The 72,089-nt window shown below is 40.2% G+C and overlaps 3 protein-coding genes across 5 annotated transcripts in view; all 3 read right to left on the bottom strand.

Moving 5' to 3' along the window:
- Positions 1 to 14,206: 14,206 nt before the first annotated feature.
- On the bottom strand, positions 14,207 to 15,704 carry LOC103723547 (heavy metal-associated isoprenylated plant protein 23-like). Its single transcript, XM_008814501.4, has 2 exons — positions 14,927 to 15,704; positions 14,207 to 14,833 (listed from the first exon to the last, which is right to left on the bottom strand). The coding sequence occupies exons 1-2, from the start codon at positions 15,075 to 15,077 to the stop codon at positions 14,535 to 14,537; spliced, it is 450 nt and encodes a 149-aa protein (XP_008812723.1). The 5' UTR covers positions 15,078 to 15,704; the 3' UTR covers positions 14,207 to 14,534.
- Positions 15,705 to 32,533: 16,829 nt separating this feature from the next.
- LOC103723546 (aspartic proteinase-like protein 1) lies at positions 32,534 to 50,371 on the bottom strand. The gene is made up of 10 exons (XM_039117228.1): positions 49,790 to 50,371; positions 45,072 to 45,207; positions 40,868 to 41,121; positions 40,522 to 40,749; positions 39,510 to 39,648; positions 39,362 to 39,432; positions 39,173 to 39,272; positions 34,325 to 34,388; positions 34,156 to 34,227; positions 32,534 to 32,907 (listed from the first exon to the last, which is right to left on the bottom strand). The coding sequence occupies exons 1-10, from the start codon at positions 50,077 to 50,079 to the stop codon at positions 32,675 to 32,677; spliced, it is 1,587 nt and encodes a 528-aa protein (XP_038973156.1). The 5' UTR covers positions 50,080 to 50,371; the 3' UTR covers positions 32,534 to 32,674.
- A 13,040-nt stretch (positions 50,372 to 63,411) lies between these two features.
- The window catches only part of LOC103723545 (protein CELLULOSE SYNTHASE INTERACTIVE 1-like), a 19,640-nt gene continuing 10,962 nt past the window's right edge, over positions 63,412 to 72,089 (bottom strand). For all 3 annotated transcript variants that reach the window (XM_008814497.4, XM_039117227.1, XM_008814498.4), the window contains exons 5-8: positions 70,884 to 72,089; positions 69,392 to 69,846; positions 64,060 to 64,176; positions 63,412 to 63,927 (exon numbers count right to left, since the gene is read on the bottom strand). The exon at positions 70,884 to 72,089 is cut by the window's right edge and continues 1,339 nt beyond it. In XM_008814497.4, the coding sequence (XP_008812719.2) occupies positions 63,787 to 63,927; positions 64,060 to 64,176; positions 69,392 to 69,846; positions 70,884 to 72,089 (1,919 nt within the window). In that variant the 3' untranslated portion in view covers positions 63,412 to 63,786. The remainder of the gene's footprint in view (positions 63,928 to 64,059; positions 64,177 to 69,391; positions 69,847 to 70,883) is intronic.

Raw genomic sequence — 72,089 nt, 5'->3', positions numbered from 1 at the left:
TCTTTGGGTAATAGAGTTCCGGCTCTGATACCACTTGTTGCCCAGATAGACAACCCAAGAGGGGGGGGAATGAATTGGGTCTTAAAATAATTATAGCAATTAAAAGGTTTGTGAATAACTAATTAATGCTTTTTGCAAGTGGATTAATTAGATGCTATGTGCAGTGTATGAAATGAAAGTAAGAGACAACAAGACAATCACAAACATAAGAAAATTTATAATGGTTCGGAGCTAACCCTTGCTCCTACGTCCACTCCCCAAGCCTCACTTGGGAATTCACTATAATCCCTCAGATTACAGCCGGTTGTTTTACAAGCTCACAACCTAACTTGTTGTTTTACGAGATCACAACGAACTCGGTCGGTTTTCCCAGGCTCACCGACTAGAACCACCCGATTGTTTTTTCGGGATCACAATCAAACCCTTACACGTTGGTTTCAACCTAGGCTTACCAACAAACCTTTACACCCTTGATTCAATCCCCTGATTGAATCAAGTAAGGAACAAATGGATTGAAAAACAAACAGAAAAATACAGCTTCTAAACAAGCAGATATTCAGCGATATAAATAAGAGAGAAGTTAAGAGCCCTCAAACGAATTTATGAAGATGTAGAGGAGGGCTTCTCGAACTCAGGGTCTCCTCTTGAATGTCTTGAAGACTTGAAGACTGAAGGAGACTTCTTTAATGCTGGAAAGAATTGGTTGAATGGAGTTAATGGCCCCTCTTCCTTCTTTTCCTTTGAAATCCTTTGGTAGATGAAGATTTCTTATTTTCTTTGAATGGAATGTCGCTTCTCTACCTTGCTACAGTTCTCTGTGGCTATTTAAGTCATTTCCCATGGAAACTAGTCGTTAGACACAATCTTCTAGCCGTTCTGCACATTCTGCACATCCTGACAATGTTTCCGTTGAGATCGGAGTCGACTCGCGCGATCTGGAGTCGACTCGGCTGCAGCAGGAGTCGACTCATGCTTTTCTGGAGTCGGCTCGGCAACTGTTCTGGATTTGAATTAAAGTGCTCTTCTCGACTGGGAGTCGACTCGACTTAACCCGAAGTCGACTCCCCAAAGTCTGGAGCTGACCTGACACTTTTGGAGTCGACTCATTCCAAGGAATCCATAGATGTATTCTTCAACTTTGCTCACTTGAGTCGACTCGGAAATTCTGGGAGTCGACTCGGCGCTCAGAGTCCGAACTCCCGATCTTCTGTCTTTTGACTCGTGCCGTCCTGGAGTCGACTCGAACTGTTTCGGAGTCGACTCGGCTCTCAGTATCCGAAAAACAGTCTTCTATCTTTTTGGGGTAGCGCTGTCTTGGAGTCGACTCGAACTGTCTTGGAGTCGACTCGCCTCTCAGAGACGAAAATACTGTCTTCTGTCTTTTTTGGGGTCGCGCTGTCTTGGAGTCGACTCGGACTTTGCGGGAGTCGACTCGGCTCTCAGTGTCCGAAAGTTGCTCTCTGACTTTTGCCTTGTATCACACTGGGAGTCGACTCTCGCTTCCTTTGGAGTCGACCTGCCAACCATCGGAGTCGACTCGAGTTCCTCAGGAGTCGACTCGGCTCTCAGGGTCCAAAATAACTTCTCTGTCTTTCTGTCTGTAACTCCCTGGAGTCGACTCGTACTACCGTGGAGTCGACTCGGCTGTATCGGAGTCGACTCGCGTTCTTCAGGAGTCGACTCGTTGATAGGTTTTGAGTTGGATCTTTCTGTTCGTCTGTCTGTTCTCAGTCATAGTCGACTCGTAACGTATCCGAGTCGACTCGAGCCTGTGCCAGTGCTTCTGATACGCTTGGAGTCGACTCGTAATCTCCCGGAGTCGACTCGAGTCTCAGACTTTGGTTCAAATTGACTTCTTAACTTATCCAAAATATCTTGAACCAAATCTAGAGACATTTAACCATAAATTTACAAGAATTTCACTGAAACACTAGATTGAATTCATTAGTAAATATAAGATATACTCAAATGCTTTGAGCTCATCAAAATCAAATAGGGTTATAATCAATCACTCCACACTTTTACATTCTGCTTTTAAATGCAATTTGCTGTCTGAATGATAGAGCATAAATAACAGCAGCTAAACATGTTTCCTTGTAACATGTTTATGTCAAGGACGAGCAGTAACATGCATTAGTAGAGGTAATTTTTTTTCAGATTACCATATGACATGGCAGAGAATGACCAGTCGAGTTCCAAGTATCTTTGTTGAAGTTTAGATTCATGTTGACATCATTCTATCATATGTCTAAAATGTTTTTTGAATCAGAAGATGGTGGGGAACTCACTAAACTAAAATAAGAGCAAAAGATGGTGGGGAACTTTATTTAGTATAAATTTATTATTTAACCAAATATTGATTCTTTTTTGTGCATACCAGGTAACAATATGCCCCGAGAGAGACGATTTAGAGATGTGGAGTTCCAGCATTCTCAGGTGGGATCTACTTCTGATCAGTCCCAGCAGTCATGTGAGCACCAGCAGCACGAGTCAGAATCTCAGCGCGAGCCTCCTGCTGATTGTCCGGAGGATGAGCTCCGGATCCAGGGTAATTCGATTTAAAGTTATGTTCATATTTGTCTTCAACTTTTTAAGACATTTTATTTAATTTGAATAGATGGACAAGGGACAGTGAGGACGAGACGGGGACCTACTCAAGCAAAGGATGTGTGGAAGCTTCCTTCGGGTGAGAAGATCATCATCCGATGCAACGAATTGGGGCAGCCCATCAATAGAGCTGGAAGTCTACTATCAAGCTTTTTAGGATCGGTTGCACGCAAGGGTCAGCTGTGTCCACTCAACTATACGAAGTGGAATGACATGCTTCCTTCGTATAAGGTTGAGCTTCTTAGACTTATACAGGTAATGAATTGAATTTATTCTTTTTAATTCGACACCTCCTGTATATTAATTTGCTTAGTATCATAATTTTATTTTAGATGTTTAATATTATTATAACATTCTGAATCTTGTTGTAGGGTAAGTTTGTACTCCCTCCAGAGAGCCATGATTGGGTGCTAAAGTCCCTCAATCGCAAATGGAAAGAATATAAAGCAAAATTGAAGACGGACTTCAAGCGCGAGGGTATGACAGAGGAGGAGGTTGCTCGTGTGACTCCTCCTGATGTATACCCTCAGCAGTGGAGGGAGTTTGTTCATTACTGGTTTTCTGAAAGAGGACAGGTCACGTATATTGTTTCAATATCTTCTATTATCTTTATTATTAATATAGATTGCAAATATATACATTGAATCATATTATACTGTGTGCTTTTATTTTGGCAGACATATTCTAATATTGGTAGAGCTGCACGAGCATCTCAAGCAGTTCCTCATACTTCAGGCTCGAAGAGTTATGCGAGACGTAGAAATGAATTCGTAAGTTTTTTTGAAACTATTTGAAACTCTACTAACATATAGCACGTATCATGATATATAGTTTGCCCATATACTTTCCGTATGTGTAGATAGTAGAGCATGGAAGAGAGCCTGGTGAGGTAGAGTTTTATAAGATGACCCACACTCACCGAGATGGCAGCTTTATCCGGGACGAGTCGAGAGATATAGTTGTATGTATTCATTTTTTATTTTATCATAATTTTTTAATTAATTTTACTTCTTTTAAATTATTAATGTGACTGTTTGTTTTTTTGAGAGAGATATAGGACAGAGCTACAAATCTTATTTCAGAGCGCGTCGGAAAGTCATCATCATCCGACACGGCCAGTCGCGTCGAGGCTCAGGTCTATGCCGAATTGATGAGCCCAGAACGTTATGGTCGCGTGAGGGGTTACGGTATCGGAGTTACCCCCACTCAGCTGTCTGCAGTGAGCCGATATACCCAAGATGCCAGACAAGGTACTAGCACTGCAAAGGTTTGTAGTTTGAAGACAGAGATGGCACAGATAAAGCAGTCATATGAGACAATGATAGAGGAGATGAGGCAGAGTCATATGACTGATATGGTAGAGTTGAAGCAGAGCCAAGAGTTGAAGATACAATCTTTGCAGGATCAGCTTGACCATATTTCATCTTTTTTGCAGAGATTTGCTCCTCCGGTACATAACTAAATATATTTGAATATTTTATATAATTATAATGTATTCTTGTATTAGCGTGATGACTTTCGTATTTTTAGTTTCTAAAGTATTTTTTTCTTGTAGGTTGCTGATACTTCATCTACTCGTAGAGATGATGCCGTCGACTCTTGATACATCGTAGATTGTGTACTTAGGAATTTGAGATGGATGTTTTTAGAATGTTTTTGAAGTACAATGTAATCAAATATGATAATATTGAGATTTTGAATGAAAAGTTCTTGTCTGTGTTGTGTATTTTGTTATCTATGTGATTTAGTGTATGTGTTTTGTTAGAAATTAATGTATACAGAGAATTAAAAATTGCATTTACAAAAATTTTTTTTAAAAAAAATGTCATTGCCGACGCTATTTAGCGTCGGAAATACGAACTGGCACGGAATATGAAACGCCATTAACGACGCTTTATTGCGTCGGTAAAGCAGATTAGGCCGACGCTTTTAAGCGTTGGCATAGCCCAAAGGTTGAGGTACGCCGACGCTTTTAAGCGTCGGAGTCTTATAAAAGGAACGACGCTTAAAAGTGTCGGCATAGACCGACGACGCTTTTTTGACGCGTCGGGTTAAACCCGACCCACGCCCACCTGCCCGACGTCTGACCCACGCTTTGTGAAGCGTGGGCTGGAAATTCGCCGACGCTTATAAGCGTCGGTAGAGACAAAAAAACCGCCGGGAGTTATTCCTTCTTTTGTAGTGCGAGCAAACACATCCCCGATCCTGTAACATAAAATAAAAAAGTAAAAACTTATAAAAAGCTTTTAAGAGGCAATTGAGTTTAAAATATTTAAAAATAACAAATAATAAATATTTTTTTCTATATTTTTTCTATTGGCTTCCCATATTTCCTTTTTTTTTCATGACTTTAGCATGTATAAGTTGTTCAACGGAAACATGTTCGCCATGCAAAAATGAAATAGGAGGGGTTAAACCGATCCCACCTCCGCCTGCCAGAGAAATGGCAGGGTCTCCCGGAGGGAGAGAACATGATGAGGGCAATATCAATGTCGCAAAGAACCGAAAGCCCGTAGGCCTTCTTGCTGAGTCCATTGCGACGCTTGGAGAAGGTCACTTGGCGATTAGTGTTGTTCTCTAGCCTCTTTATCTGTAGCTTAACACGTCCGATGCTCCAAGAAAATGCAACAAAAAGAGAAAGGGGAAAATGAGGGAAACCCCAGAAGGGTAAAGGTTTTAAAGAGAGAACAAAACAAAAGAAATTTTGCAAGGAGAAGAGAGAGAAGGTTTTGAGGACAGGGGATGCGAGGAATGAAGAGCGAGGATGTAGGCGAGGGATTTTAGAAGCTCTTCTGCCAGGTGGAATTTGGTGTGGAAATGGTGGGCTTGCCGACTTTGGCTCCATGCATCCTAGCAAATTCTTATCTGAAATCCCAACCAAATCTTGCCACGTCGCAGATTCAAACGTGAAGGCATGCAAACTGTAATGGCGAGGCATTTTGGTGAACTTTTCAATGCCGCTGGCCCGTTACACTGTGCCCTTGTTATTGAGGGTTAGGGTCACAACAGAAGATATACTGTTTTGTTCAACAATATATAAGATTCTCACAGCAGAAAATCTAAGGAAAAAAAGATACAAGGACCACCTCTCTACCCACTATGTAACTTAGAAGATGAAACAATCGAGCGCCTATTCATGACCTGCAGGTACTCCAAATTCATATGCATCGACTCTCTCAGAGTCTTCACATTCAACCAACTCCAAACACCATCGTCGATCTATGGACAGAATAGAGAAGAAATACCGAGGCCCATTCAAAAACAGCATGGAATAGTTTGGTCACAATCATCTGCTGCTTGATGTGCAAAAAACGAAGTAGAATATTTAGATTCAAAGCATGGTCTTGGTTCAAAATCTTCCACGAAAGTATCTCCCTCTTTTTTTTCTTTTTTTTTTGGTGGGGGGGTGGGGGGCTGAAACGGATGTATCATACATAGCGGGGAGGAAAGTATCTCCCTCTTTGGCAACTGGACATTATGCTACCAAGGAAAAGAGAAGACTCTCATTGAAGAGATGATCAAGACACTAAAGGCTATCAACATCTGAAAAAAGAGGGAAGAAGAAATGAAGCCTTTCTTGAGTAGCAGCAGGAAATTAAGAAATCGCCGTTCTTGGTAAGAGAAGGAAAAACGTAGCCATTGTGCATGTTAAGACAAAAAAAAATTCTCCCCGTCTTCTTCACGAGCAGACCTTCCATGGTCAGAAAGTCAATATGGTTTGACCTCTTAGTGAAATCACAAGAACCACGGCTCATGCTAAAATTTCCCGTAAATTCCTGTATATAATGCTTATAATAAAATATGGGTGGAATATCATCCTCCCAATTCAATCAAAATGACAGAAGAAATATTATTACATTAGCTGAGACAAGTCGTTGGGTAGATACTTTGAATAAAAGATGATGATCATATATAACGGTTTTCATTGGTCATGATATATATATAACAAGAGAAAACAACCATTAAGTTATATAACTCCGTCTGATTTATCGAAGCGGTGTAATGGTTTAAATTGTAAAATGTTACTTTAATCCATAAGAATCAAGGGATAAGAGATCTTGGAGGTAGCAGGGAGCTCATTATAGGGAACTCCAGATGAAGCTTCCTATGTGGTTGGCAATATGAGTAGCTACCTAGTTCGCTACACTATTTTCCTACCTAAATGTGTGTCTAGTTGGCTAGCGATAAGTAGCTTTCTTATCCTAATTCAAAAGCTGTTGTCACTGTATAAAGTATAGCTGATTGATTCTTTTCAAAAGCAAAAAATAGCTTTCTTATCCATGCACATGGTTCATAATTTTTTTCCCTTCTCTTCACATGAACTTAAAGTTGCAAAGAAGTTCACTGTGAGGAAATCTAAACTTATATATTGTAAAGATCCGTACGGACGTATATTTAGCCCTACATCGATTATTTACTGAGCAAATTTTGGGTACTTATACAGGATTAAAAAAATTCAAATAATACCTTCCGGCTAGTCTTTTTAGATGAGGTCCTAAATTGTGACAAATTGTATCAAAGCAAACTTGGCCCATGACCTATGTGGACTAGAGGACACTGCAACATGGATTTATGAAGGCTAACTATGGGCAGATCATGGTGCTTATGATTAGATTTGAACTCTTAGCTTGACGAGGACATCAGAGTCTGAATGGAGGGAGTGTGTGAGAACTCGTGTGGGCGTGTGTTTACTCCTACATTAATTACTCGCCGAGAAGATCTTGGGTACTTATACAGAACAAAGGAACTGAAAAAAATATCTTTTGGCTAGCCTTTTTGGGCGAGGTCCTGGGTTGTTACACTTAGATATTTGAACAACATTGCCCCATCTATGTAGCCCTTGAACAATGGTTATGATGCATGGCTTGCCATTTAGTTTTGTTGGAAGCCCCATTTTCCAAAGCCTGTTTAGCAGCCTTCAACCTCAATATTATTTACCTTCACGCAAAAAAAGCTTTTAACTTACCTCTATGGACATGTATCAAAGATTCAAAATGAAACAAAGAAAGTAGAGTCGTCTTTGTTCGGCCCACATGGTCGCTTTAGCATCGCTATTAGCATATGGACTGATATTGTAGCGCTAGAATTTATATGTTTGAGGGCACATTATATTGACAATGACTAGAAGTTATGAAAAGAAATTATCAATTTCAGGTTGAATCCAATGGATAAATCAAAATTCAGTTATATACTCTTATCATGCTTGTCTGATTGGAACACAAAGAAGTTGTTTTCAGTGGCACCAGGCTATACTGTTGTCAAAAATTGAACTTCTTTGCAACTTTAAGATCATGTCAAGAGAAGGGGAAAAAAATTATGAACCATGTGCATAAATAAGAAAGCTATTTTTCACTTCCAAAAAGAATCATAAATCAACTAAACTTTATGCAGTGACAATAGCTTTTGAATTAGGATAAGAATGTTGGAATCCAACAAATTTTGTGGGAAGAAAACAAGAGAAGAAAGTTGTTCTCTTGATGAATAGTGAAAAAAAATAGCAAGCCAATGGGTTGTACTACAAATAAACTTTTCTTATCAGGTTCTCATATATTTAAAACAACAAGTTACATGACCCTTATATAGGCCCTCCAAAGCTAATCCGAGATTAAGAGTATTAATCTCGTTAGCATTCCCTAAGCATCAAATAACCACCTGATAAAGAGAAAAACCATCTCCCCATGCCACTTGGGAAACCAAAAGACATTTGACGCTTAGGAATTACAAACATAGGGAAACAACACATCATAAATGACTTGGGAAAATAAAAGGTCTAGCTTAATTTCTAACATCCCCCTTTAAGCTAGACTTTGACCATGCCAAGTTTCTTCTTCAATTTGTCAAATGCATCAACTTTTAATACCTTGGTGAAAATATCTGCCATTTGATCTTCCGTTTTGCAATACTTGATCTCAATCTTTCCATCTTTGACCAAATCTCGAATAAAATGATACTTGATTCGAATATGCTTGCTTTTTCCATGAAAGACTGGATTTTTTGTAAGTGCAATAGCCGAACTATTATCACAAAATAGTTTTGTTCTTTCATTTTGAGAATGCTTGAGTTCTTGTAGAATCCACCTTAGCCATAATGCTTGACAACCCGCTAAGACTAAGGAAATATACTCCGCTTCCGCCGTAGAGAGTGCCACAATTGGTTGTTTTTTTTATGCCCATGAGATAGCACCTGAACCAATATGAAAGACAAAGCCAGAAGTGCTTTTGCTATCATCAATACTTCCACTCCAATCACTATCACTGTAGCCAACCAAGCTTGAATTTGAAACTCTTGCATAGTGTATGCCATAATTAATCAATTGTTCCACGTACATATTGTAGGATTCTTTTAGCAACCTCCCAATGGATTCTCTTGGTGACTCCATGAATCTGCTTATTAGGCTTACAGCAAACATGAGATCCGACCTTGTTGCAGTCAAGTACATAAGACTACCAACAAGACTTCTATAAAGAGTTGCATCAATCATTCTTTTGTCATCATCCTTAGTTAGCTTCAACCCAACTTCCATTGGAGTGCTTACAGGTGAAGCATTTTCCATATAAAACTTCTTCAACAAATCACGTGCATATTTCTTTTGAGATATAAGAATCCCATCTTTATTCTGCTTTACCTCAATTCCAAGGAAGAAATGAAGAAGAACCATGTCGGTCATCTCAAACTCATGCATCATATTTCTTTTAAAATCTTCACATATGCTAAGATTATTGCCGGTAAAAATTAAGTCATCAACATAGAGGCAAATGATAAGAATATCACCTTGAGTGTTCTCCTTTGAGTAGAGTGTGTGCTCAAAAGGACACCTTTTGAAGCCATTTTTTAGAAAATACCCATCAATCCGACTATACCAAGACCTTGGAGCTTGTTTTAGGCCATATAAAGCTTTGTTGAGCCGGCAAACCTTGTTCTCTTCACCTTTCTTCACATAACTCGGTGGTTGGTCAATGTATATCTCCTCTTCTAGAACTCCATTCAAAAATGCCGATTTGACATCCATTTGAAAAACTTTCCAACTTCTTTGTGCCGCCAAAGCTAGAACCATGCGGATTGTTTCAAGGCGAGCAACAGGAGCGAAGACTTCATGGAAATCAATTCCATATTTTTACTTGTACCCTTTTGCAACAAGTCGTGCTTTGTGTTTTTCAACTTCTTCATTTGCATTTAGCTTTGTTTTATATACCCATTTCACACCAATAGAATGCTTACCACTTGGAAGCTCCATGAGTTCCCAAGTGTTATTTCTTTGAATAGAATCAATTTCTTGATCCATAGCATGCCTCCACTTGTCTTCTTGAGATGCTTCTTCCAAAGTAAGATGATCGGCATCAACAAATAAAGCAAAATTAGTCATGTCTTCTTCAGAGAGTCTCCTAGACATTTCATAAATGTCCCTTATGCTTTTGGTTTTTCTTGGAGCATTTGAATCACTTGAGGATGATGATGAGGATGGAGAAGAAGATGAAGAGGAAAGTGGGGTTATATCCTCTTCATTTCTTGCACCATCACCACCATTCAATTCTTTGTCTTCATTAACATCAACCATGATTGATTCTTCATTCCTATGGTCGCCATCCCAATCCCAAGATTCTTCTTCATTGAAGTTGACATCTCGACTAATGATAATTTTCTTGGTGATGGGATTGTTTATAGGCTTTGAAATTTTCACAATAACCAAGAAGAATGCACTTTTCAGATTTGTCATCTAGCTTGCCTCTTTTCTCATCCGGTACATGCGAATAAGCAATACTACCAAATACTCGTAAGTGACTAACACAAGGTTTAAAACCACTCCAAGCTTCTTGAGGAGTTTTCTCTTGAACACTTTTGGATGAAGCACGGTTCAAGAGATAAACCGCACATGCCACAGCTTCCGCCCAAAAATGATTGCTTATTCTTTTTGATTTGAGCATGCCTCTAGCCATCTCCATGATGGTTCTATTTTTTCTTTCGGCAACGCCATTTTGTTGTGGAGTGTATCGAGTTGTGAGTTGATGCCAAATGCCATTTGCTTTAAGATAATCCACAAACTCATGGAAAATGTACTCACCACCCCGATCGGAACGCAAAGTTTTTAGCATGAAACCACTTTGCTTCTCGACCAAGGCTTTAAAGGTTTTGAAAAAACCAAGAACTTCTGATTTTTCTTTGAGAAAATAAACCCATGTTTTTCTATTGAAGTCATCAATGAATGTGAGAAAGTATCGGTTAACTCCAAGAGAAGTTGTTCTCATAGGTCTGCAGAGATCTGAGTGTACCAATTCAAGAGACTTTGATGCACGCCATGCTTTTCCTACCGGAAAAGAGTGTCGATGGTGTCTCCCAAGTGCACATCCTTCACAAACTTGATCATGCATAATGATATTAGGCATGCCACGCACCATATGATTCTTACACATATAAGTTAAAGTGGAAAAACTCAAGTGCCCATAGCGCAGATGCGATAGCCATGATGAATCTTTGATGATGGTGTTGAAGCAAGGAAGACCTCCATGTTGCATCTTCAATGGAAACATTTTGTTTGGAGTCATTTTCACCTTGGCAATAAGAGCATTGTTCATATCTTTAATTTCACATGGATCATCTTTGAATTGAATATTGTGCCCCTTCTTTAAAAGTTGCCCAACACTTAAGAGATTGTGTTTTAGGCCAGGAACATAGAAGACATTAGCCATACGCTTAATGTCACCATTCTTGGTATGGACAAGAATATCTCCGCTTCCTTTCACCAAAAGCTTATTATCTTCACCCGTTCTGACTTCACTTTGGAGAGATTCATCCAAAGTTGCAAAAGCATTTCTATTCCCCGTCATGTGGTTACTACAACCACTATCAAGATACCAAACATCAAGAGAATTAGATTCTTATGCCGAACAGGCAAGAAAGAGAGTACCTTCTTCTTGAGTTTGATCTTTCTCTTGCATGAAATTTGTCTCCTTGTTATTTTCTTCTGTCATTTTCTTTCTACCAAACTTGATAGTGTGGCCAAACTTTTGACAATGATAGCATTGAACTTGAGATAGAGAAGATCGACCTCTGCCTCTTCCTCTTCCTCTTCCTCTTGTGTTGAAAGATGATCCATATTCTTGTACTTGATTTCTTTCTCTAATGTTTCTTCCTCTTCCAAGATTTCCACGCCCCCCACGTTGGCCACCTCGAATTGAAGTTTGTGCTTGAAAGGCTTGCTCAAGTGAGGGTGGAGTAGCTTGAACAATACGATGCTCATGAGCTTGTAAAGAACCTAAAAGACTTTCCATGGTTAGAGTGGATAAGTCTTTTGATTCTTCAATGGCCACAACAACATGATCAAATTTTCTTGTCATACTTCGTAGAATTTTCTCTACAACTCTTTGTTCTTCAACTTGGTCACCATTTATCTTCATTTGATTGACGATAGATGTGACACGGTTAAAGAATTCTTTAACCGTCTCATTCTCCTTCATTCGCAACATATCAAACTCACTCCTTAGAGTTTGCAAACGAACCATCTTAACTTTTTCAGATCCTCTATAGGCAACATATAGAATTTCCCAAGCTTCTTTTGCGGTGGTAGCTTGAGAAATCCTCTCAAAGATAACCTCATCAACGGCTTGATAAATAAAAAACAACGCCTTTTTGTCCTTCTTGTGATTGTCCTTCAACTCATGCAATTGTTGTTGAGTAAGAGAGGCTTCATTATCGAAGTCGACAAAACCCTTCTCTACAATATCCCATAATTCTTGGGATCCATAAAGAACCTTCATTTGAAGACTCCATTGGCTATAATTCTTTCCGGTGAATTTGGGAAGTTGTGGTTGCAACATATGGGAAGACATCAAGATAAACTTGTAACCTTGCTCTGATACCAATTTGTTGAAATCAAACAAATTTTGTGGGAAAAAAACAAGAGAAGAAAGTTGTTCTCTTAATGAATAGTGAAAAAAATAGCAAGCCAATGGGTTGTACTACAAATAAACTTTTCTTATCAGGTTCTCATATATTTAAAACAACAAGTTACATGACCCTTATATAGGCCCTCCAAAGCTAATCCGAGATTAAGAGTATTAATCTCGTTAGCATTCCCTAAGCATCAAATAACCACCCGATAAAGAGAAAAACCATCTCCCCATGCCACTTGGGAAACCAAAAGACATTTGACGCTTAGGAATTACAAACATAGGGAAACAACACATCATAAATGACTTGGGAAAATAAAAGGTCTAGCTTAATTTCTAACAAAGAAAGCTATTTATCGGTGCTGAAAAGAATCATCAACAGGAAAACCAGCCTTAGCTGAGTTGGTTGGCATCCCCCTACACTCTCCAGTTGGAAGAGGTCCAGGTTTGAAACCTGGGGTGGCATCTCCACTGTATTATTACTCAGAAAAGAACTACATAATTCAGTAGCTGAAGCATTGACCCATGAAGTCTAGGTTCATATAGAATAAACAAACTTAGAATATTGTAACAATGTGTAGAACTTTATTTGCACGAAAGCAAAGAATCACATTGAAATGATGGGATTCGATAATTCTCGCACTTGACCTGAAAATTGACCTGCTCGTTCAGGCCCCTATACCAACTTTGGATGTTTGAGAAGTTTGATTTTTCCCCTGCACAGTTTGGGAGGCAACCGTGCAACTTAACAATTGGAACATGGCTGTAACTTTCGTGTAGTGAATCCACTGTTGATTCATCCACCGCATAAATCTCAAAGCACACCGAACTTGGTCACTCATCCACTTGCATAGATCTCAGAGCGACTAGCTAGTGGATGAGCCAATGGTGGATTTGTGTGAAGGAAGGTAGAAAAGAGGAATCTTCATGGTGGACTTTAATGATTATTTTAGCTAACTGGGCTTGAGTATTTCATGCTAGCTGTTCTTAATCTGTTTCATGTATGAGATTATAGTGAAAAGACCACTTTGCACTTGAGCCCCTACAAACAATTGCCCAATTACATTTAAATGCCTCACATAGATGCTTCTGCAAGTACCCTAACAAAATTGGTCCCAAAACTTTTGCTTGCAGTAATAGGAAACGAGAGATGGGTTAGAGGTCAACCCAAATATTTGAATATAGCATCCCAATGCATTCGCTGCTTCCATTACTGATAAAGAGACGTAATTGGAGGAAGAGATTTAAAAAAGAAGAGGGCATTAGTAAAGGGTCAAATGGTTATTGGGTTATTTCTCAACATCTGATTGTTATAGGCCTCTAGTAGAGTGCTGAAAGACTATTTAATCTTTTTGGATTAAGGTGTGATTACATGGGTTTTGAAATATGTGAAACCGTAGACACACCTGTGATGGTCATGAAAAAAGAGCGAGGGATTCATATTTTATACGTACTAATGGAAGGTCATAGGTAAAATATCCTGAATTAAATTCAATTTAGGCAAAGGCGCACATTTTCTAAGGAAAAAAATATAGGGTCTGGTTTCCTTCTGTCCCATGGGTACGCTTGCATCCCTTTCTGTCTCTATGTTTGTCCGCAGAACGCTCTCTTCTTTTATTTTTGGTTCCTGTGGCCCTTCCAATATGTATCCTGACATGCGTACAGGAACTCAAACACAGATGTCAATAATCTATTGTCAGCCAACAAAACTGAAGTCAGGAATAAAATAAACTGCAACCTTATTCGAAAGGACAGCAGAGTAGATGATCTGTGGCTATTCCATAAGAACCTACACCTTCCAACTGGTCCCAGGAGGGAGACTATTCCAGACTCATCTGCTCCGAAGAGACAAGACAGGCCAACACTTCTTTACTGCAAAGCTACATCTCTTCCAATCCAAGCCACCTAAATTTTAATATATAGAAACAAATAAATATAAACCTCTTTTAACTTTGATCATGACAGGGAAACTGAAAGGGCTCAGCTGGGGCCTCTTGAAATAATAGGGAAAAAAAAACTCCATCTCTTTGGATCTGTTCTCCTTCACATAATTGAGCAGGCATTTGGGTTGTCATCATTGAACAAGTTGGTGAGCTGGTCCTCCTGCCTAAATGGCTGGCTGGAGATGGTGATGGCCTCCACATTCCTCACATAGCCTGGGGGTGCCTTCTTGTCATAGGCATGGGCAGCATATGGGTGCATGACCAGGTTGTAAGGAACGTAAGGCCATATCTCAGCCTTTTTGCCTGTGGATTGCGCCTTCTTCAGGACCTTGTGTTGCTCAACATATCCACTCACAGTCACCTTCTGCTGCTTTCTATTGATGTCCACAGATTTAACTCCTGAAAAGGTCGCAAAAAGGCGGAATATTAGAAGAAATGAGTTCTATAACAAGACCCTGGCATCCAGCAGAGGAAGAGAAGTGGAGCAGGTACCTTTCATTGAGGAGAGAGCATTTTTAACTTTGAGTTCGCAGCCATCACAATCCATCCTGACCTTGAGCTCCACAGTCTGGAACTGCTTCCTCTTCCTGTGCCTGCGGCTGCTGCCAAACAAGCCTGAGAAGTATTCTAAGGTGCCCCCCATGGTGCCTCTTTATTTTTACCTCAAAATAAGGAAGAGAACTGTAGAGTAGAAGAATATATAGAGGTGCCTATAAACTCAGGCAGAATGGTTCAATATAAGCTATGGGGATTGCTGGATTTAGGTCTGGGAAAAGACTAAAACAGGCTGGTGCTTTGCTTTTGGGCAATCACAAAATGGTCCTGGAAAAAGACCATTCACAGCTTTTCCTTGAAATGGGCAAGCAAACCAGAGTTAAACAAGGCTGCTGATGTGATCCAACAGAGAGAGAACCAAAAAGACTAGTCTTCTTATAGAGAAGAGAAGAGCTAGGAGAATATTGGAGGGGAGAAGAGAAATGGAGAGAACCTTAACAAGGACTGTTCTGTGAAATGAAGCTAGGAATTTATAGAGCTCTCTGCGGAGGGGTTCTACCTTAGAAGCTGCAAGAGTCTTTCTTGGATACCTTTCCTCACACCTCTTTCTCTCCTTCCTTCAGTGCAACGTTGCTCCACCTGAGCCCCTTCTTATATAGACCCGTGGAAGGCATGAGGCATCCCAAAAAGTTCTCACCGCCCAAGAATCAAAGTTCAAAAAAGCGAGGCCACCAAAAAAGAGAACGACTGTTGTAGGAACGCCCAAAAGGAAACAACGCTGTACTCGTGCGTTCTCTGTTGGGACTCTAGCCTCCAAAATATAATATAAACGGCGTTGTGTGCGAGAGTGGAGAAGCACAGGCCTTCTTCGGGCGCAAGAAAGCTATGGGAGCTTGGGAACGGTAAGAAATATAAAAATTTTATAGCAAGCAAAAGGTGGTGCGTTCCACAACTAGGATGTGTTTGACCTGGCACGTTGCACCATCTAATAGGGCCACCTGGTGCCATGGAACAAATGCGACGGTGACAAATGGCAGTGTTAGTACGTATGATTAGGTCGTCGCTCTCGGCTGTTGCTCTTTGATTGGAATTTTGCGAGAGGTTTCCTCCTAGGAGACTCAAAAAATGAGTGATCAGGCTGTGATTGGAGGTGGAAGAGTCCAAGCGGAACACCGCAAAGTGGTGTTTTCTGTGGGTTCCATAACAGGTGTCAACGATATAGTTCTCAAGAAACCTAGTTTTTCCTAAGAATGACGTTGTAATGACAGCTTTCATGCATCTCATGAAATAAATGGCCAGAACAGCCAGTTGCTTGCTTGTAGTAATGGAGGAGAAATGGTCAGTGGGAGAATGGTCTTGCCTTAATTGTAATGCTCTGTCTGCTGTGCTGTGAACAGCTGGTAAACTAGGATTTATATAAAATTAGAAGCTTAACAGGGTGGTTGGATTTGAAATGAATCTGGGTGCATACGAAATCTCTCTCTCTCTCTCTCTCTCTCTCTCTCTCTCTCTCTCTCTCATATGCACACAGGATGAAATATCATAGTTTCCTGAGAAATTATAGAGTCATCCTTCCAATTTGGGGCTATTTACACTTAGATCCTAAAAGTTTAAGAACATCAATTAGCCACCAATATTTTAAATACGTTGCAATAAATGGATGAATGATGGAGAATGGAATACTTTGAGATCTGTGTAAATATATGAATGATTGAGAATGAAGTATTTTGAGATCTATGCAATTATATGGATGATAAAGAATGGAGTGTTTTGAGATTTGTACAAGTAGATAGATAATAGAGGATGTAGCACTTTAAGATGTATACAAGCAGATGAATGATAAAGGACATGCTGTTTTAAGATCTATGCGAGGAATAGATGATAAAGGATAGATCATTTTGAGATTTATGTAGGCGAATGGATGATAAAGGATGAAGCGCTTTGAGATTATGCAGGCTGATGGATCACAGATGAAGTGTTTTGAGACTTGCGCAGATGGATGGTTGATAAAGAGTAGAGCTCTTTGAGATTTTGTGCATGTGGATGGATAATTGAGGCTGGAGCACTTTAGGACCTGTGTTAGCAAATGAATGATAAAGGATGGGATGCTTTAATGTATGCGTATATGGATGAATGACAGAGAATGGATTGAGAGCTATGCAGGCGGATGAATGATAGAGGATGGAGCGCTTTAATATCTATGCATATGGATGGATTATAGAGGACGTAGTGCTTTGAGATTATAAATAAATATTGCAAGACAATATATCTGAATCAAGGGTAGTTCTATCTTTTCTATTACCCCATTAACAATGTTAGGATCCAAATAGATGGATGAGTCATATTGCAACAAACTTGAAGTTTTAGTGACTAACGGATATTTTTTTAACTTTTAGAATTTAAATATAAAAGATCCAAACTTGAAGGGGTGTTTTTGTAATTTTTCTAGTTTCTTATAACCCCAAAGCTTGGAATTTCTTTTACTCAGAGGATGCATCTTCTCAACTCTTCAAAAAAAAAAAAATCTCCTCTTGCAAGTTTTCTTATAGTCATTTCAAAGCCGTATCTAATGTTGTTGTTTGTCATACAAGTGTATTCATTTAACAATCTAAGCTTTTGCCATGTACGTTATCACACCTGAATGGTTGTAGTTCATTTGCTACAAGAGCTGAACCTGCCTATGAATGTTGGAATTTAACGTAAAGCAGACGACTATCAACTTAATGTTGAAGTTAGCACTGTTGATGCAATGTCGCAAGCTGGCTTTGACAACACCAACAATACCACTATCAACTTATCTAATATGGAATTAAAGTCATTAATTGTATCACTATTATAAACATAGATACCTAAATATTTTCTGACTAAAAGAATTACTTATATATTTGAAAAAATAAATGCCGTTTCATGTTGCACATCAGATATGCTGTAATAAATAAACTTTTACATTGTGGCGCAGGGGAGGGGATACGTTAACTTGTGAAGTAATTCATGGTTAAATATCCCGAATGGCAGGTAGCGAAAGCGGTCTTCCATGAACTCATCCTACCAACAAAGTTGGTACTCTCTATTTCCGCCCATGTGTACATTTTCTCGTCCAAGTTTTTATGGATACATACTTTGTCGCCATTTGATTGATAGAAGATTCTTAAAGGTAAGCAGGAAAGCTGGTGATAGCAAGAAAGTAGAAAGATAGCATCCTGCTAATGGTTAAAGAATATAATGTCCCCAGCCCTCGCTTTGACCTTGGCCTTTTTTTTTTTGATTTCTTTTCAGAAAGGATTCGGCAAGATGCCACGGTTTATGTCTGGTTCAGCCTTGTTTCGTTCCTGCCTCAAGCCTTAGCCCATAAGAAAAAACTCTGAAGCATCTTTTTTTACCAGCTGACCTTCCATTACTACTGCTAGTTATTGCTCCAAGTTACCAATGAATAGAAATTGGTTGGGACTTTCAGTCTTTTCTTTCTGTTAAGTTTCTAATACAATTTTATTCCCTAAGAAGATTTTGAAGCATTAAAGGTTCATGAAATCATGAACGTTATTTTCAGAGATGAACTATATGGCAAGCAAATTTTTTTTCGGGTAAAGGTGGTACACTCAAATTTACTCAAGTATGAGTTCAACCCAAAAGAGTCAAATAGAAGATCTTGCATTTGTCCACAGAATTAGAACATCACAATCAGCCACACAATTGGTTACCAAGCACGCCGGTCTATCGACTTCAAATCTTTCCGTCTCCGTAGCTGCAAATGGATGCCGGTTAAGCCAACCTATTACTACAGTTGCTGAATCACCTTCAACCCACATCTTATCTTGTTGTAGTGTAGATAGTGTATAATAAGTCCATCCCATGCTGTCCTTAGCTCAATCATTGAAATTGTTGCATCATATTGTGGGTAGCCACCAATGGCAAGTTCCACTCCTGCATGATTCTGGATTACAAAATCTACACCACTTTTTGTACTACCCATTTCATTCATAAAATCATCGACTAAAATATAAAACTGTGCTTCCAAATTACGAGACTCCACTCTTCCCACGTCTAATCAAAGAGGGCTAAAAGAAAGCAAGGAGAACTGAGGTGGCACAGGAAGGACAAAGTGCTAACAAGGACCTCATACCAAATGCTTTTAAAATGCCATCCTTGAGTATCGAATGTGGTCACCATTAGTAAATGTACAAATGAACCAAAGACGTTGTAACAACCCAGAGCCTTATCCAAAATGGCTAACTAAAAAGTATTATTTGAATTTCTTGATCCTATACGAATAACTGATGTGAGACTAAACACACGCCCGTATGGCCTCATATACTTTCTCCGTTTAAGCTCTGACGTCCTTGACGAGTTAAGAGTTCCAATCCAATTAAATCTGATTACAAGTACCATGATCGGCCTGTGGTCAGCTTCTATGGATTCATGCTGCAGTGTCTCCTCACTACAAGAAAAAGAAGCATAGCCGACGCTTTTTAAGGTCTTTACCGACACTTATAAGCATTAGTAATTTGCTTTCTGATGCTTTCTAAAACATCGCAAAAGCATCGACTAATTGCTGATGCTTTTAAGCATCGCTAAATCGCTAATTGTCTGAGTTTAATGATGCTTTAAAGCATCATTAGCATTAATTTTTTGTAAAAAAATATTTAAAAAAATTTATAACTCCGTATACAAATCAATTTGTATACAAAGTTTTAAAAAAAAAATAAATATTTTTGATTTGGATAGAGGCTCTTTTAGTCCGCTGAAATGTGTACATATTTTTTGCTTGACTCAAATTCTGCATAGAAATTAAGAGAAAATATAAAAAATTAAACGAAATAGAAACATGAGACGGACTGATAACTATTATGGAAACATGAACCAAATTGAAAAAAAAAACTAAAACTTAGATCATTATCCGAGCTCCACTGCTTACATGATTTCATCAGGGTTCCGCAATATTTCATCTCTCTACCATCACCACTTCCCCTCACATACACATTAGTCTGAAGTGTGTGTGGCTTCCCTGGTCTTGTCCCGAGAAACTCTATATCGACCTCATCATGGAATCCAAGGTGTGCTTGATCATTTGAGTAGATGCTAAACATTAGTAGTTTAAAAATCCAGGGTGTGTTGCAAATTCCAAATCATTAAGTAGATGCTAAACATCATTAAGGAAGGTAGAGGAAAAAAGAATGGACCTTCGAGGGGGAAGAGTTGGAAGAGTCCGACGGAGAGCGAAGAGATGCTGGAGAGAGCAAGCTCCGAGAAGGAAGGAGCGTGAATTTTCGTCAAAAGTGTCCGATTTCTCGTCGGCGCCTTCGTCTTCTCAAAACATGTCTCTTTTTTCGAACAAAGAAGAGACCCTCTTCTGGTAAAGAAATATTGCGAGATCTCTGCCACTAGGGTTTTCTCCCATCCCGTCGCTGCTCCCCCCTACCGCCACCATCAGATCCCCCCTCTCCGCCTCCTCTAGCAACCTCTGTGACGCCTCCTCCGCCTCATAGTCCACCAGCCACACTTGCTGCCTCCGCGGATGCGAGAAGTGGCGATGATGGCAGCTGGGTTGGAAGGGGAGGCTGGGGGGTTGGAAGGGGTTAGGAGGGGCGGTTGGGTTGGAAGGGGTTTGGAAGGGATTTGTAAAGGGGTTAGGGATTTGTAAGGATTGGGAGAAAAGATGAGGCCTCCGATGATGCTTATAAGCGTCGTCGAGCCCAAGGCTTCTCATACTCGCCCAGCTTCCGATGATGTTTTAGAAAGCGTCGTCTAATTCCTTCCCTCCTGTTGCATTTGGCCTCCGAGGATGCTAATAAGTGTCGTTTTTTGCACGACGCCTTTTCAGCGTCGTCGTAGTTTTATATCTGCCGACGCTACTTAGAAACTATGATACTATTTGTAACAATTTAAGATCTTACCCAGAAAGACTAGTCGGAAGATATTATTTGGATTTCTTGATTCTATATAACTATCTAAGATCTACCTAACGAATAACTAATGTGGGATTAAATACATGCCTGCACAGGTTTTCATAGATGTAATGGGAGTAGTGGGGGTCTTCCAACTTCATTTTATATTTTGATCCATTAGCAACGACTACAAAACTCGATGGGCAGAAAGACTTCAACCGAGCTTTGAAAAGTAAATCATTAAGAGAATGGAGGGGGACCCTCTATTTTTTGGTAAAGGAGTTGTTGTGTCTCACATAGAACTAGAGAAAGTTCATGTGGGCTCACCGACACCAATCATGCCCATGCATAATAATTGATACCCTATCTCATAGGTTGAAAAGTATATGGGAATTGCTCAAAAAGGGATGGGAGTACAGTTCTAAAGGCAACCACATCCTCTCGTGGGGAATTCGTCATGTTTGCCATTTTTGTTTGATACCGTAGCTCGGACATGATGCTGATATGTCATGCAAGTAGAGACTAATGGCCGTCGCAAGCTGATAGGTAAAATAAATGCTAGGCCATCTAAGTTGATAATGCAACGCATCCGTTGAGATTTACAAATTTCAAATTACAACAAGGGCTAAAAATTTCCTCCCTCAAAAAGAAAAGTATGGACTATGCAAGTGGTTAGATAGTCCACAATCATAAATACAAACTAAAAGCTCGTTATGAAATTGATAAACCACCGAAGATTTTTAATATTTTAGACATTAACCGATCATGATAAATAGTGTGGACAAGAATTATAGTTAATTTTTATTGAAATAACGGTATAATCTAATTCAAGAAATACGGTTTGACTCGAAATTAAGTTTGAGGCATGGCCGGACAGAAACATGGTAGCCAAATTAATAAGATTTGGTAAGGTTTCTCTCATGTTAATCAATCTTTCTTTTGAGTCAATTTCCCACTACTGTTCCATGCATCCCTCTGCACACATATTTCTTATTCTTGCAATCTTGTTGTAATCAGAATTATTTTGAATGTCCAAATGGAAGCTTGAAACAAAAAGGCGATGATACTCGGACAAGATTGGTGTGGGGGGAAAAATGGACCACCCCACAAATACAATTAAAGCACCCAAATCCGACCGCAGGCCTGAGCTCATGCAGTCCGAGCCGAGCTCATGCAGTCCGAGCCGAGCACATCCAGTCCGAGTCGAGCTCAGAAGACCGAGCTCATGAGACCGAGCTCATGAGGCCGAGCTCATGAGACCGAGCTCCGAAGACCGAGCTCATGAGGCCGCTGAGTCGACCTGAAGCACTTAGCTTCAACTACATAAGAGGTACACCCTACTTGGCACATACATCTCCATAAACATTTTACTATATTACAGGATGATCGACGACTGGACTACTTCCTTCGCTCGAGCCAAAAAGCAGCTCGAACTCCGAAGTCGGGGGTAATGTTGGAGGAAAAAAGGACCACCTCATAAATACAATTAAAGCACCCAAATCTGACAGCAGGCCTGAGCTCATGCAGGCCGAGCTCATGCAGTCTGAGCCGAGCTCATCCAGTCCGAGCCGAGCTCATGAGGCCGAGCTCCGAAGACCGAGCTCATAAGGCCGTGCTCATGCAGACTGAGCTCAGAAGGCTTCCGAGCACAGAAGATCAAGCATAGAAGGCCGAGCTGACCTCAGAAGGCCGACCTCGTCGTCCACATGCTGCGGCCATGCCCTGCAGCAGCCTCACCGCACCATGCTTTACCTGCCGGTCACGCCACGACATATCAACCAGAGACCATACCCTGCTACGACTGTCAACGCCTCACCATTCCCAAGAATGGACTGCACTGCGCGCCACAAGCAAGCTCTGGCTGTGATGAGAGCACAAAAGTGCGATCTACATACAGCTTAAATTAATATTATTTCCAACAAATAATGATAAAAGAGCTACATTAATTTCATATTTTTTTATTTGGCACAAATCAGAAATAAAATGCACATTTGGTATAATTAGGTTCAGAAAGATGCATAGCCCCAAATCATACGCACCCAATCTCACTATGGCTTGGTCAAACCTATCATTCATCAAGCTCACAACCATAGTAGCAGCCAAGCCTAATCACACTGGAGCAACACTTGGTGACCATTCAAAGGGAACGATCACAGCCATCCACCCTTTTGGCAAGCGATCAACTCTCCCATCCTTGCAGCCCGTGAAGCTTCCCAGCCGCCGTCCGGAGGAGATCGCGATCTGTGACCTGCGCCCATCTCACGCTTCTCCCAGCCACCCGTGAAACCCCCAGCATCCCGTTGATCTCGCCTGCAGCCATTCATGACCATCTCGGCGACCTCCCCAACAGTCCGCGATCATCTCCACAGCTTCCGAGCCCGTGATCCCCTTCTTCCGGACCCGTTTCAGCTCCAACGTCGCAGCAACCGTGATCAAAGCCTCCTCCCGCGATCACTTCCCAGCACCCCGTCTTCACTGCATTCCAAGCTTCAATCCCGCAGCCGTCCTCTCACCCTCCAGCTCCAGCTACCGCGATCGGCTCCCAGGCACCAATCGATCCCAGCCATCTGCCGCTTCTCATCCCAGAACACCCAAAGCGCCATTGATCCCGTCCTTCCAACCGAGATCAGCGCCCCCTGCAGTCTTCCACGATTCTCCCGCATCATCTTCTTTCCCAGCCTTCTCAGCCTTCTTCCCAGCCGTAATCCATGGCGTCTGTCCGCTTCACCTCCCAGCCGAGATCAGCGCCCGATTCTTCCTCCATTCCAGCCATTCGTGAGCGGCTCGGCACCACCAGCATTCCGTGAAGCGTCGCAACGTCCGCGCATCGTCCGCACCAGCATCAGCCCATCGTCCGCAACGCACGATCCTTGCCGTCCGCTCCTCCCCACGCGCGATCAGGGGAATCATCGATTCCATGGGCTCTGGGGATCTATATGAGGAGGCCTCTGATCCGAAAGAAGGGAGCCCCGATTTGAAGAAAAAAAAAACGGGAGGAAGAAAGGAGGCGGGCGGCTGCAGTGGAAAGAAAAAGAAAAAAACAGAGGAGAGAAAGTGAGAAAGAAAGGAAACAGGGTATGCCCTGTTTCCGAAAATAAAAAGAAGAAAGAAAAAAATAGAGAGAGAGAAAAGGGAGAGAGGCTGATGTTTGTTATGGCTTGCTAATTCCTTTGGCAAAGGGTGATGGATGAACCCTTGTCATGTTGCTTTCATCAAGTACACTCTAAACTTTAATTCTAATTGTTTTATATCCATTGGTATGTTTTGGGTTCTTGCATATTTATTTATTAGATAGATCTTGCATGGTTTATATATATTGATGCATGGATTATTTCGATGCTTGATTTGTCGTAGACGTAACCGGCACGATAAATACTTGGATATTTAATTCATGTTTTCAGATTGTATACTCCATGATTAGAACTACCCCATCTTATTAATCCTTAATCAAGAATCGCCGAGTTTATTTGTTGAAAGTAATATTGTCAAGGAAGATTCCGGATCACTAGCTTTCTCTATATTCTTGAACGTTGTTTAATCACATATTATTCTGTGCTTTTAATTTCTAAAGATCGACTAAAAATTACATCGAAAGATTACGCTAATAATCCATAGATCGTTCCCTGAGGAATCGACCTCGGACTTCCGAGTTATACTACTTGTGCGATTCTCCTGCACTTGGGAGAACAGTTTTATTTTTGCACCAGGCTGCGCGCCATCTCCTCCCAAGATAGGAACGGGCCATCCACGGCAACTCATTACTTCACACACCCACGTCCAATCGTGATGGTAACCCATTGATTCGCCCAGTCACATCACAGGTAACCCTGCCACTCCTCCTATATAAAGGGAAACTTTTTCCTCCCAAGAAGAGGCTTGGGACTTCTACATACAGTCCATCTCCTTCTCCAAAATTAAGCCCCCCTCTAACTTAAGCATCGGAGGGCCGGCGTCAGAAACCTCGGCCACCGACCTTTTTGCAGGTCCCCCGGAGGACGCCGCCCGCCGACGGACCGCCACCCACCAACTCTCGCCGGAGAGCTTCTCCTTCTCAGCCGAGCGGTCACCCCCGGGTCCAATTTTCAGCAACAGTTGGCGCTAGAGGAAGGGCCCGAGTCGTGGCCATGAAGCTAAGGAGTAAGGGAGCCTCTAACGCCTCCCGGCATCACGTACCAAGTTCTGAACACTCAATCCAGAACCCATTACCAAGACCTCCGGCGGATCCAGTTCCTCAAGTTCAACCAGAGCAGTTCAACCTGCTTGTTCAACAAGTCCAAGCACTCACTGCGGCTGTTCAAGGCCTACAGCAAGTAGAAGACCAAACTCTACTCCCTCCTCACGAGCATGAGTCCTCAGGATGCCGCTCGCGACGTCATTTCTCTGTCGAGTGTCGCCACCACCAAAGCTCCCACCGAGCTCAACCCCCAAGCCGGGAGGGCTTGTCACGCATCCATTATCCTGAGAGCTCGTGCCGAAGCCTGACGCCTTGAGTACGGGAGCACCTATCTGAGGTGGGGACTGCCCCATGCCAAGTTGCAACAGGAGCCCCACCCGAGCTCGGCAGAAAAGTCGAGGACTTGGAGCGGCAGATACAGATGCTTCAAGACCGAGGCCCAAAACGAGACGCCGACCTTGACTTTACAACAAAGTCTCCATTTCCTCAATGGATCATGGATGAATCAATCTCCCAAAGGTTCAAGATGCCACAGATTGAGCCATATGATGGCTCATCCGATCCTCTGGATCATTTACAGAGCTACAAGGCCCTTATGACACTCCAAGGAGCCACAGACGCTCTACTCTGCAAAGCCTTCCCAGCAACTCTCCGCAAGGCAGCTCGTCTTTGGTTCTCCGGACTAAAGCCCAGCTCAATTCTCTTCTTTGAACAGCTGGGCAGGCAGCTCGCCACCCATTTTGCCGCTAGCCGGCGTCAGCGCCGAACCTCAGACTCCCTCTTCGTCATCAAGCAGAAGGAGGGAGAATCCTTAAAAGACTACATCAATCGCTTTACCTCGGCCACATGGGAGGTTCGCGATCTCGACCAGTCAATCACCGTGTCGGCATTGAAGACTGAAGCTCGGTCCTACAAATTTCTCTTCTCCATGAGAAAAGCTTTCTTGCCGACTTTGTTGAAATGTTGGCCCGAGCTCGCAAGTATGCCAAGGCTAAGGAAGCCATGGCCTCTCGGCGAGAGGCAGCCGAACAACCTGCCAAGATATAGAAGACGCACCACGAAGAGCGCTCCCAACCAAGCAGCAAATCCCCCTGGCATGAGAAAGAGCCTCCTTGGCCCAAGAGCCTAGCTCACTCGAGGTCTCCCCTCCAAAAGTTTTAGACATACACTCCCCTCACATCCACCCGAGCAGAGATCCTCACGGAGATTGAGGGTCAGGGCTACCTCCGACCTTCATTGAGGATGCGACCGACAGAGTCACGGAAGCACTCAAAAAAGTACTGCCACTTCCACCAAGATCGCGGCCATGATACGGAGGATTGCTACAAGCTCCGTGATGAGATCAAGGCACTTGTCCGCCGAGGTCAGTTGAGTTGTTTTGTCCGTGATCATGCCTACAAGAGAGAGCCTGAGGAGCAAAACCTAGTGCCGCATGAGGAGCGGGACGACAACTGACCTCTCGCGGGCATCAACAATATCATCAGAGGGCGGGCGAGTAGAAGCGCCAGAAGCATCGAGCTCGGAAGAAGAAGATTTCTCAAAGCATCCGTGCACTATGAAAGTCATCTCCTTTTCCGATGAAGACCAAAAGAGTGTTGATCCCTCTTTATGGCGACACTGTAGCTATTTCCTTCATCATTGCAAGGCTTTAAAAAGGATTTTAGTACATAATGAAAGCTCAGCTGATGCCTTATTTTGTATGCCTTCCAAAGGATGAGCGCTCCTATGGCTAGATTCACAGGAGATTCCATCCCAAGAAAGTACTATGAAGTTAAATCCTCTCATGGTCCAGAAGATCGAGCTCATGCAGTCCAGGCCGAGCTCAGAAGGCTGCCGAGCACAAAATGTCGAGCTCAGAACTCGGAAGTCGGGGATAGTGTTGGGAAAAAAATGGACCACCCCACAAATACAATTAAAGCACCCAAATTCGACAGCAGGCCTGAGCTCATGCAGACCGAGCTGAGCTCATGAGGCCGAGCTCCAAAGACCGAGCTCATGAGGCCGAGCTCAGAAGACCGAGCTCATGCAAGTTGAACTCATGCAAACCGAGCTCAGAAGGCTGCCGAGCACAGAAGACCAAGCACAGAAGGCCGAGCTGACCTCAGAAGGCCGACTTCGTCGTCCACATGCTGCGGCCATGCCCTGCAGCAGCCTCACCGCACCATGCTTTACCTGCCGTTCACGCCACGACATATCAACCAGGGACCATACCCTGCTACGACTGTCAACGTCTCACCATTCCCAAGAATGGACTGCACTGCGCGCCACAAGAAAGCTCTGGCTGCGCGCCATCTCCTTCCATGATGGGAACGAGCCATCCACAGCAACTTATTACTTTACATGCCCACGTCCAATCATGATGGTAACCCATTGATTCGCCCAGTCACATCACAGGTAACCCTGCCACTCCTCCTATAAAAAGAAAAACTTCTTCCTCCCAAGGAGAGGCTTGGGACTTCTATATACAGTCCATCTCTTTCTCCAAAATTAATCCCCCTTCTGACTTAAGCATCGGAGGGCCGGCGCCGGAAACCCCGGCCACTGACCTTTTTGCAGGTCCCCTGGAGGATGCCGCCCGCCGACGGACCGCCACCCGCTAACTCTCGCCGGAGCTCCTCCTTCTCAGCCGAGCGGTCACCCCCGGGTCCAATTTCCAGCAACAAGTATTAAAAAGGTTCTCAACCCGACACTCAGAAGGCCATTGGTAAAGCAAATTAGATTGCCAAGCTATTTACATGGCGTTTTTGATGGACAATTCCCTGTTTTAGTCCCAAAACTCCCTTTCTGAGGTTCAGTCCCTCGAAATGCTATGCGAGTTTTATTCTTTGTGGTCGTTATGATCCTTTCCATCTCAACGGGGTACACTAGATACTGGTTGAAGGGATAATTGAAGTGGCTTCTGCTGTGTACCCGGTACACACTATCCACTGCTGAAGTGGCTTTTGAGTGAACACAGTACACTCTATCCCTCCCCTCCTATGCCGCAAACACTCTATCCCCTCCTATTCTACAATATCAGAGGAGGTTTTAGGTTCAAAACAAAGGTCGTTCAGTTGTATTTGACTTTGATCATGTTAACCGGTGGTGTTCTAAAGTAGTAGCTATTTTTTCTCAAGAGCAATCGCCGGAGCGAACTAGCCGTTAAGACCGAGAAACTCAAGCGAGAACGGCCATGGAAGAGGAAACTCGAGCAGGGAAGACGAGGGAGGGCACTGCTGCGGAGGGGAACCGGGATCTGCCAGCAAGGGAGAAGGCGATGAGCGGCCGGGTGAGGCCCGGAGGATGGGCGATGCACCCATTTTAGAGATGGAGGTAGAGAAACTCTGGCGAATGGGCGGACCGGGCGGTGCTATCCGGAGTTTGGGATGTCGGGTGCCAGCGGAGTGGGTGGCTAAGGATTTTGCTGCCCGGGCGAAGACGGAAAGCTGAGGTGGTGGCAGTGCCTCTCGCCGACGACCACCTTGATCTTCATTTCAAGTCGAAGGCCGACCGAGATAGGGTGTTGACTGGCGGTCCATGGGTGGTGGCAGGCCAGCTTCTCACCATGGAACCATGGATGCCCAATTTCGTGCCGGGACTGGACGCCATCAAAATGACGATGGTTTGGATCTGGTTGCCTCGGCTCCCAGTCGAGTACTCGTGGAGTGAGACGATCCTCTGGATCACGGCGGCAGCGGGTCAGTCGCTGGCCATTGACGGGTTCAATGAGCAGCAAAGGGTCATGGCCTTTACTAGGGTGAGGGTGGCCATTGACGCTGCTGCCCGGTGTCCAAATCCAATGGAAGGCGAGGGTGCTCTAGCAACCCTTCATCTATGAGGATGTGCTCGGGTGTTGCTACGAGTGTGGGCAAATAGAGCTTGCGGAGGAGTCCTGCAGATTTTCGGCGCCGATGTTGGAGGAGGAGGGGCTGGAGCAGACGCCGATGGTAGTGGAGATGGGTGGTATCCATGAGGAGTCGAATTCTAGCTCCAGAAAGGAGACCCGGTGGCCAATCTTCAGTCCATGGCTGATAGTCACTTGGATTCGGCAATTGTGGGCTACGAAAGGGCCACCACAGCTAAGGAAGACGACCGAGTCCATACCCGAGTCGTCGTCCTTGAGGTTATAGTCTCCGGCCAACCGCTCGAGCTCCCCGGCTCACCGTCGGACTCGAACGAGTGGCAGAAACCAACGAAGGTGGCCAAGGGCCACTCTCTGCCCAAAGACAGGCTGACCGGAGAAGGTGGCTCGGGTTCTGGTTCCGGATCGGCGTCAGGGGCGGGCCAAGTTAGATCGGGCTTTGACCCGCTCTCTGATGTGGCTTTGACTCGCTCTCGAACCTGGGTGACTCAACGGGTGAAGCGGATGACAGTGGGCTGGCGAGGGCACGAGCCAGCCCAGAGGTCCACATAGCGGACGTGGGCTAGGGTTCGTCAAATAAGCAGCCCAGGAGCCCGTCGTCCAGCTCAATCGGTGCGGACTTGGGCCAAGCTATTGCGGGCCGGCTTGGGAACCTAGGCCAGGCCAGCCGGCACGATTGTGTGGGCGGGCCTGAGGACAACAAGCATTGGGTGGTGCCCAACCGAGGCCTGGGAGTGGATCAGGGGATCCAGGAACGGAAGGGTTCACCCTCTCCTGCAGCTCCTCCAGCACCGACTCCGATGGGGGCGGCCTTGGCCTCGGCAACCCCATCTCCCCTTCATGCCTTCATCGGGGGTGGGGGGGGGTGTTGGCGGTGAGGGCCCTAGAACGTTCTTGGGAAGGGCAAAGCTAGGCATGGGTGCCCTGGGAGGTGTCGACGAGTGCCCACTGAATTCCAGGCGGAGGGAGGTGTTGGTCAGGGAGGCGGCTAAGGGCAGAGCGCCGGAGATTGGCCGGGTGGCCCCGCAGGGGTTGTGGGGCACTTAGACCATTCCTCAGCGGTGAGGAAGTTGAAGTTGGTCGTGATGGGGGGAGATCCTGACGCGGTCGGAGGAGGTGGAGTCAGTGGTAGGCTGGCCCAATTCGAAGGGAAGAGTGATGGGGGCCCTTAGGGTGAGGAGCTGAGGCCCAATGTGCGGCACGATGGGTAGATGGTGGCCTTAGGGGGAGGCACAGGCCCTACTGAGGGCTCTGAGATCGACGAGGGCTCAGTCCGAGCTGGGGCAAAGGTTGCTGGAGCCTAGAGCGAGGATGCGTAGGGGCCCAAACAACAGTGTGCGGTGGAATGAAGATACTTATTTGGAACTGCAGGGGGCGGCAAAACTCTCCTTCAAAACCTCATTCCAAAGGCTAGTTCAGGTGAATGATCCGAATATCTACTTCCTGTGCAAGACATGGCTGCCAGGAGGTGATCTTCGTCGAGTGCAAAATCGCCTTTAAGCTGTGTGGGAGCCTTTTATAGTGGAGTCCCTAAGGGCTCTCTGAAGGTATCCGGTGATGTGGAAAGCACCTGGAAGATACCGAGTCAGCATTGGGTAAAAGATTTGAACAGTGTGTGGGCAGGTTTTGCTCTCTTCTAAGAACTTTCCTTGGAAATGGCCAATTGTAATCATGATAAAGATGCGTGATAACGAATCTGATAATTTTATGAACAATCACAATCAGTGCCAAGATGTTCTAACAAATAGCAAGAATATCATCACCATACGGTAACTTTTCTCGTGGGAGTGACACAACACTATTTGTAGATTAATTGAAATGCACTGTACTTTGCTCATGGAGATTCCTGAAATAAAAGGAAAGAAACATCACAACAACGGCAACTTCAAAAGAATGAATATTTTAGCCATAGTTGGGAATTTACTAGCGAACAACCAACGATTTATAAGCTTTTAGTATTTCTCCTACCAGTAAATTCTCCCACTCTTCTTAGAGGGGAATCAAGAAACCACTACAAAAAGCTTTTCCCGAATGCTCATCCTCCATGGGAATCCATATTGGGTGGCGTAGAATTGACACATTCCTACATTTTCTCATGAGTCTAGACCTTTTTAGCCTCTGTAACTACTGGGAATCAAAAGCTAAGGCCATAGCCATGGCCTCTATGAGATGTCACCATAATATGCCTGCAGATATGAGCACACTCAAAAAGTTCAAGGTCTCTTTCCCATCCCTTTGCATCCTGAATAGCACAAAACAATCTTGATCATGCTTTTGAAGATCTTCTCATAGTTTCCTGTTGTCCACCATGACGATCTGCATGGCTCAGGTAGGTTTTTCTATTGCAAGACTCCAAGAGGCAGATTTCTTAAAGACAAAAAGAAAAAGAAAAACCAACCTGCCAGGGACATAAACAATCAGCAAGCCCTTAAAAAAGTTCAGCAAACCCGGCACATGCAATACACATAAGGACCGACTTGGATGTGCAGTTAAAATATAATTTAAATCTAATTTAAAATCGGTAGTGACATTTAAGAAAAGTTAGGGCCTTATTTTGATCCTTCTTTAAGATTTGGAAAACGAAGTTTATAAGACTTCAACAGTTTCATCAAATCATTTTACCAATTCTTTGTATATGAAACATATTTCTTTTATTGTTTGGATTTCAAGCCAGTAGCAAAAAAGATATGGATTAAACATTTCAACCGACAACTTATACATTCCTTTCACGGTGTGGAAGGGAGTATAATTAAAAAAATAAACATGACAGTCATCATAAATATTCTTCAGATTCAAAGCTCTTCTTGCTTTCTCATATAGTAGAGATTAATCTAACTAGGTTCACAACACCTATGCCTTCCCACCGAGCTGTCTCGTTTTATTGCATATCAAAACCTCCTTTTAGGTTCTTTTCGTCTAACTGGATCAGTTTTAGTCCATAATCAGTTCCACTAATTTCTTGCTATGCTCATCCTAGTTTTGTGGATACTGTCAGCTCTGTTAAGACTCACTTCATATGCATACATTTTCTGGAGCTACATTCTTTTGTACAAATTTGAAATATTTTGGAGAAGTTAGTGCCTATGAAAATTATGCAGCATAAATATACAGTAAAATACCAGAGGGATTTCTGTGCCAGGTCAATAGGCATAGGATGCACAGCAGATTTGGACTGATGACTAAGCACCATGGAGATTTGTATGAAATGAAAAACCATGCAACAGATGCAGTTGATATCTGTACCGACACTGGATGAAGCCTGGAAACATTATAAACAAACCTTATGGAGAAGCAAATGTTGCAAGCAGAGCATTCATATGCCATCTTTGGAAGGGAAGGGTCATGATGTATAATTCTATTAAAAGATTACAGACAGGGTTCGGTAGAAAGCGACAACAGTCATGGCGAGTGACAGGAAGCATAAGATAGAGTTAAGCTAACAGAAGAGGATCTGGATAAAGAAAAATGAAGATCAACAGATCACATATTAAGATCAGTGAAAACATTCTTGCAGCATATATCAGTTGTTTGAATGGGATGGAATATTCGTCAGTTACTACGTAAAAGACAGCATCTGAGTGTAATCTTGTCAAATTTAAGAACCAAGAATGAAAAATATCACCGGAATGACCAGCAGAAGCACCTGTAGTAACATCTAGACTAAATGGGAACCATCAAAGATGGATGGGAGAGCACGACAGTAGGAATAGAATAGAAAGATGCAGGATTTACTAAATACCAGCCAAAAACAACAAATGATGAGAAAAAACCACATTGGATAAAAGGAAAGACTGCTAAAGGATGCAGATTTACATGACTATATATATATATTTATATACCAAAGACTGTCATCCAATAAACATGACAGCAACCTGAGTCACTAGTAACAACAAACAGTACTGGGCGACCACCAGTGGTGATGCTGCTGATGGATTGGTGGGTGGAGTCCTACCAGCAACTGCCGGTGCAACTGCCCGGCCTCTGGGGGTACTCTGCTGCTGATCTGTTGGCAATGGATTCTCAGGCCTATTTTGCGGTGGTGGCGTCAAATGTACAGGCCTGCTGTTGTCAAGATCTTGACCTGTCCATGCAGAAGACAAGAATACGAGTGACATTTGAATTCGTAACATTGTCTAGAGTCATTTTTCAATGCATTCTAATACTATATGATGATGGGATTCCATCACTCCCGGGGAGCCAAGTTCTGCAGCCCTTAATCCATGGCCTTTAGCCACTGATCAAGGACATTCCAACAACACCCCACATAAAAGATGGAGCCAGTTCCGAAATCAAACCACAAGCCTTAAACCTTTTCGACAGTACAAAAGAATTCATGCACCTTAAAGGAAAAATTGCAGAACTGAATGTTCATTGTAACTTGACATATTGTAGGGTTTTGATACCAAATGAAGTCTGAACAATGAAAAGGAGGAAGAGAATGCTGTCACTTCCTATAATGGCAGTCGACCAAGTATTTAGGCACTAATTTAGACAATGAGCAATAAAGCATGACTTGTTTTGTTCAATCATATAAGGGTGTAGAAGTGAAGCTATATTACCCAGACAATCAAATTCAACTCCTAGAATCCATATCAGATACATATCTGAATCATTTTTATGTCAGACACTTGGAATGCTCATCAAATCTTTTTATTGCAGCTTTAAAATTTGGTAAGGAGCAGGGTTCCTCCAATAATGAGTTTGATCCACTGATAAAATTAAAAATAATCTTTCATCCTTTTTAAGATTGATCAAGAATGCATGCATTAAAATAACCTTGCAAAATATCATTTTTCTCAAATTCTTACTTAATTCGGAAGTTTGTTGAGAAACATGCATATGGAAGACTTTAGCAGATAAAAATCTTTTAACTTTTTCATGTATACTATTTACACAAATTTTAGTGAAAATTATTTTTAGGTATCCCTATATCTCTTTCTTTTCCTCTTGTTGAGTCAAACTTTTGGATGTGTCTGATCCAATTCTTGTATCCATGCCCATGCAACGCTAGAGAGAATTATGGCACAGAAGATGAGACCTAAAATAATCAAAGTCTTCAATGGGCATGAATAAAATGCATGTGACAAAAAATACTTTTGGTACAATATCAATCCCCCTACTCCCCTAAAAAACTATAAAAAAAAAACACGACCAAAAAAAAAAGAAAAAGAAAAAAGAAAGAAAGAAAGAAAGAAGCAGAGGAAGGAATGGGGAGGAGGTAGTGTCCATAATGGGTCATAAGAAACAGAACCAAACTTATGAACATGACTAGAAATGAAAGGATAAGGATTTTACTAATAATTGTAATGAAGCGAAAAGAAAGTCTTACAATTGGATTGTGACCATCCTAGTTTTAAATTCTCTCTATCAAAAACCATACGGTATCCTGTCATAAGATTCTCTGCATGCACAAAGTTGGAACTGAGTTATTAATAGAAATGAAATGTGTTTACAGAACAAAAACCAAAACCAATTTGTGTAGTCGAAGGACTGCTCACGTCCAATAATCCCCATGCTATCTGCTGTTGATTGTAGAGCTAAGCAAAATCCAGCAAGATTTCCCTGCAACAGCATCATCGTCTCATATCTTATCTCCAATTGTATATTCACACATAGAGAAAAAGGAATTTAGAAGCTGCATAGAGGCTGAATGATGGAGATTTGACAAGTTCAATATTTGGAAATCAATTTCTTTCCACATGTAATGCTCAAATTTTGTGAAGGCAACTGTGTGCATCATAATTACCATAGAACAACAGCAATCTAGGATGAAGCATGTGCAGGCAACAAACATCAAACAATCTAAGAAAAAAGTTCATTAACTAACATACTAATTTGTTAACTTTGGACTTAAAACTCCAAAAATGAAATCTAAATGAGAAAAGAATTACCAGACACATAAGGTTTAACCTGTCAGAATGCAAGGTCAAAGTTCAGCAATCTAAATTTCAAAGATTAAAGAAGAATGAATTTGACAATTCGGTCTCACAGGAGATCAAGTTGGCCAAAAGGTACCCTCATGGCCAGCCATCACATGCTTTGCCACCATTATAATGTTTCCAAAGGCTCAGAATGAAATGAGGCTTTGTGTATATGATCTAAACGGTTTATAAGCTAAAGGTAAAAGACAGTGACCGACCAGCTATTAGATGTATGCCCTAGAAGCCAATCTGGCTGACACATTATTTATTATACAAAATAGTTTTGTACTTGACTTTGTTATTATTTAATAATTTTGGGCATCTTTTTCATTCATGTTGTGTATGTGTCCATGAATCGTCCAAGGAATTAATAAGATGATACATATTCTCAAGAGTTGAAATTTTGAGCCATGTGTCATTGGTGATTAATTCCTAAATGCTCCTGATCGATGGATCATCACGAGGACGGTAATTAATCCGATGAGATTGGTGCACAGATCGCTTTCTTTTGGATGGACGAGTCTCGAGTCCACAGTGTAGGGACATTGGAGTAATAATGCAAGTGCTTGTTAGAGAATAAAGGTACTGAGCATGACCAAAGCAAGAAGTCACTTGAATATCTATCCATTCATCAATGACTTACTTGATGCTGCAGTAGTATGACTGGTCCTTTGACCTGCGGTGCTTCGGCTATTCACAATGAAGTTGCTGTAGTTTAATTGCACGTATACATAGTCTCTAGCCATATAGGTCATTGTGGTGCAGATTGGCTGCAGTAGGTTCACTGTAGGAGTAGAGTGTGCACCTACAAGGAATCTATGGACCTTGGCAGATAAGGAGTGGTCCTATGTGATTTATGACACTGAGTTCGAAAGACTTCGGCCGGAGCAGTATGTACAATGAAAAAAGAGTTTTTCTCTCGAACTAAAGTCAAATAAATCTTGATATATGACAGACGATGGGGTTTGACGAGTTATCCATAACCTCCATCTTGTAGGAATCCACGATAGGATTGTATCATACGATAACTGCACCTAGAGGTTCATCTATTCCATTTTGCTAGGTTGCCACTACATGCTGTTAAGTGTTCCTGGTCGATAGTGAGACTCAGAGATTATCGTGATGGTCAATAATCCATGATGAGATGAGTTGGAATTGTTCCAACCCATTGAAAGGAGTTTCAATGATATTGTGATAGGGATCACAATATGTCTTACTACCAGACAGAATAGAACCTATGAGATCACACACAAAAGAGGTACGGACCGATCTGATGGTTGGATTGTGATTTGGAATCACAATAGTTCATGATTGTCAATTTGATTGATAATTGGTTTAATCCACTAAGAGTTAGTGAGTTGAAAAAGGAATAATTGAAATGGGATTGCAATTTGATTGAATCAATTGAACTTAATTAAATTGGACTTGACCTTATTAGATAAAGTTTAAGAGTCCTACTTGGAGTAGAACTCCTAGAGTCCTAATTAGATTAGGACTGCAAATTATAAGAGTCCTACTTGGAGTAGGGCTCCTAAAATTCTAATTAGATTAGGACTGAAAAATTATAAAAGTCCTACTTGGAGTAGGACTCCTAAAGTCCTAATTGATTTTTGATCCAATGGATAAGGATTAAGAGTCCTTACTGGACAAGGACTCTTTGTAGCCACCTAATCCTCCTTAGGAGGATTCACGCAAGAAAAGAAATGAGGGGCGTGCGCCCCTCCTTATTTCCTAAAAGGGTGGCGTGAAACCAATTGAGAGAAGGGGCGTGCATGAGATAAAAGGCTAGGGCTTTTTGGAGCAATCTAGACTGTTCATTAGAGAAAGAAAAGAGGAGGGCCAGCGGCCTCATCCTTGGGTTTTTTTTTCTCTCTCATGGCTGAACCCCCTCTTCTCTCTTGGTGCGTGCGGCCCTCCTCTCTCCCTCTTGTTCTTCCGCAAGGAAAAAGAAAAGAAGAGGAGCGTGGCCTCTTCATCTTATCCTTCTTCCTCTCAAAGCAATCAAAGAGTTGATTGAAAAGAGAGGGCTTCAACCATCAAAAGTGATCTCTGCAAGAAAGCTAGCACCCCGGTGAGATCTAGACGCTTGGATCGGTTCTCTTCCTCGTGTGGATATCCGTAGAGGCCAAACACGTGTACGGCTTTAAGCGAGCCTTTCAAGAAAACCACAATCATCAGATGGCGGTGAACATCTACCCGCACAAGATGAAGATACGATCTTTCTCTAATGTATTAATCTTAATCTATCTACGAACGGTCTTTAATTCGTTCATGAGATGAACGGACCGTGCATGCATCTTCCGCTGCGGTTTTAATTTTCTGCAGCATGCACGGTTTTCCAACACCAACATCGAACTAATATGACATCATATTACCAATTACGGACGTGGATTCTAGCATGTGCCAGTAGAAACATGATAGGGCCTAGTATACATCCTAAGGATAACAAATAATAACAATAAATTTAAATGCAAAATTTTCTTAAGAGTGTAGACTGTAACTTGTCATTCAATAAACTTATCATAGGCAAAGACAAAATTCTGGAACAAAGAGATAACAGGTGAAACAAGCAACTCCCAGAACATACAAATGGTCAGTAAGGACTTGTGTAATTTAAATCGTCTGTGGAGATTTTCATGAGTAAATAAATGCATGCACTAGATTGTACCTTGTTTCTCCAGGACAAAATTTGCAGGATACATTCTCAACCCTTAATCTAGTATTTTTTGGGGGTACAACCCTTTATCTAGTATTTGAGGAATATCAAAATTGATGCTGAAGCAGGTGGTTTCTGCCATAATCAGAAAAGTCACAAACTAAGAGTAGGGAAAAGATGTCGAAACTCGTTGAACCCATCAAGCCAGACTAGAATATAGAAGCCCCAGTTGAACAAATGGATTATTAAAAGAGATGATGAATGCTAATGAACATGAGTGGTCAGTTTTTATAACATACATACAATGTACTATGCAAGGCACCGGTCAGGACAAGAACAGTGAAGCTCAGACATTCAGGAGATTGATAAGATTAACTAAATTGTAGAGAATGAGAATGATGATAAAGGGCTGTGATGATGTCTCGTAATGCATTGACATCCGAACTTTGTGTGGAATTTGTCAATAACCAAGGATGACCCAGAAATCATATTCCAACTTACTAGGATTGTCCCACAGGAAGGAGGGTGGGCCTTGTGCAACAGTAAGTTTGCTCTATTCTAAGGAGGTCACAGGTTGAAACACAGAAACAAGCCTCTCAGCATGCAAGGATAAGGCTGCATCTAAACCACACAGTGGCAGGAACCTTGTGCATTGGGATGCCCTCATTTAGGACTGTCCCATATGCCATCTTGGAGAGGCGTTTGAAAGAAATGAGAATTGAGAAATATCAAAGCAGTATATACCAGAGGACAAAGTTTAAAACTATACACATCCAGACATCCGATTGTGGACTTGCTGCATCAGGACACTATTTCTTGGTATAGGATGTGGTATTTCTCATTGTTTTGAAGGTATCACTCTAATGGCCTACTTAACAAAATGTCACTGATGACATGATGATTGTGAACAGTATAGTTGTACAAAAAACAGCAGCAGAAGTCGAGCCCATCCGATGGTGAGAAGAAAGAACTTACTCATGCTTCACATTAGCAGCTAAACTCAATACAGGTCCACTTTTAACATGGACACATGTTTACTTTTACCCACATCTTTTTAGGCATCTGTAAAGCAATGACAAGCAGAACAGCCTTGAGACACCTAAGAGCTCAAGACAGTTAGAACAACAGGTGAAATAGAATGAGTAACAACACATGTTTACTTTCTTGGTCTGCACTTCTATATTGTTTGTAAGATTGCTAGTGCCTTGATATCTTTCCTGGTTACTCCCAGGCTTGCCAAGTTGCATGAAAGCAAATTCAAACCTTTCAAGAAACAAAATATTATATGTTAATTAATTACTGACATCTAAATTTTATAACAGATTAGAGCACCAAAAATAGCTGCTAATTTTAGTATATCTTGGTTTCCAATCTTCCATTTAGTAGATGGATAGCATCAGTAATAAACAAATTGATCAATTATGAGCTTACTTAACTAAATTATTCTCTTGACAGCTTTATTTTAAGAATGTGCATGCATGCACACGCACCTACAGAAACACACATCAGATAATATAACATTTACAACATTAGCAAAATTATTGTCATGTTCAATAATTGTTTCATTAGGCACCTTGCAAGCGATACCATCAATAGTTACATCTTCAAATCTTGTAAAAGGTAGAAGAACTAAAATTATTCTACGTGTATGCATTACATTTTACTGGAAACTTTTAGCATGATAACAGACCTTTATGCAGAATATCCATCCAGTAATAAGGTAATGGTAGAAGTTTAAAATAGCAAGCTAAAAAACAAGTATAACACACCTCTTCTCCATAAATGTGATAAACAGGACTATTAGCCACGAAACTCTTGTTGACAGCAAAAATTAAAGTCACAGTTGGTACCACAGGCATCTCAAGAGGACTGTTATCACAAGCAGAAGAACTCAGTGGGAATGGATTCAACCAAACGCAGCAAATTTGCTATTTCACTATGACTACTTAGAGATTCACCTGGCTTTGTAGCAGTACTCCCAAGGAGAAACATTGTAAGCAAGCCTCGGAGCATTAACTTGCCTGTCGAACTACAAAATTTTAGAGAAGTTAATTCCTTATGCAACATAAGGAACCCATAAAATTACACTCAGGAAGCAAAAATTACCTCTGTAGTGACTTTCTTATAAATATTGTCAGGGAGAAAGGTGAATGATGTGCCGCTGTCGACTAGTGAATGGAAGATGTTTTTCCCAAGACATCGAGATCCAATGCAAAAACTTTCCGCCTCGACAATGTAAGTAATACTGAACCAAATGCCAAAACTAAAAATCAAGACCATGAAAAGGAAAACTACAGCAAGTGATGCATAAAGTAGTTGTAACACAACAGGTGATTCAGCCAATAGGACTTGAGTATGTTGTATGACACCTCCCAAACACAACAGGTAATTCAACCAATAGGACTTCGGTCTGTTGTTTGACGCCTCCCACCTCAGTGCACATGTTGGTGGGTGGTTCCAAGTCCAAACCTGGAAGGTGGTATTCCCACCACATTTCTCCGTAAAAATGCTGACAGGTGATTCTAAGGAAAGATTCAACAATATAGTAATTTCTACTTAGCTACTTTAACACCTACATAGGGCATTTGCCCATCAGGATGAATTAATTAAATTTATTTCTGGCATGCATATGTATATATGTTCATTTTAGTCAATGGCATTCAGCAGGATCCATCATTGCAAATTTCATTATTTTCTTAACAATTTTGTCTTGGTATGGTTAAATGCACATAGGAAGTAAGCTGAATAATATGTCAGACATCCAATTTATCCTTGTTTGTTCCTTGCAATCAGCTATTCCAAATTAAAAGCAACTGAGCATTAATAACCATCATTTAGTAAATGGCATACAATCCGATGGCATCAATATTTCTGCTTATGCAAGAAAAAGACTTCTTAATTTGACTTAAACTGCATTGGCCTCTTCATATTTGTAGAAAATGACAACATTCACCAATATATGGGGAAGAAAAAGAAGAATGAATGAATGAACATTTGCTTAACCATATGCATGCCATCCCTGAAAAATAGATAATAAATTTAAAATATAAGCAAGAATGCATAATGACAAAAACACTGAATGGTTTAGAATCATATGCCAGCCTTCAAAAGAACTTACTATTTCCCATTGGAAGGAATAAATGGAGTAGACTGTTGGGTGGCAACCCCCTGATCCCCAAAGTAAATTCGCCCAGAATCTTCTTCTTGAAAGCATAATGAGAAAGAATTTCGCACCAATCCAGATCTTGCAAGGAAGCTTGGAACCGAAATTTCCCCAAATCCCAAACCAAGAAGGCCATCAGGAGCAATTCCATCCAAATAACCACCACTTTGCCTCTTACCACAACTGCATTCAAAAATAAAAATAGCTTCAGTGAAGGAATCATATGAAAGTTAAACTTATAAATATAAACAAGAAACAACCTCAGCCATAGACATTGGAAATATAAATAACTACAGCCCACCCTATAATGACTGAAGTCTGTATAGGTCTGCGGTCCTCATTGGATGCCATGTACAGTGTATCCTCAATCAGCAATCCTGAACTGGATGTATTTTCCGAGGAGTAGTTGATATTATAAGGGCAAGGCTGCTTCGGACTATTGCAGCTAGAACCCAAAGCACAAAGCTCATGACTGCAAGAGACATGCCTGCTGGTTCTTGATTCAGCTGGACTATACATACCTAGATCTTTATCCTGCATACCTAGATCTTTATCCTGCACAATAGATGCTCCATATACCAGGGAGCACCTGCCAATCAATCATCGGAAATAAGTGCTAACCTGCTGCCAAATTTTAGCAGACTAGCCACCTCTTTTAACGTTTATAAAGGCAAAAGTACTAGGACATAATGCTGACCAAGCTAGCATGCCACAGATTCTATTTCAGGTAATATAAAAAGAAGATACACATTCATGCAAAAACAACCATGTACCCTTGACAACCATCTCCAGTCAATTACCAATTTAGAGCTGCAAATTAATATCAAATCCTTCAAAATCAAGAGCAAAATAAAAGTAAATTAATAGACAATCAATTTCAAGTACTTTCCTCCCAACGGTAATAACCTTCCAAAAAATAAATTTATGTACAAATGATGCAATAATGGCAGGGATAACTAGGCATGTGAAAGAATTGATTGGTAGAATCCCCTTGCTTAGCAAACCACTCTTTATTCAGGGGGCAGAAATAAGCCAATTGAAATGGAAAAGCCTAGCAATCATATGCATCTGACGAATATATAGTTGTCATTTTCCAGTTTGCCGCCAGGACTAGTCCTGAAAATCCTCTGCATCAGGAATATTGAAGGTGCACATATATCTTATCTCAGGGGGATGCTAGATATTGAGATGGGAAGGCAGATGGGGTCAACACATTGTTTTCAAAGATAATCTTTTTGAAGCACCAGCAGCAATGCCTACCAAAAGAGGATATGGTGGATGCTAAGGGTAGACCTGCTTGAACTGCTGAGATTCATAATCTAATTGGACAAGTACTATTTCTAAAATCATTGGTTGAAACTAGAGTAAAAGAAATGAGTCATGACCAAGAGTTACAGAGGTAAAAATCTAGGCTGATCAATAGCAGAACATTTAACGAGTGTTACCTAGATATTTGGCACCTTGCCAAGCATCCAAGCATCCCAAAGTCCAACACTTTAACCTCAAATCAGAAAATTCACTATAATTATCAAAACTCTTTAGAATTATTTGTCTAGCTCTTGAAAAAGATGAGCATTAAAATTACACATCTTGCTTAAAATGTCAATTAACCATACACACCAAAAACTGCGCCAAGTGCCAACACTTTTGCATGATATAAGCAAGCTACTCTTAATTTCCAAATGACATGAAGTTTCGGTGCCATGTCATGTCTAAGTGTCCAGAAACATAGACACTTCATAATTCAAAGACAGAAGCATCCTAGTTAGCAAAGAGATTGAAGGAAACAGGGAACAAAATAAAGGAAGAGATCTTAGAAGGTACTTTGTGCTTTTTGAGAGTGAAATAAGGTACAAACTAAGGACTGAAGAGCTTATCAATGTCAACATGTATTTTACTGGATGATTGATTTAAAAGAAAATTTACTGACTCTTAAATGAGTATGTGATCATACTGAACAAGTATTAACATAAATATGGACAAGTGCTAGACCCTGACATTTCTCAATCATATTGTTTAACAGGGCCTGAATTATTGTGGAGAGTGAGGTTAGCAGCATTTTTGAATATTTTAATCTTACACTCCAATTGGATGTGCGTATGTTACTTTGCACCTTTCCTACAAACAAAACTGATAATGGTTTTAGTGACTTCAGAACTATAAGTTTCTATAATCATTTTAAAAACATTTATACGCCCCTACAAATTTAGCTAAAGGAAAAATCTAGAACAATCATTTCTTTGGGTAAGGCTATCCATTATCTAAGATCCAATTCCAACAGTTTCTAAACAATGTGAAGGCATACAAATGAAAGAGGTGATTAAGTTTGTTTCCCACTTCCAAAATAGGAAAAACCATATGATCATAGAACGAACTTGCCTTTAAACAAATTTTTGAAAGGACTCGTTTTGGATGAAGACAGATTGAGTGGAAGCAAAATTTCATAAGAGCTAGTCTGAATTTTTGTGAACATGTTATAGGGTAGTTTAAAAGGATCAAAATTTAGTAGTTGGAGTCTTCTACCTAGGGTAATGCACATGCTTCGAGATCATCCCAGGATCTTGAACCCGCATTCATTTCCTAATCTCTTATTTACTGAAAGTGTTTCTAAAATATCTGCTTCCCCACACCGACACCCACTCCCACTCCAATTTTGGCAACTAAGGCTCAGAACAAGAAATCCTATCTGTTCTTCGCTATTTAATATAATATCATAGATTTTTAAGGATATGCTTTAAGGCTGAAATTATGTTTTAAGCATGGTTCGTTGTTTCGGACCATACCGCTAGGTTTGTGCGTGCTGTACCCACTGATAGCAAATTAGTACTCAATACGAAGGGCATACTAAGTCTTAGCACCACAAACCTACCTGTACCAACACTGTACCGGTCATGCTGGCATAGGTACTACAAACCATTCACGTTTAAGTGTCCATGTATTAGCTTCATGCCAGGCCACAATACACATGTACATACTAGCTCATAGCCATTCCACATGATAATTGAAGCCTAACACAACATGTGCCAAGTAGCATGGACCAGCTAAGCTGGCACTTTAATCTTTGGGCTGAAATTTAAAGGCAAATGAGGAACTTAAGAGATAGCTTTCTTGCAAGTAATACCAAATGTGCTAGAAAGAATAGGGTGTGGGATTTTGCAACTACATTCAAAATCATAGTCTTCATGTAGATATCGTAGGTCATATACTTTCCTACAATAGTTTTACATAAAGGTTATTAAACATAGTCCGTAAATGCCAATCATCTGACCCAATGGACAAGATTATCTCCACATTTTGCTGTGTTGCCAATTCACATGGCATGTTCAGCATTAAGGGATAAAAAGGTTTGAAACTTTTTGCATTAGTGTAAGAAGGCCTCATTAACTAGAAGTCTCCTTATGGACCAAGGTTTTGATGGACTTCCCGCAGACTGCAATAAACAATTCAAGGGTATGGAGTTTCATTTTAATATCAAGTAGCATTGATTGTTCTTGGGTATTACATGCTTGGAAGCATGGATTTAGGGATTGGTCCCAGACTTCCTAGCCGACCTGCATTAGATTGGTAAAAGACTAGGTCCCAGTATAGTTACGGGACCTAGGTCCATATCAACCTTGGTATCTCGGTTTGTCTCAATTTGTACCTATTGGGAGTTTGGGACCAATCATCAGCCAGTGCAAATTGGAATAGAGCTAGGACATGGTGAAGAGAGAGAGAGTTTGTCTCCTATTTTTTATGCAAGAGAGAGGAAAAGAGGAAGGAGAGGAAGGAGAGAGGAAGAGCTCATAGTAGTTTTTCTCATTTTGTTTCAAAGCACCGGTCCCATACCAATATTGGTGGCATTAACCTAATCATGGGCTCAAAAAACATATTCTGATCCTAAATATGACAGACAAAATCACCCAAAACAATAACAATTAACATCCTAGTGATTCACCAGGATGCCAAACCGCCCTAACCATCGGAAAGGTACCATCCCACCCTGGCCAAGAATTTTCAGGTCCCTGCACTAGGTTTTAAAAACTTTTCCTGGACTAAAGATTTTCTATTGCTTATTGTATGCTTTGGACTCCTTCATATGGCACAGTGCTTCCAACAACGTGTTTTATAGCATCCTCGGTCGTTCCCTGTATATGATGGGTTCTTTTTAATCATCTAGATATCAACATAATATATATTCCCCTCATATTTTTATCCTCTTTTGATTTAAAATTCTTTTATACTTGAGAGAATAAAAAAAGGTGGTCATAAATCATACATAGGTCACGACTTGGTGTTTCAAATCTAAAAACGAGCAAAGATGAATCTCACAAATTCTGATATCATAGTTCATTCGAAAAAAATCAGAAAGTGGATTAAAATGCACAAGATGGAAGTTAGGAAATTAAAAAGCAACAGATGCAAGATCAAGCAATAACAATAAAGGTAAAACATAAAAGCTTAGGATAAAAATTAACATCCTTTGTGATTACAATAGGATGTCATAGCAAATATGATAGGCCTACCAAACTACTATGATAGCCAGACAAAGGAGCACACTGTATGCAATCACAGGGAACCCAAAGCAAGTCACTTCCAGCATCCAATGCCACAAGAAATGAAACATTGGGTGTCCCTATATCAATCCACGTATAATGTAACCTGTTCAATAAAATATAAACATTAAGATTTCTGTCAAACAATCAATTTTAATGCTGATAATGAAGAAATGTTCAGAATTAATGAGAAGGGCAAACAGATGCTCCAAATGTAAGATCAGGCAATATGATGAACTGATACATGCTTCTCAAGATACAAGAAATGATAAAGGGATATAAAACTAGAATCAATGAATAGAACAGAACAAATAAGCAGCACGAAAAATTTCAAACACAATGCAAGAGCTCTTAAACAATATTAAGTGTGATGTAAGTGAGGAAAATGACCATGCTTCTGTGCAAAACAATTTAGAAAAAAATGTTATCGTAATCAAAATTGATGGATATTACAAGCCCCAATGTGATTCTTTTTGATATCTTTGTTATTTTGAACATATTATATGGAAAAAAAAGAGCAAATAAGAAGATTCTAGTATGAGACACGAGTTGATGAGTTGAAGAGGTGTTTCCAGAATGCTGCTAAAAGACTAGAGCCTCCATGTGTAAAGACAAACTCATTGATAGCAGTAATATAGCATACAATGCTTCATGTTTTAGAATGCACAGCAAAAAAAGGATTTTTAGGATGTTAGATAAAGTGAAATGTAGAACAATGTTGGACTTGCTGCATGATCAAACCAAAAAGCATAAGGTGCGCAGCAACATTAGAGTGCAAGAGCTACACAAAGTATTGATGGAGATGCTCCTCGCATGACCAACTAAGAGAAGGTCTGAGATCTTATTCAGAAAAGAGTTAGGACTTGTAGAGGATTTAGGTCAGTTGGCAGCAACCAGAGATGAAACCTGGTAGGATATACCACCCTAATACAGGATCAAATTGTAGTACTAAGAGGAAAAAGAAGAACCAAACTGAGGTCCAAAATAAGTCATCACATTCAAAATTATATAAGCAGAAATTCATTGAGCAGAAACTAACTGCAGCTGACTATGAATGGAAAGAAAGGAAAAAAACAAAAGAAAATGAGAGCAAAGAGGAAAGAGGGGCTAGAGAAAGTAAGAAAGGAATCATAAAAGAGAAGCATGAGCAAACAAAAGAAGGAGAAGAACAAAACAAGTGGGAAGATTACAGAAATTCTTTTTGGGCAAAAACACTTTGATACAAAATGCACACGATTGATATCTAAAATCCCACAGCTGCCCCCCTGGTGATGGACAAAAAAGAAACTAGTTACCCCAGATTTTATTGTATTTTCAGAACTTTTATTTGGGAAAATTTTAAAGAAGCTTTAAATCCTGTTTTAAGTAGCACTAGTGTGAAAAATTCTACTTTAGGTAAGTCATGAAGTTGATAGGATTTGGTTTTTTAATGTTTTAGGCATCTTTATATATCGTGCTGTAAGATTCTGCATTTTGCAATTTAAAAAGATTTTGACTCTCTGTTAGAGATTGGATACTTGGTTTCCACAAGCCCTATTTCACTTGTAAAATAAGACATGAATTATTTAATGAAAGATTTTTGCTGGCTAAGCTTGCCTTCACTCATAATATTTCAGATTTATACTAATAGGACATACATTTTCAATGTTTCAAAAACGTGCCTTTCCTCTTAACTTTCTGGCATAACTTCTCCAACCCAAAATTCTGTTACAATACTATGACTATTACAGTCAACCACCCATTGACCGATTACCATTAGAAACCTGTTCATAGGACCTCTCTTCTAAAAGCCTAAAACAAAAATTTCTTGACCTTTATAACTTTTAACAATAGGTAAAAGACATGTTTTGTATCATGTTTTCTGTAACAGGACAGCAAGGTGATTTCTTAGTTGCGAGATTCAGGAGCAAGTGCAATCGAGGATGCAAGTGTGAATAAGGAGATATTTTAGCAACAATTTTTATAAAGAAGTGCTTATGATGCAAGTGCAGGTTTGAGATTCTGAGACAATTCTGAAGGGGGTGCAATATGCTAGGCTGAAGATTCTAGCTATTAGCAAGGAATGCGGAACCGTCCCGAACCGAATAGTTCTGCCCATTCCGAGCTGTACCGGTGGCTTACCAATACAGTTCCTGCTTTGAAAACGGTTCGCTATCGGCGCCGAAGAAGAATAAGGGAAGGAGAGAGCAAGCAGGAGAGGGAGGGAGAAGGAGCAACAACGGACACTAGCGGAGGGCCGTGAGGTACCGGCGGAGGCCGCAGGGGAGGTAGAGGTCGAGGCTACAGCCGCCGCTCCTTCTCCCTCCCTCCCTCACTCACTCTCTCTTTCTCTTCTCCTTCTCCAGCTCCGGCAGGCTTCCTCTCTCGGTATGGGTCCAGCACAACCCGTATCGACTCGTGCTGTCAAGCAATCAATACTGTGCTCGGTACCAGCACAGTAGACCTTGGCTATTAGGAGTGATTCCTTGACCTAAACTTTTATCTAACCCTTCCTTAGGTCCACCTATGCCTTCATAGACCATGCCTCAAGTGCTCCTACATCACTTGGCTTCCATACTCTTAAACCAAAGCTTTCCTTTAAAAACATGAACACAACAAAAGCGATAGTTGTCTTTTTTAATTTCCCAAAAAAAAAAAAGAATACCCAAAATCTATCAAATATCCTAATTATATAATAGGGCAAGATAATCTTCATAAGCAAGTGCTATGCACAAATGTTGCTTGAACTTTTCCAACATCCACCTTGGTTTCCAAGAAAGATACTTAAAAAATTATACATTACAACAAAATATATATAAATTGCACTGCCATCTTGTGAGAGCTTCAGGGTGCTATCTACCCCGTCAATGATTCTAACGAGTAAGAACTTTTTCAAGGGGCTGTTTGATTGCCCATAAGTTTTAGTAGAAAGGATAATAATAGACCTCAATTTATTGTCAAGGGTACTATGAAAAAGAAGGGAAGGTCGGTTTCTCAAAAACTCATGTTTCTTGTTTTATAACATGTGAAATGGTCCAAAACAAGTTTTATAAAAAGGCAAATAAACAAGACTTCTCATAAGACATGTATTTAGGGAATTGTTGAGCCAGTCTTAGTAAAACCTGCCAAAAGAGCTCCTAAAAGTAGGATCTTGGAGGAGTAAACAGGCAATTAATTTCTTATTAAGGATGCAACAACCATGAAGAGCAACATCATATTTAATGAAAATGTCAGTAGGACCCTATGATGTCCCATGCTTGCATTAGGCAATTTCCTACGGATGTGGAGGCAAATAAATTTGCTTGAAATCTATTCTCAAGCCAACTAAAAACTAAAAAATGGTAACCTAGAACAGCATGCAGGTTGTGGTTGGAAGGATGACAAGTACAAAACGGAGATCTCCAATTATGCTTGTCCAAGTGTCAGCATTGTTTGGCACAAGTTCATACTTGAGCCTTAAAAAGTGGACACTCTCATGCATACCCTTGTCGGGATCATATCTTCTATGTATGTTTCTCTTTTACTATCTTGATGGTTGTCAAACTACTATTCTGGGATATTTTTGAATGAGCTAGTTGTGATGCTTGTCAATCAAAAATGATAAAATGCTGATCCCTTAAAACTCATTCTTATCCATGTATGCCCAAGGAGAAGACAACATCCACCATCATATAATTCCCCTCAAGGAGCACCAATTAGAAGCGTCCTCCTAAGAGTGCTAGGGCCATACTCCCTACAAGAACTCCATATCGACAATCCTCCAAACACATTATTGAATAAAACTAAGCTCCCAGAAAAGCATATCCAAGTAGAAAGTCTTCAAACTCAAGGCAAAAAAATCTTTGTGCTTTGTAACGACCCAAGACCTCACTAATACTAGTCAAAAGGTGTTATTTAAGTTTCTTGACCCTATATAAATACACAAGATGTTCCTAGCATATAATTGATGTGGGACTAAATCCACACTCACAATAGCCCTCACAAACTTTTTCCATTAAGCCCTGATGTCTTCGCCAAGCTAAAGGTCAAAAAGCAATTACAAATACCATATCGGTCCGTGATCGGCACAAAATGGCCCGTGCTGTAGTGTTCCTTAATCCACATGGGCCATGAGCCGGGTCCAATCTAATACCATTTGCAATGATCTAGGACCTCACCTAAAAAAGTTGGCTAGAAAGTGTTATTTGAATTCCTCTCTCTTCTATAAATACCCAAGACCTTCCTAGTGCACAGGTGATATAGGACTAAACACATACCTGCACAAGTCCTCATGATCCCATAAATATGGTAAAATCAACACAAACATTTATTAGTTGCCTATAAAGTCCCCATTCATTTTACGAGAGAAGAGTAAAAAACCAAAGACAAACTTTCTTCATAGCTGTCTTCACATTTTGATACAATGCAGGTCTGCAATCCAAACATCAGAATATGTACAAAAATTAAGTCCTTTAAGTGTAACGCCCAGTCTATTACCCTAGAAGACATCTTATAAAGGAATCGCCCTTGACTAGTGCCACATCTAACAATTCAAATTACATTGACATCAAACCAAGAGCATAAACACTAAAAATCCAGCTCCATGAAATACAGCAGTGCCTCCAAGTCGCTTTTACCTTGTGAATTAAAAGAACAGAGAGAAATATAACTCATGGAAATGGAATACAATAAAAGGAAAAAAAACTAAAAGAAGCGAAATTTCTACACACCAGCCGAAGTCATTCCCGAGGTTGAAGGTCTCGCTCCCCTCGGAGGGGAACAGCGTCTGGTAGCGAGACCCGAGCAGCCGCTTCTGCCGCTGGATGTCGCTCCGTGCCAGCACCTGATAGTACTCCGCGCTCCTCCGGTCGGGCCACTGGCCGCCGCCACGGGAGGCGGCAGCGACCCCGGCCTCGTCGGAGAAGCGGTGGACCAGCCTCGAGGACAGCGTCAGCGAGTGGGAGCTCCACACCAGAAAGCTTGCAGCGAGCAGCGCGGCGAGGAACGAGAATGCTGCCATGAAGGCGACGGATCTGAGGGGCGGGAGCCGGAATGGGCGGATCTAGGGTCCCGGAAGGCGGTGAGAGCGGCGGAAGGGGCCGCCGCCGGCGAGGGAAGTCGCTTGGGGCTAGATCCGGGGCGGAGGTGGGATCTGAGAGGTGGGGGGGAGTGGAGCTAGGGTTTGGGGGTAGAGAGATCGAGGGTTTGGGGAACAAACGGTGGGGGGTGGTTGCTCCAGCGGCCACTGCGTGGAATGGAGTGAGAGCTTTTCTTTTTCTGCTCCTTTCTGCGCTGAGCTCACAGAAAAAGGAGAAGATCGCTGTTTTCGTTTAGATTTTCTCAAATAACCTCCTGCCAGTTTGTATTTTACAAATACATAGTTTTTGAAAAGATAACGGATGTAGCCGTTACTGTTGGTAGCTCATTTAATTTTGAGTCAATCACGAGAAAAAAAAAATTTAATAAAAAATTTGAGATTATTAAAAAAAATTCTCAAAACTTTTATTTATATAATTTAAAATAATAATCTTAATTATATTTTGATTTTATAGTTATAGTATTTTATAACTATAGAACTATTTTAGTCTACATAACTATGGTAATCATCATAACTATTTAACTATTTTCTAAATATTTAGAATAAATTTATTTTTTTATATTTTGTAATTTTTGATATACTTTTACGGCCTTAGCTCAACTCTTCATCTTTTTTGAAACTAATAATAAAATTATTTTAATTGTTATCTTACTCTTTGTTCTCGATTTCAACAAAACATTGACATGACAACTATCAAAATATTAGTTAATGTTAAATCTATTTCAACAATGAAATGTAAAGATATTTTTTAAATTCAAGCATGCATCAATTCAAATTTTGGAATTTAGGATTTTAAAATTTTAATATTTGAGCAATAATATATAATATTATACTGGGAATTATAAGTTTATGAAAAAAACCCAGCTGTATGCCCTTGCGAGGTCTCATAATGCTATTCTTTCCGTGGGGGACCGCCGTGGTAAGATAACGGCGTTAGGAAACGTCAACTGTGATACTTTTACAACGGACGCCTTTACGGTACCCGAGACAGAATAACTGAAAAAGTGGAGGTCTTGAACTTGATTTCGTAATTTGTCAGGATTAGAGCCACAGCACGAGTCCGAAGGAGGGACCACCAGAACCTTCCTTCGATCGCGTCCGTTGAAACGAGAGTGCGGTCTCAATTCGTGGTCTCTTTTCGGAGGCGCGATGCTATCGAGACGCGTGTCAGTGATGGTGGGACCCGGAGAGTCTTGGCGGTGTCCGAGGTGCTGTGGAAGAAGGACGCGTGGTTAGTCCGGAGTCGACGTGTCAGAAAAGCGTGTCCCGGGTTCGGAGGTGGGCCCATCTGAGGACGGTTGGTCTCCACTCTGCACCCTTAGGCGTCTTTTTGGTTTCCTTTTATCCCTCACGCGCCAGGCGAGTGACTGCTCGCTCAAGGGTGTATGGTAGCAATTGGGAATGGCTGCTATTCCGAAGTGGATGGGATGAATATCTAGAATTTTATAGGGTCTAAATTTATTTATTTTATGTATAGATAAATATATTCCTAGTTTTTTAATTCCAGAATTTCTCTTCCTTCAGTGACCATGGATTTATGGAGTTATGTAATTATAATATTGCACTCTGAGTCAGTATTATTTGTTATTATTTTTATAAACTAAACTTTAAATATTTATGAATAAGTAAATTGATGTTGCTGATGCTCAACCAGAGCCGGCTCGATTCTTAAATGATTGAGGCAGTCGCTTAGGACCCCAACCCCCAAAAAAATAGCTTCTGCTCATTGAGTCTCCAATGCACTTATTTTTAAATAAATTTTTTAAAGTATTTTGTACTTATTAAAAAAAATTATTAAAAAAAAAAGCCTCTTAATGAGTTCGTCTTAAGCTCCAAAATGCATTGAGTCATCCTTGTGCTCAACTAGTTAAGTTGATAAAGTCATTATTGTGCAATACTAACGATAGATGTTGGGCTTTTGACGGACTTCCTTTGACCCTAGTTCTTTTAGAAATATAAACAACTAAAAAAATGTCCATCAATTCTTATGCTAACTGCCTAAGGATGAATAAAATGTGGATCCTTGCTTCTCCAAGTACTTTGGTGTGGTATTGTGGTTATGTAAAATAGAAGGCGCTCTAACATTCATTTACCATGCATGTCACAGACTCATAAGTAGCAATCAACCTATCACTTTTTTCATGCAAGCGTAAGACTGGCATTAATGATATTTAAACAAATAATCAATGAAAAGATTGAATAACAATCACTATTATATAATAATTATTGTTTCAATATAATGACCATTAGTTGAAATGATGAGAGTGGCATCCAATTTAAAAATTAACTAGGTTTAATCTATGCGGCACCTCTCTCAAAAGAACTAGCATCTTGGATTAACCATCTTTCCATTGAAAGAATAAATTTGATAAATTTGACTCTTTTAAAAATGGTAAAGAAATGACATTAGCTTTCTCTTCTCTAATCTTTAGCGGAGCAAAAGGATGATATCATCTATCCTTTAGATTATATGTAATATTGTAACAACTAGGACATTACCGAAAAAGACTAGTTCAAATATATTTTTTGAGTTCCTTAGTCTTGTATAAGTACCCAAAATATTTCCGATGAATAATAGATGCGGACTAAACACACGCATGCATAGATCCTCATATGCTTCCTCCATTTAAATCTTAACGTCCTCGTCAAGCTAAAAGTTCCAATCCATTCAAATCTAATTATAAATACCACAATTGGCCCGTGATCGGCCTTAATGAGTTCATGCTATAGTATCTCCTAGTTCACATGGCCATAGATCGGATTTGCTCTTATACCAATGGTAACAACTCAAGATCTCACTTAAAAAGACTAGCTAGAAAATATTTTCTTTTGGGATCCTTGGTCCTGTATAAACACCCAAAATCTTCTCGGCGAATAACCAATATGGGACTAAATACACACCCACACGGGTCCTCACATACTCTCTTGTTCAAGTCCTGATACTCCTCCTATTTAAGCCCTAGTGTCCTCGTTAGGCTAAAGGTTCAACTCTATTTAAATTTAATCACAAGCACTACGATCAACCCCAATTGATCCCTACTGTAGTATCTCCTAGTCCACATAAGTCATGGGTTGGATCCACTCTGATATCATTTGTAACAACTCAAGACCCCACCTAAAAAGGCTAGCCGAAAGGTATTTTTAAGTTTCTTGATCCTGTATAAGAACCCAAGATTTTTTCGGCGAATAACGAATGCGGGATTAAATACACATTCGCACGAGTCCTCACATAGAAAAAAAAGAAAGAGAGAAAATTAAATAAAAAAAAATTGAGAGAGAGATCCTATCCTTGGTTCAACTTTTCTCTCTCTACTTGATTTGTAGATCCTAGACCGATTTACCCAGTCAGAACTTGAAACCTGCTTAAGTCCATTTCGGATTCCTTAGAGTTTTTAAATTTATATTTAGATTTTTTAAATAGTGAATAGCAAGTAATTTATTCTTATCAAACAGTTCCGATAGGTGCAGTGGATTTGCTCAACTGAACCTAGTGATCTTTGGACGAACAGAAGTAAGTGATCTAGCACAAACTTTACTAATTTTCGAATTATTGGTCAATTTCCATGGACTATAAAAATATAAATTATATTCATATGATTGGCTTTGCAATTTGAAATTATATGATTGTTTTATGATCCATATTTTTATATCATTGTCTCATGGATACTTATGTATGAATGATTTCTAAAATTAGAAAAAAAATGCATTTTTCTATAAAGATAATACATACATGATCTAATTAGGAATTATGAACTTTTACGAAAATAGTTGATTTACGGAAAATAATTTTATGATAGTTTTATTGTTAAAGATTATTTATGGATCACAAACTCTATAAAACTATTTAGCATCTTATTCATGTAAGATTTAAGAAAATATATTTTTAAAAAATATAAGATGTTTTGAGCTCTGAGATTGCGATGACCATCCCTAAAAATAAAAGCCATCGACATCCTAGAGCTAGCATTTAACGAAAACGGCCTTCTGCCAATAGGTTAAAATTGGTAACAAATACGAATTATGATATCTTGTCGATCATGAAGACAACCTTGTCACGGGTTATAGTGACTGTAGCATAAAAAATATGTTAGCACTATTTTAATTGAAAGTATGGATAAATAGCAAACATTTAATGATTATGAATATTTTAAATTATACTTGTAGCTTTACGAACTTGCATGATTTGTTTGCTACGACACAGTTTGTTATTATATTTATGAAATATTTTATTTTACAATATAAAATTTTATGCTTCATTCAATAAGGTGGTGCATGGTTACTTAATAAACTGCAAAACTCATTTGTCTTTTTATGTTTTTTTTTCCAGATAATTAAGATTACTAGAAGTGGAAAAGAATAAATGAATAAAGAATGAAAAATATAGCTTGAAGCATGGTTGAAAGCTATGACTATAAAGTTTGGGTTACGTGGTCTTAAATATTTAAATATTGAATTTAGATGCTTTATACCCGCTTCTTTTTATTTAAAAAATAAAATTAGGTTGATTTTATTATTTTTTTATTGGAGGCTTCATCTTATTGTGAGCAATATTTTATTGTAGCACGATCATATCATGCTCGGATCTGGGGTATAACAATTATATGTGCAAATAGCCAATGAAATAAATATAACAAGACTTGCATCGTGCTAATATTTTCATTTTTGTCTCTGGATGAGATGCTGTCTTTGATCATTGAGATGGAGCGGGAGTTGGCTGTTGGGAGGTGTGGAAAGGTGGCGGTGGTCTGAGATTCCCCGGTTAAAAAAAGGGGATTTACAGTGGCGTTCACGTGAACCGTCAAATGGTCCCCATCTCTGATTGCATGCAAAAAGAAAGATGATGACACGCATCACTCTAGGTTCACATAGCCAAATCTCTCTCTCTCTCTCTCACGCACGCACGCACGCACGCAAAAGAGAGAGAAAGCTACGTAAGTAGCGACAAATGACACGTGGGCATATGTTGGCTCAGCTAAATATACAAATAAGCTTAGACACAAAACGCTTGGATTGTTCTTCGCCATCGCTACCACCACCTTCTCTTCTTTCTGCCTCCTTCTTTTCTTCAAGTATAAACATAAAAAATTAACCAATTAATACACACTAAATTAGAGAATAAGATGTATTGGTGAGCTTTTTTCTTCCGAGGTTTTAGAAAATGTTTTAATAAGAAACTTTATAATATCACAACTTTTTCTCTTTTTTTTTTCTTTAAGAAATACTAATGTACCAAAAACTCCATCAACATTATTTTACAGAAGCAGGCTCATCTAACGAATACATCGTAGTTTATAGGTTCATATGCATGCCAACAAATATGATATGAGTCTGTGAATCAGATCCAATAATTCTTTTTTCATAACTAGGGCCTGATCTAGCGGCGCACGTACCCCTACCGCATTTTGATTTTGAGTTTTGAATATTGCAACTTTAAATACTTAGATACGAGTAATTATAATATGGATAGGTCTTCTTTCCTTAAAAAAAAAAAATCCAGCAATCTCAAAGCAGCATTGTTCACCTTTCATGATGCTTGCTTGTATGCAAGCTAGAATAGGCGCAATTTGCAAGAGCCATTGAACATTCTATCATATGCTTGTGAAAGGATGACAAGCTTTTTTTTTAAATTCTTTTTCTCAGAAAAAAGGGAGGGAAATTGCAAACTTCCATCTAGGAGCAAGCAAGAACCAAAACCAGGGTCTTGGTAGCAAACCCTAATAACTTTATCAATTGAACAACTGAATCAATGCAGGTTTGATATACCTCACAATGAGTGAAGCTACTGGTAGCGTCTCCGAGGAGACATCTGCAACACGCCCGCTCGTTCCATGCGATCGTTTTGATATTTAAACTATATCAAGTTTCTAGTTCATCCAATATCCTCTAGTTTCTGTCCTCCAATTCTCCCACAAAGACTTGCAAAATTTTGAAAATTAAGGGAACATGGACAAAGATTTCCTTGATGAGGAAACATGGTTCAGTACTCTGCATAACATTGTTGATGACATGATCACAAAGGTGTGCTGGACCATTACCATCATGAAGTAATCCAAGTTTTTTAGTAGATAGGATCAAAGTGAGTACAATATTATTCAGAATCTGGATTTATAACAATGCTGATCAAACTTTCTATGCCCATAATGGCTAAGAATTTGAGATCCATGCAAAATATTGAAAAATTTGTTAGCCTAGATGCACAAATATAATTGATAAATTAAATATTTCTAATATTTAAAAACAATAATTAAGAAGAATAAACTATCAAATAATTAGCTTGACAATATAATAATAAAATGAAGAAAGAGAGAGAAGATGGTCTGTGGATCGAAGCACGCTGATGCGTTGTCCCAGGAAAGTTTATGCCCCCCACGCACGGGTCTGCTGGCACAGATCTCCTAGAGATACGACGATCCAATACAGAACCACGTCTTCCCCGTCAGTGCGCCTCCAAGTAAGAAAGAAGAACACGTTCACGCTTGCAGATACCTCAAAAGAAACTTAGAAAAATTATGAGAAGAAGAAAAAAAAATTTTATTTCTTTTTTTCCCAATGATCCTTAGAGCCCTTTTTATCTAGACTTTTGAAATAGGGAGAAGAGAAAATTTTTGATTGTGTTTGAAATGATCTCTAGAGCCCTTTATATAGGCTCAGGCACGTCCAAAGAAGAAGATTCCCCTCCCGCGGATTGATGATGTGTCTTCTTGTGCTCCTTTGATCCTTCGGTTTATTGCATCTTGGCCATCCACGTTTCCTTCCTTCTTCGAGGGGCCTTTTCATGCTTGCTCTTGCGCTGGATGCATGACACTTGTCATGGTTTGCTTTTTTTTGAAAACTTTTTCATGTTTGCTCCTGTGCTGGATGCATGACACTTGTCATGGTTTGCTTTCTTTAGGAATTTTTTTTCATGTTTGCTCCCTTGCTTGTGCACGGATGCTTGCCACTTGGCCGTTAACCAATTTGGTTTTCAAAATTTTAAAATATTTAATTTAATTCAACAATCCCCCACATAAATTAAATATTTAAAAAATTTAAAATCAAAATAAAATTTTTAAAAAAAATCAAAATAAAATACTGAGTATCTTATATTATGTAATAGGTGTAGGTACCTTTCGGTTTGAACATTCACTTAGTGACAATTAATTACCTCTGTGGAGCCAAGGTGGACTATGCCTTGAATCTTGGTCCATGGTTCAGATTTCATCAACAGCACACATAATATAGCTTGAACATGCTCGAAGCGGGTTTGCGCTTTACGGCCATGCGCAGGTATCTCTTCATGTGTGTTATTAGGGAACAACCCACTTCCCATAGTCGCGGCCTCACGACTACACGCATATAGGTGAATCCTAAAAAAGGGTACGAGCAAGTAGGTACCCTACCTCATGGGTCTCGGATTCATTAAGAGTAAAAACTCAACCTAACTCTTGCTTTTTATGAGCACTGTTGCCCTAGGGATGGGAAAAATAAATAGTGCTCCTCATTAGTTACCTATCTAGCTTGTTTCTACCCATTGAATCATTTCAGGTTGAGTTACCACCGTGGTGACTTTACTTATGGGCTTAGCCCCATCCCCCTCGACAACTCTAGAACCACTGTTCTAGACAATCCTTTGGTAAGCTGATCAGCTAGATTCCTTTCGGATCTTACAAAATTTAGTGCAATCAAGTTATTCTTTAATTTATATCTCAATGATTTATGGCGCACTTTCAAGTGCCTATTCATTTTTACATTTGCATTTTCTTGATTACATTTATCTATAGCAGATCTGCAGTCACAATGAATAGATATAGAAGGTAATGGTGAAGTCTCAAGAGGTAAATCTATCAGTAGATCTCTAAGCTACTCGGCCTCAATGCTAGTGGTATCTAGGGCAATCATTTCAGATTCCATGGTGCTCTTAGCCACTACAGTTTGTTTGGTAAACTTCCATGATACAGCTGCACCTCCTAAAAGGAAGACAAAACCAGTGGTGAATTTGGTGTCAACTGTATCACTGATCCAGTTGGCATCACTATAGCCTTCCAGAACAGCAGGATAACCACAATAGTGTAATCCTAGAGAAATGGTACCCTTAAGGTACCTGAGAATTCTTTCTAGAGCAGTCCAATGATCATTATTAGGATTGTGAGTATATCTACTCAGTCGGTTCACAGAGTATGCAATATCAGGTCTGGTATAAATTGCAAGAAATCCTAAAGAACCAATGATCTGGGCATACAAGCTTTGATTGACTGGATCACCTAAGTTCTTCTTTAGATAAAGAGATGAATTATAAGGAGTAGATACAGGATGATAATCAGAATAGTGAAACTTTTTAAGAATTTTCTCCACATAGTGGCTTTGGGACAAAGTTATTCCATTTTCATTCCTCATGATTTTAGTATTAAGGATTAGGTCTGCTTCTCCTAAATCTTTCATGTCAAATTTTAGAGATAAAAATTGTTTTACTTCATTAATAATTTCTAAGTCTGTTCCAAAAATTAGGATATCATCTACATATAAACATAAGATTATAATTTTGTTATTCTTCTTTTTATAATATACACATTCATCTGTGTTATTAATTTTAAATCCATTAGTTAGGATTATTTCATCAAATTTAAGGTGCCATTGTTTGGGGGCTTGTTTTAGACCATAAAGAGATCTAATCAACCTACATACCTTTTTCTCTTGACCTGGAACAATGAAACCTTCGGATTGGTTCATGTAGATCTCTTCATCTAGGTCCCCATTCAAGAAAGCGGTTTTAACATCCATTTGATGTATAACCAGCTTATGAATGAAAGCCAAGGCAACAAGAATCCTAATGGTAGTGATTCTAGCTACAGGGGCATAAACATCAAAGAAGTCAATCCCAGATTTTTGAGTAAAACCTTTGACTACTAACCTAGCCTTATATTTGTCTACAGTTCCATCTGGCCTAAGTTTCTTCTTAAAGATCCATTTACACCCTATGAGTTTACTTCCTAAGGGTAGATCTGCTAATTCCCAAGTGTGGTTTTGGATTATGGATTGCATTTCATTATCTATTGCTTCTTTCCAGAAGAGGGCATCTAGAGATTTCAAGGCATCCTCTAAAGAAGTAGGAGAGTCTTCTATTAGGAATGTGTAGTAGTCTTCTCCAAAGTTCTTTTCAACTCTAGTTCTTTTACTTCTTCTAGGTTCAGTTTCTTCTTCTTCTTCTCTAAATCTGGTTCTGCTAGAACTAGTCCCTAAATTATTATTGGTATTTATTTGATCATTTATCCTTGTTTTAAAAGGAAATATACTTTCAAAGTAGATTGCATCTCTTGCTTCCATTATGGTGTTGTTATTAATTTCATTTATTTGAGAGTTAAACACTAAAAATCTATTAGCATTACTCTCAATTGCATATCCTATAAATATTGCATCTACTGTTTTGGATCCAATTTTCTTTCTTTTATTTTCTGAAATTTTTACTTTAGCTAAGCACCCCCACACTTTTAAGTATTTTAAGTTAGATTTTCTATGTTTCCAGATTTCATATGGAGTTTTATCATTATGTTTGAATGAAATTTTATTCAAGATATAAGATGCAGTTACTAGTGCTTCCCTCCAAAGATTTTCTGGCGCTCCTGAACTAATTAACATAGAGTTAACCATATCCATTAAGGTTCTATTCTTTCTCTCAGCTACTCCATTAGATTGGGGTGAATAAGGAGCTGTCACTTCATGAATTATTCCATGTTCTTTACAGAACTGGGTCAGCTCAAATGAGGTATATTCACCTCCTCTATCAGACCTTAAGATTTTAATCTTTTTATCTAGTTGGTTTTCAGCCTCTGCTTTATAGACTTTGAATTTATTTAAGACCTCATTTTTAGCTTTGATAAGATAGAGGTGACAGTATCTAAAAAGATCATCTATGAAAGTTACAAAATATTTGTTTCCACCCCTTGAGGTTCTCCCTGAGTCACATACATCACTATGTATGAGTTCAAGGAGATCAGAATCTCTACTTACAGCGTGAAAGGGTCTTTTAGGTAATTTGGCCTCTACACATATCTCACATTTATCATTATTCTTAAGTTCTGATTTTAGGATTAAATTCAAGTGCATTAATCTTTTAATTGAACTATAGTTTACATGTCCCAGCCTACTATGCCAGACAATAGGTGAGTCAATATGAAGAACAATAGAATTTTCATTCATAGATGGAATAATTACATTGAGTTTAAACAATCCATCATAAAGAAAACCTTTTCCGATGAAAGAGACACCATGGGTTACTACAACTTTATTTGATTCAAAAACAATTCGGTATCCTTGCTGGACAAGCAAGGATCCACTAACTAGATTTCTACGGATGTCTAGAACGTGGTGCATGCCTTGCAGAGTAAGGATCTTCCCAGAGGTAAGTGTCAGATCCACTCGTCCCACTCCAAGCACGCGCGCCAAAGCATTATTACCATGGTCACAGTTCTTCTACATGAGATCTGATAAGATGAAAACCAGGAGCGATCAGAACAAACATGTATACTAGCTCCGGTATCAATCCACCAGTCAAGTGCTAATTGTGTCATGTTAACTTTAGGTATGAAGGAAACAGACCTGATAGCAGTCTCAAAGGAGTCAGCCCCACAGGTCACCATGTTGGCCTGGGCGCCAGAAGTGGCAGGACCCTTACTTCTAGGTTGACGAGGAGTAGTGATCTTGTAGAAGCATTGGTGGGCCATATGGTTGGTCCGACCACAGACAAAACAGCAACGAACAGATTCTCCTTCTTTCTCTTTCTTCTGGTTCTGAGAGAAGTTGGGTTTTCTGTTGTTGGGCTGAAAGGAGTTCCTATGGTTGAATGATTTCTTCTTGAAGGACTTGTTGTGGTTGGGTCGAAAAGAATGATTCTGATTTTTGGATTTGGGCTTGGATTCAACATTGTTGACTTTGGGCAAAGGATTGGAGGAGTGGGATTTTTCTCTAAGACGATGTTCTTATTCAATCCTAATAGAATTTAGGACTTGGGTTAGAGACAGATCACCTTGGGTGTGGCTCAAAGTCTTGGCAAAGTCTGACCAGGTAGAGAGAAGTTTGTCTATAATACAGGCAACTTGGAAAGACTCATCTAAGTGGGTTCCATTTGCCTGGAGTTGAAGAATCAATGTTTCATATTCATGGATTTGATCATTCATAGGTTTGGAATCAACAAATTTAAAACTTTCTAAAGTCAGAAGCTTTGAATCTCTTTACCCCGGCATCATCAAGTCCATATTTATTTTCTAGGGTATCCCAGAGATCCTTTGCACTCTTAGCTATACAATAAATATCATAAAGTCTATCAGAAAGGGCTCTTAGGATTCTATGAAGACAGTGGTAGTTAGTTTCTTCTGGAGTCCTAGTGGAGGAGGCAGCATCAGAAGGAGCAGGGTTTGGGTTGTTGCGAGTGGAAGGTCGTGAAGCAGATGGGCTAGACCCACCAATGGCGGAGATCAAGCCTAAGGTGGTGAGCCAGAACCGCATTTGATTCTGCCACCTTCTAAAGTTTTGACCATCAAACTTTTCAGGTTTAGCACTAAGATTTTCAGATATGTGGGAAGCCATTAATTTGTAGCTTAACACAGTTTTGACACCTGTGGAAATGAGAAGGTTTATGTCAAATTATTGCACTAATATCTAATTTGAACTTTAGATGTCTAATTGAAAAATCCAAAGATAGCAGCCAGATCAGCTCCAGATCGGTGGTGGAGCACTTGGCTCACTTAAGTACCAGCCTTTCTTAGGCACGTATGCCTTTTTGACAAGCTTTTCTTAGACACCGTTATTCAATAGATAATTTCACTAGATATCGTTCAATTTTATCCTAAGTGCAATATTAAGCTAGCTCCTATGAATTAACCAATTTTCGAATTTCCGTTTGAATGGAATCTGGAAATTACTCCGTAAGGAGTCCAAATGGAGGTATTAATAAACCTCTTGGAGGTTAAGCAATCTAATATTTTGCTTGAAAAATTAAGTACTAAAGTAAACCTAGCATAAATGTGTAATAGCTAAAATAGAACAATTTATAATTATGCAACAAAATATATAATAAATGTCGCAATTTAAAATATAGTGCTAACAGTATATAAACTTTCCTGGATTGTTAGCCTAGATGCACAAATATAATTGAAAATTAAATATTTCTAATATTCAAAAACAATAAGTAAGAAGAATAAACTAGCAAATAATTAGCTTGACAATATAATAATAAAATGAAGAAAGAGAGAGAAGATGGCCTGTGGATCGAAGCACGCTGATGCGTTATCCCAGGAAAGTTTATGCTCCCCACGCACGGGTTTGCTGGCACAGATCTCCTAGAGATACGACGATCCAATACAGAACCACGTCTTCCCCGTCAGTGCGCCTCCAGGAAAGAAAGAAGAGCACGTTCACGCTTGCAGATACCTCAAAAGAAACTTAGAAAAATTATGAGGAGAAGAAAAATTTTCTTTATTTCTTTTCTCCCCAATGATCCTTAGAGCCCTTTTTATCTAGACTCTTGGAATAGGAAGAAGAGAAAATTTTTGATTGTGTTTGAAATGATCTCTAGAGCCCTTTATATAGGCTCAGGCACGTCCAAAGAAGAAGATTCCCCTCCCGCGGATTGATGATGTGTCTTCTTGTGCTCCTTTGATCCTTCGGCTTATTGCATCTTGGCCATCCATGTTTCCTTCCTTCTTCGAGGGGCCTTTTCATGCTTGCTCTTGCCTGGATGCATAACATTTGCTTTTTTTTTGAAAATTTTTCAATGTTTGCTCATGTGCTGGATGCATGACACTTGTCATAGTTTGCTTTCTTTAGGAATTTTTTTTCATGTTTACTCCCTTGCTTGTGCACGAATGCTTGCCACTTGGCCGTTAACCAATTTGGTTTTCAAAATTTTAAAATATTTAATTTAATTCAACAAAATTAACAGCAACTTATAGCAATTTTAACATCCACGAACCAAGTAACGATTTTTTTTTCCTTCTTTTTTTTGGGGTGTCTCTTTGATCATTCAATGAAAAATGTATGCCACAATTATTCCGTCAGAAGGACCATCTTGTCATAGCACACGGGAAAGACAGCATGCTCAACATTGTCCATCTTCAGGTTATATGCATTATTTCAAGCCTCAAAACTTTTTTAACTTCAGAATGATCAATTAAGAAAGGGAAATAGCAACAAATGAAAACTGTATAGGAAATTCCTTCCAATAATTGTTCTTGTATAGGCTGTATAAAGTCTGAGCAATAATAATTCTCTCGACATTTCGACTGTGAAAAATAGAGACAAGTTGCATTCACTTTAAAAAACACTCCTCAACGCTCATTAGAAACATTCATACAAACATCTCTTACAAGGGAAAAAAAAAAGGAGGAAATCAAAGTTCTGAAGCTACAATTTCTCTCAAAGCTTATCATGGCAAATGTTGGAAAAAATAAAGAATAATTCATTACAAGCAAAGAAAGAAAAAGGCCCGAGTACTCGACACAACTCATTTTCTAATGCGAGAGAACGAAGATGACAATTTCCTCTGCAGACTATATACACTGACACATAAAGAGCGCAAGGCTAAAAGGGTGGCAAGAAGGAGCAATTTCGGTTCTTTATAAATTAAAATTGCAAAGATGGCACACCTCATAAGAGATACTATTTATTTGACCATTGAAATTCAATTTCCAAGTTTCTGGGGGGTCCGCTTTTGCTTTCAGGTAGCAATGTATACTCTCCAGCAACTGATCCCAGCATAACCACCCGATCAATCTGAATCGTTACTTTTCCAAATTTGCTCTGCAGTCAGACACAAAGGAAAATGAGGCAGTCAATTTCCAGTAGAACTAAGGTCAAAAGCACAAAGATTTTGAAGCAATGTGTTAGGCCACAAGAGGGATAACATCTATCTATTTTCTTTGGGGTCAATACCTTTCCAAATTTGCTCTTATTCTTGCATGATATGTGAAGCTTCTGGCCTTTAGGAGGGCTATCAAATACCCAAGAAAAAGCTTCATCCCATTCAGGGGTTGGACCCGTTGACACAATCTGAAATTGGAAGATGACACTAAAGTAAACAATTGTAGTTATGTAATGCAAGAATAACCCCTACGATCAGTAAATTATAAAGCTCAAGCTTTACCACAGTGCTGTGCAGTCTATGTACCAAAATTTTATGATGTTTCAGTCATATACAAGCATATTATAGTGAAGCACATAGAGCTCTTAGATTCAGATATTCTACATCATTTCATATGATTAATCAACGTATTCTTGTCAAGGATTAAAGCATTGCATACCAGTTCCCTGTCATGCCTGTGCTTGGCATGCACCAGCACCATGAGCAAGCACTGGCATGCAGCCATGCTGCTCTAAAAGGCACTGGCATGGTATGTGCTGGTCTGGTGCGGACACACCGTCCACGATTCTTGTGGGCAAGTCACTCCAGGAAGATCCCAAGAATGATGGGTACATAGGCACTTAACTAACCGAAAAACAACTTTTCCAAAACTCTTCAATGATCTAGACCATTGGTCTTATTAAATAGACGAAGGTGTGTAAGCCCTGTGGCTTCCTTTGTTTTTAACCAACTCCTAACAGTTCCATTCGTTGCTCCACTTATAATATAGGCCTTAAAGGTGCTCCAAGTAGTAAAAACTTAGAGAGGGGCAAGGCATACTTGCAAGAGCCAAGAGATATTTTGGTCAGAAAGCATGTAATACCCCCCCCCCCCCCAAAAAAAAAAAAAAGAGGGGTGGATGGGCCGGCCCGAAAAGACCGGGCCCATCCACCATTTACGATCGTGCCTAGGGCACGATCGTGGGAGGAGTAACACCACACAAAAAAAAAGGGGAGGGGGAGAGCGGCGGCGGCGGCAGCGGCGTCCGGGGAGAGGCGATCGCCGGGGGAGACCGAGCGCCGGAGCCGAGAACCGGCCGACCGTGGAGGAAGCTTTAAAGCTCTTCCTTCCTTCAAGAAGATCCCCACAAATCGGGTGAAGAAGCTTGGGGATCCGAGGGTCTTCCTCCTCCGATTTTCCGCCGGAAAGGTCGCCGGAATACCCCCACCGGACCGAGGTAAGCATGGTTCCTTCCTTTGTGTTTTATTTCCTGGATTTGGGGCGGCGTGGGTGAAGTTTTTGGCCGGTGAGATCGCCGGAGAAGAGTTCGAAACAGGGAACCCCTGTTTCGGCTTCTCTTTTTCGGATCTTGTAGCCGCCGCCGGCCGCTGGGTTGGCCGGATCCATGGAAGCTGGGTTGAATCGGGACTGTGGGAGGTTTTGGTGAGGAATTTCTAGGGTTAACTGAAGATGGGAAGTGTGGATCCGAGCTTTCTCCCTCGTGATCCCATCCCCTTTCCCTCTTCCTCTCGTCGGTTGGCCGCCGACTGGTGACGACGGTGAGAGCCACTGTGGCTGCCGTCGGGTGGGGGAGCCGAGCCACCATTAGAGTGGTCTGCCGTTGATGATGGAGGAGGGGGGAAGGGAGGAAAGAGGACATGCCGGTTCTTGGGAGAAGAAGAGGAAGGCACCACCTCTTTCTCTCTCTCTTGGCCGGCCACCATCGCCGGCGACTGCAACAATGGCGGCCGGTGATGGTTCGACCAGTGGTGTTGTCGGGTTGGGGAAGGAGAGGGCACATCTATCAGGGCTATTGGCCTTGGATCAAAAAGATTTGAGGGAGGGAGATGTATTCCCAACCATGAAGAGAGAGGAATCATTCCTTTATGTTGGTCTCTTCATCGGGACCGGCCATCGTTGCTGGCATGGCTGCGGCCACGGCTGGTGACGACATAGGCCGATGGTACAAGGTGGGAGTCGGGCCACCCCGACTGCCCTAGATCTGGAGGGATTGAGATGTTTGGGGACCTGGTGATGGACCCCATAGTAGATGTGAATTATGGTTTAGAATATTTAAATATTAAATAATTTAGTTTGTGATTTATAATTGATGTTGTAGGGAAAGAGTCAGCGGTGCCAGGAGGTTTTGATCAGGGGACTCAGCACCCCAGCTCGTAGGTTATGATCCAGATCTGTATTTGAGTCAGTCTACAATTTCGGTAAGAACCCTTGTACGCCAATCCTACATGATATAGATATTTTTGCACTATATATACTTGATATGCTATGATTCAGATAAAGCAAAATAGTTTTATATTAAATTATGTTTTGTTCGTGTTAGCTTGTGATTGGTGTTATAATGGATGCATGTATGTGTATAACCTATACCTATATAATTGGATTTATGGATGTGGTGGTATGGACTAACCATGTTATATTGATTGCCCTGTCACGGGCCGGAAACGTGACCATGGTTAGTCTAGGCCGGAAATAAAGTGGAAAAGGGAATGGATGTGTATTTGTGAATTGATTAAATGAACTGGGACTTTGGGCTTATCTCGTTATTATTGATTGGCCCATCACAGGCTGGAAATGTGATATTATCGATTGCCCCATCACAGGCTGGAAATGTGATACTATCGATTGCCCCGTCACAGGCTGGAAATGTGACACTATCGATTGCCCCATCACAGGCCGGAAATGTGATACTATTGATTGCCCCGTCACGGGCCGGAAACGTGACCGGGATGTAGCCCAAAATCGGAAAGATAATTGATCCGGATCAAGTTAACATGGAATGGGAAGAAAAAGCATTGAAAATAGTCATAGTGATTTATAAGCTATATATATACTATATCATTCTTATGTGGCCAGACTTTCATTGATGTTTGATGTATAATTATGGACTTTTATTGATGCTTGATGTTCATAATTATATTGATTATTTGAGTCTTATGGAAACTGTTTATGATTTCATGAAATGTGCATCGATTTGTCATGGTTTTCGAATTCATATTATTATTGTGTTGGTATGGATGTGTAGGGATTCTTACTGGGCTGTAAAGCTCACCCCCCTCTTTTTCTTTTTCTTTACCAGAGTTGCAGGATGCATAGATTTGGATGGGATGGGCGCAGAGTGCGAGTACCAGAGTTATTAGTTAGTTAGTTTGTTTATCCTTCTTTGATGTCGATGAACATTTAAAGACTTTGTAATTGAACCAATTTGTCTATTTGGACATGTCGGATTTGTCTATTTGAACTATTAAATTAGTTGTGGATTTATTGGAATTTTTGTTAATCATAGGCCTTGCATGATCTTTAGGGCACTGCTCTAGGGCTCATGCGGCCGGTCGCGTACCGGACCCGGGTGCTGGGTTCGGGGCGTGACAAAGCAAGTGCCCAAAAAGATGTTGTATGCTGTCCACTCATCTGTTCGTAGAGCCCAATGTCTTTTCACTGACATTTCTGACCATCCAGGATAGGAGAAAAGGGATCAAAAGGTGCAAAAATGTTGAATGAGAACTGTATAAGCAGTTGCCTGAATAGGTAGGAGAAGGGCTTGTCTGAAGCAGCCGATGTGAAGAATATGAGTGGAGAGGACATCTAAAGCATATACCGAACAAAATGCAGAGCAAGGTGATATAAAAAGCGGCCCAATTCCAAAGACGCTTATGTACATTTAAGAAATTCTCTTTTTTTAATTTTAATTGTTGAACTAAAATAGATTAGTATCCTACCAAATATAACTTTAAAATTTGCAATGATATTAAGAAAGCTGGTTGATGAAATCTACTTTAATTGAATGGAAGGTGACAAAACTGTGATGTATAAAACTATTCTCTAAATTATTTATTTTCAAATATATCAAATAAGAAACTAAACAATTAACAGTATTTTAGTAACAAACACCATGGATATACAATGCAAAAATTAGAGTTTCACAAATCGAAAGGCTCATTGATACTGAACCTAAAACTACCCTAGTAACTAAAAGTTCCTTGTGTAGAATATCATTAATTATGGGATTAAGAAAATACAAAAAATTAATCGTTTGAATAATTGGCAACATGGTCACATCGCAAAACAATTAGAGTGCAATTCAAAACACTGCATATTTGATTAGTGGGAAATAGGAGGTGAAAGAACTAGGAACACTGGAAAAGGACGTGCAAGAGTAGTAGTATTCAGGGAATAAGTGGTGAACTAATCGAGATAGTTTGACCATGTGCACACAGGTTAAAACCAACCTTGACACTGTGAGGTCACAGATTCCTGTAGAAGTGGAAGAAAAGAGGAGAAGAAGATAAACAGGAACAAAACTAATATAATAATACTCAATTTTTTTGGATTTTTATTCATTTTTGAAAATTTGACCATGTACTAGGCTCGGATTCATAGAAATGGTCCAGATTGTTGTGATAGGATCTGCTGTCTATATTTTTGCCAGAGGTGGTGCAAGCCCTCTGGCCAACAAAAGTTTTAAAACCATCCTTCACCAAGTCATTGAGAATTTCATCTGCGACACTTGGCATGTTTTGTCTTGTAATTTCGTAATTATTTTGCATAGAAATATCCTGCTATGTTGTATGGAGATTCACACTTTAAAATTCCAGTAGATCCCATTTTCATGTCATGAGGGTGAGTCCTTAAAACTTTTACAAATTCAATGCACCAAGAATCATAATCTACTTTGGTGAAATCATGATGGCCTAGCTTATGTACATTATGTTCTTCCCACCTGACCTCAATAGGCAACCAACCTTTTACTAATAATTTGGCCATGATGTTGATGCATTTTTGGCTGACATAAATGCTGTCAACAAATTACGAAGGGGCAGAAGGGTGTTGCAAAATACCAAAGAAGAAGAAGTAGTAGTTCTGCTATTCAGACATCATTTTGCTGTTTGGTAATTTCTTTTATACTTTAGTATTAGTTGGGAGCTGGGATTGACATAGGTATAACAATTTTGCTGAGACACAGATTAAGACCTCCCAATTAAAAGGAAAGGAAACTATAAATTAGTTACCTACTAAAGAGTTAGAAGATAAAGGGTCAACCAAACATCTTAAAATTCCTACATATGCCAAATAAAAACCTGAATATATTTAAAGAAAAGCATAAGCCATCTCAGATATTATGTTAAATACTATTTGTATAGCATAAGCTATTTAATTTTTATATGAATAATAAATACAACATCATTGAAATCATCACAAGATTAATAAAGTTGAATTACTGACTCTAATGAAAAATAGCTTCCCATCATATATTAGAAACAAGCTGATCTAGTAAGATAAGGATAGTGCTTTCAGGATATTAGTAGTATTGGAAGGCAGGCCACAATAAGAGAATAACAATAACAAAAAACGAGTTCAGAAGTTTCATTTTAGATATGCAAAGTGTGGTTAGCCACGGTATGTTACCTTCGTTTGTCTAGGTGGATTGTTGCCAAGTGTGAGTTTACAGTAAACACTTGGGTTTCCCACTGACTGCCTTAAATTATTACCACGCTTTATAATGACTGTAAGTGTTCCTGGTAAGCACTGCAAAAGAAGTTCAGCTTTTTCCTGAAACCGAGGTGGGCCAGACTGGATCAAGTATTGCAGTAAGGGAATAGCCTCTGATGCAGCAACAGATTGAGCTTTGAAAATATCAGTTGGGCATGCTGACCAAGCTTGCCTGAGAAAGAAAAGCGAATCCAATGCTGCTTCTTGAGCTGCTTCAGAGCCGGTTTTAAGAGATGTTACAAGATGGGGAATGCTTAAAGTAGCAGGTTCAGTAGCCCTCAAACGAGGAAAGTTGCCTAGTAGTGCATTCAGTGCTTTTAGATACTCCTCATTTGCACTTCCATTGGCCCATAAATCTTTTTCAATGGCAGCTGCACGTGAATCAAAATTGTGAGGTATCGAAAGGATAGTGCATGCACGAAAAAAGCAAGTGAATGAGAAATAAACATCAGCTAGACTAAACAATAAGTCTGGAAATAAAACCTCAACAAATTATGTTGAAACAACATTAAAAATGGTCATGTTAGTGATAAATCTTTTTATTCTCAGAATAGTCTCCAAGATTATTCCATTGTAATGCTGGTGAAAAAAATTATGGCTATGGCTCATGAATATTATGAGCATTTAATTCATTAGAATTATCAACAGATAGAAAAATTAGAAAGTTGGTGTCATGGTTGACGACAAGGCAACAAATAATTATGATGTACAGCTTAAATTCAGCCAGCTTCCTTGTTAAATAGAAAGGTCAATTGCAAACTCACAGATGACTCTCCATCTTGAGAAGTAATGCTGACCACCACCTCAATGAGTACAATTCAATATACTAAGTATAATAACAATGTTTGACTTTGTGTTGTAGGAGTCCACAGCTACATAATCCAGAGCTCTCTATTTCAATAATTAGATCTAACATTTATTATCTTCTGTAATTTAGTTTAAGTGTCTATCCTAGAAGTTTTATACATAATACTTTGATAATGCCATAGTCATGAACTTGGAAACATATTTATCAACTTAATTTTGTAATTCATGTGACTGGAAAATGAGATGTTCTGAGCCCTAAACCAGAGTGTATTTCTTTTACCAAAACAGCTTAAACTAAAAAAAGAGATGATGTTTTATAAGGAATCAATACTCATTTGTCTTAGCTATAATTCTTTATTATATGCTCAGCATAATAAGTTTGATTTGTCAAATATAAAGGATAAGTTAGTCAAGAAAACCACTAGACAAGTACAATCATGGTGAGGAGAAAGACAAAAAAAAGAAAAAAAATCAAGCAGTAATCTTCCTCAGTTATGCATTTGTTTGTGGTTGAGATTGAATTGCAGGCATCCCAGAACACACAGAAGTTCAAATAGAAATTTGCAAAGAAAGGCACATGACAAGAGTCACAAGAATTTACCAGTTATAGCTCTCATTGTTTCACTGGAAGCATACTCTTGGATGGTGTGATTAGAGAAGAGAAGTTTAACAAACATTGCTGCCTGAACAGACGTATCAGGATTGCTGGAATTAATAAGGTCTAGCACAACCTGAACGCCGCCAGCTTCTGCAACAGCTCTCTTATTTGATCTGCTGTACATTACAAGATTTTGAAGGGCACATATGGCTACTACTTTCATTTCTTCGGTTGGTTGGTCTTCAAGAAGATTTACCAGAGCTCGGCATGCTGAAACGGCATCTGTAATTCGAGCAAGGCCTTCATTTTGGAAAAGATCACCAAGAGCGAGAGCTGCAAGCAACCTTCCCTGCTGGCATTGTGTTTGAGGATCTAGAAGATACATGGATAATGGTGAGATAGCAGATTTGGCAGCTTTTGTTTCTCTGATCTTCACATTGTTGAGCAACACTTCCAGTAATCTTGCTGCAGTTTCTTCACACTGATGACTCCTGAGAAGTTCCAATAGTGCCTCTACAGCACCACTTTCAGCCATTGCTTCAGCACTGGTTGAATCATCGCTTTCCAACACAAGCAGGGCATTTAGTGCACCTACAACTGTACTTTCTGTTCCAGAGTGAAGCAACTGCACCAATACAGCCACAGGCACCTCAAGAAAAAATTCAGAACTATACTGGAGAATGCTGGATAAGATAGAAGCAGCAGATTCCCATATAGCATGAGGCAAGGGAGGGTCAGTTTGCAATATTACTTTAGACAACTCATAAACACCACCTTCCTTGGCAATTGTATTTGGCCAAGCTAATGCAATGTTAGTAAGAGCTTTTATAGACCTCTGTTGTAAAATGGGCACACCTGACCCAAGAACTTGGATTAGGGGACTAATTGCTTGCTCTGTTACAGAATCCCTCTGCAAGTGTTCTTCCAAGAGGAGATGGGATAATAGTTCTGCAGCCAATTGTTGCACTGCTTGACTAGGGGAATCCAGTAAAGCAATAACTGGTTCAATGGCTTGCCGAGGTCTCAGGTTATAATCAGCTCGACAATGAGGATGCTCCAAAATATTAACAAGAACCTGTAAGGTACTATGCTGACCACTAGGACCAATTTCTGGCCTACTTAGTAGGGAGAAAAGAGGTTCCACAACTTTGGCTGCTGATGGACCCTTTGCAATGCTTGCATTGTTGGTCAATATTCTAAGTAATTCTG

Source organism: Phoenix dactylifera, unplaced genomic scaffold, assembly GCF_009389715.1.
Source record: "Phoenix dactylifera cultivar Barhee BC4 unplaced genomic scaffold, palm_55x_up_171113_PBpolish2nd_filt_p 000190F, whole genome shotgun sequence".
In the NCBI taxonomy this organism is placed as follows: domain Eukaryota; kingdom Viridiplantae; phylum Streptophyta; class Magnoliopsida; order Arecales; family Arecaceae; genus Phoenix; species Phoenix dactylifera.
This window is presented reverse-complemented; position numbering and strand designations above follow the sequence as displayed.

Coding starts and splice junctions, on each gene's coding strand:
- LOC103723547 (XM_008814501.4), bottom strand. CDS start 15,077: ATGGGGGGCACCTTAGAATACTTCTCAGGCTTGTTTGGCAGCAGCCGC. Junction 14,834..14,926: donor TGCTCTCTCCTCAATGAAAG/GTACCTGCTCCA, acceptor CGACCTTTTCAG/GAGTTAAATCTGTGGACATC.
- LOC103723546 (XM_039117228.1), bottom strand. CDS start 50,079: ATGGCAGCATTCTCGTTCCTCGCCGCGCTGCTCGCTGCAAGCTTTCTG. Junction 39,433..39,509: donor ATAAGAAAGTCACTACAGAG/GTAATTTTTGCT, acceptor AAAATTTTGTAG/TTCGACAGGCAAGTTAATGC. Junction 34,389..39,172: donor ATCACATTTATGGAGAAGAG/GTGTGTTATACT, acceptor ATGCTGTTGCAG/GGAAATCTTGCTGGATTTTG.